Source organism: Odontesthes bonariensis, chromosome 18 (genome assembly GCF_027942865.1).
Source record: "Odontesthes bonariensis isolate fOdoBon6 chromosome 18, fOdoBon6.hap1, whole genome shotgun sequence".
NCBI classification, from domain to species: Eukaryota; Metazoa; Chordata; class Actinopteri; order Atheriniformes; family Atherinopsidae; genus Odontesthes; species Odontesthes bonariensis.
The window spans coordinates 12,434,891-12,506,979 of NC_134523.1; the positions used below are offsets into that span (position 1 = coordinate 12,434,891).

At 41.3% G+C, this 72,089-nt stretch overlaps 1 protein-coding gene across 2 annotated transcripts; it reads right to left on the reverse strand.

Moving 5' to 3' along the window:
• Positions 1 to 10,099: 10,099 nt before the first annotated feature.
• On the reverse strand, positions 10,100 to 37,429 carry triqk (triple QxxK/R motif containing). Of its 2 annotated transcripts, none has more exons than XM_075449454.1 (5): positions 37,245 to 37,429; positions 33,538 to 33,612; positions 20,490 to 20,575; positions 11,813 to 11,959; positions 10,100 to 11,473 (listed from the first exon to the last, which is right to left on the reverse strand). In XM_075449454.1, the coding sequence occupies exons 2-4, from the start codon at positions 33,596 to 33,598 to the stop codon at positions 11,852 to 11,854; spliced, it is 255 nt and encodes an 84-aa protein (XP_075305569.1). In that variant the 5' UTR covers positions 33,599 to 33,612; positions 37,245 to 37,429; the 3' UTR covers positions 10,100 to 11,473; positions 11,813 to 11,851. The 2 variants fall into 2 exon arrangements, with proteins under 2 accessions (XP_075305569.1, XP_075305570.1); XM_075449455.1 differs by having other exon boundaries at positions 10,100 to 11,610.
• Positions 37,430 to 72,089: the final 34,660 nt, after the last annotated feature.

Genomic DNA, 72,089 nt, shown 5'->3' on the forward strand with positions numbered 1-72,089 from the left:
GGGTAGGTGTGTGCGGTAGGGGAAGGGGGAGTCTTTGTGTTCAGAGTAAAGTAGCCGCAAACACACAGTACTGTCCAAAAGTTTTCAGTCATGCTTCAAATTTTTATATATTACCAGGGAAATGGGAAATAGGCACAACAAATGATTGAAAATGTGCAAAACATATATGGAAATACATAGATTATAAAAGGCAAAAACAGAGTACAGTTCTGACATGCTTAAAAGTCAATATTTGGTACGACCACCTTTATTCTTCAAAACAGCCTGGACTCTCTTAAACAAGCTTTCTTGTAATTCCTTTAAATAGTCCTCAGGCTTCTCTGAGGAAATTCCAAAGCTTATCTTTGGATGGGGGCTTTTGTTGCATTCAAGATGTTTTAGTAATGTTTAGGCTCGAGTTCTGGAGACATTTCATCATTCCCGATTTTCAGTCCTTCCCTCCATGACGAGGAACAGTAGATGGATCGATTGATGGGACAAATGCATCTCTCAGTGCCCGTTTCCAGGTCTTTGCTGGATTTTTGTTCTTTTTTCTTAAGGACATCACTCTGCTATATATCTGTTTAGCTCTGTTTCTTCTTATGTCCTCTACAGTTCCCCACGGTTATTTTTAGGACAGGCTGAGCACCATCCTAAGAGTTTTGGCTAATGGCTCTTTGGAACCACTTTGTTTGTGGGAAAATGCTTCTTCTTTTTTTTCATGTCCGTCAAACTGTTCAATCGCTATTTATCTACATATTTTTTTGCAGCTGAAGAAATGGAAACAAATCACGTGTCTTTGTGAAAGCCTGCTAGGTAATAACAAAGTGCCTAAAATTACAATTTGAAATGTTTTTTTTTCGGAAAATGGTCCAGTACAGGGAAAAACCTTCAGAAAGCCATTGCTATTGCTCAAGGCCACTTTAAAAGATTGCAGGAAAACCTAGCTGCTGAAGAGCAAACGTGGAGGTGCCACAAACTCGTCCATAGTACTTTACAAAGGAAAACAATATAAGGGTTTGCATAAGTCACAGGAGGCAGAAATGAACAGAGGGACCATAAAACTGTGTAGTTCTCTCTGGTCAGGGTGATGGAATGACAGGTACCAGGTGAAAAAGACCACTCTGTGACTTATATTCAGAATAGCTGTGTTGGCAGGAGTTTACTTTGGGATACATTTCACATTACATCTTGAGAAAAAAAATGGTTGGTGTTAGCTTGAGTATTTTTGATTTATCAGTCTCTGAGCAGAGATGTTTATTTTTTGGGAGGTAAAGTTGAAGGTCAACTATGAAACTAAGTTGTGGGCTGTTTGAAGTAAAACATTGAACTCAAGTACTCAGCTTTGGCTTTTCCATAAGAATCTATGGGGACTGTAGTGACAAAGAAACTGCAGCGTGGTCCTGCTTTATTAGGATCTCATTATACATTTTTAAACTTTTAAGCACAGTGAAGAAGAGAAAAATGACTACAGGTTGCATTGCTTTTAAATCCGGTTAAACATATGGTTGAATGCAATGGCCAGTGGGGCAACATTACACAAACATCTGTTGAATAAAAAGAAGCTGTAAAATCCCCAGTTTTCCTTTGTCGTTGTTATATGGGGGCAGGCCTTTTTTTCTTAATGTCATTGTTTTAAGAATGGCTTGTCATGATTTTCTACGATGCCTATTTGGATGCCTCAAAACAAAATCTGTAACAGCCCACAAAGACAGCTCTGCCTAGTTTCCACAATCAGGAGTTTTTACGCAAGTCGATCAGAAGTATCCCCCAACTATGATTGGCCTGTATTGATGGCCAGCCTTTTTTTTTTGGTTGTTGATTTGATCTCAACCTCGGCCCCAGTCGTTATAAGAGGCCTAGCTTTTAATTGAATACCAGTTTTCATGCCTTTTGCCACATGATTTCAATACCACTATGAGGCCAAAGGTGATTTGCAGCAGACTGTAACTTTCCTCAGAGGCTTTTGGACACAAACAACTATTAGCAGATTTAAAAAGAACAAATATCTGTATACATCGTATTATTTGTTCTTAACACAATGTCTTACTTGGATTGAGGAACATTCTTTGTCTTTTGGGGCTCATTTTAGAATCCAGCTGCCTTATTCTTAGTGGAAAGATAATTCAAATGAGGATTTGGTAGCTAACCAAACTCAAAGGGGAGGATCATGTTTCTTTAATTGCTGAAAGAGAAACATGTAAACACACAGTGTGCAATCATGCAAACGTGAGTCTGATTAACGTCCTAATGGGAGACAGGCTGAAGTTAGAGGACCTCTGAGGAAGAACACCAACACATCACAGATGAACGCAGGATCAGCTCAACTGCCAGCCATACCAAAAAGAGGGAAGGCCACAGGTGTGTATTCTCTAATCCCATCATTAAAAACAGGTCTGGCACAGATAGGTGTCATCCACCCTCACATAGTTCTCTCTGATGTGCATTAAATTTAATGACACGGTGTCTCTGTGGTGTAAGAAATGTCCTTCAGAATACGATTGGTATTAGGGCCGTCTGTGTAAATGCCACTTTTGCCGCAAGGCCTGTTAGCTTCCTGTCACTTCCTCTCTCACACTCACTCATATTGGTGTGTCTGTGGATGTATTTGTAAAGGCAGATATGTAGAAATGAAGGATGTGTCAAAGGATGCTTAAATAGTTTGAAGCATGGACAATAAAAAACATAAAAGTACAAAATTCCCTGAACACTACTGTCATTGTGAAGTTTGCACATTCTCCCGGTGCATTTATGGGTTCTCTCCAGGTACTCTGGCTTCCTTTCCCTGTCCAAAAACATGCTGGGAAAGGCTCCAGCTTTCTTGTTTCCCTTTCTTCTATCCTGGAAATGTTGCAACAGAAAATCTGGTCACTTTATGCCAGAGAATCTACCCAGGAAGGGTAGTGATACATAGTGCAACGTGTGTGTGTATGCCTGCTCACCTTTTGCCCAGGGGTGAGTCCTGCACACCTATCAAAGACAACGAAGATTCTCTTACCATCTTTAAAGAAGCAACTCTTACAGGACTTCAAACTTGACTAGTCAGTTCGAGTGATGAGTGATTCCCACACAATCACAAATCCAAACGGACCACTACTAAAAAAAACAAAAAAACGACTCAGCTAAACAACTGCTTAATGCACACTGTCCCTCGAACACTGAGACTCCGTTCTGGCTCGTTATCCATGTGTTGTGTGATATCTGTTCAGGTTTGTTTTACCCACCAAGGGAGCAAGTAAACAAGATGGAGGGAGGAACTGAAAGATTGATAGCCACTGCCTAATTAAGCCATGAATTATCCTTCACTGCCGCAGTTACCTAAGCAGCGATGCCTCTAAGCCTATTAAACTCCCACTACTAAGGATGTAAGTTTGGGTGTTTATGTAGCTAATAAGTTGTTCCTATGGGATTTGGTGCCCTGCCCAGGTCAACTGCATACCTGTAACACTGGGGCATTAAAGAATGACCAAGTTCTAATTTTTTGCTGAGACTGGACATTGAATATATTGAAGATGGACAGCCCAATTCCAGAAATTTCTGGTATGGTGTGTAAAATGTAAACAAGAGCAAAATGCAATACATTGCTAATCTCCTAAACTACTATTTCAAAATGGAATGTCCACGATTTCGAGAAAGAATTCCGATTTTTGATTAATCTAAGCACAGAACAGTCTTCCACTTCTTCTCAGACCATTTTCAAATCAAATTCAGCCCAGAGAAGACAGCACATTTCTTGATAATGTGCACATTTGGCTTCTTCTTTGCCTGATAGCTTTAACTTGCATTTGTGGGTGGCACGGCAAACTGTGTTCACAGACAATGATTTCTGAAAGTGTTCCCGAGTCTACAGTGATTTCCATGATCAGACCCGTTTTGAATGCATTGCCACCTGAGGGCCCGAAGATCACAATAATCCAATAGCTAACCCTAACCCTGTCTGTGTCCCCCTGTGCGCAGAGATGTCTCCAGATTCTGAATCCTTTGATGATATTTTGTACTGCAGATGATAGAATATATGAAATATTCAAAGTCTTTGCAATTTTATGTTGAGGATCAACCTTCTTCTAAGAGACTCTGCCTCTATAAATGATGGGCCTACAGATACTTTTGATTGAACTCTGATATTCCCTTCCAGTCAACTGAGGTATATAGCATATTTCGCTGTTTTCAATATATAACATGCAACTTTATTGTCGTGGTTACGTTTTAGTCCCTGCATAATATATATATTATATATTTCTGATGTGTCGGCAGAGATCAAACAGGAATTAAAGACTGAAGTAATATTTGACGCACATTAATTGGGTGAATATATCAGCTATCGCTTCATCTTTTGGGGAGTCATTTTTTTCAGCAGTATTTGTCTTTTTGTTAGTTTAATGATCTAGCTCCCTGAGTGAAATTCAAAGTGTGTGCTAATAGTTTGGCAGTGAAAACTGGGAGGCTTCTGTTAATCATCTAGATCAGAAGAGTTTATGTCTTTTCTAGTGTGTATTTCTGCCACAGCAATAAATTACGGGAAGGTTGTACAGTGTGCCCCTCTGTCTCTGCTGCGCAAGTTATGTGTGTTGCGTCTTTTTAATATCACTGCAGATTATTCCCAGTGTATTTTAAATGGAATTTCCTATTAAAGCCTATTGCACAATCCGTCATCAAATGGTCACATTCTTTTCCCCCAGATAGCACTTTTACCATAAATATATTTATCATTCACAAAACAGCACAATAAGTATAGCGATAAGTCATCTTTAGTGGTAGCTGTACCAGTACCTGATGAATCATCTTGGAAAACTTTAAAGCACAGTTAAGCACCCTGATCAGTAAATAATACACGTAATACCCACCTACAGTATATGTTCATTTCATCCTGCAAGCTGATGGTGAATTGCTTTGTTTAGACCCTTTGTTTTCCCTTTTTTGTTTTGTTTCAGCACCAAAATACTCCCAAAAGGTCTTTTGTGCTATTTGTAGCAACCAATAACAAAACTGCATTTAAATAAAGAGGGGAAAAAAAGTAACCTATCCGGCTGGCTGGAAGCTTGACTTTAGATAAATGATAATGAAGTTGTATATCTACCTGATCTGTTAATAATCAAGATAAAGTTTAGAATCTTGATATAAGACATTTAAATGTGGCCAGTAATATAGTCTATAATGTAAGTATAAAACTAACGAATCTTTCCAAACCGGGTAGTGACACGTGAGCCTGATACTCGAGTAAACGATCAAGTGAGCCACAATGCTACCCGAATGCACACATCACTGCATGCCTACTCTCTGGAACAGTGATTCACTGAGAGAGAGGGAGGGACTCGAGATCACCTTGCTTATTGTAATAAACACCACAACCATCCGCAAGAAAACGTGCTGATGTTATTCCCTCAGGTAATTCCAAGCTCACTGGTGCATGGCCAAGCACATCATCCAAAGAAACACAGCAACTCTGCTCTTTCTCTTTACCCAGTGGATTTCACTGTCATTTTCAAACACACCAAAGCACAAAAGTTATGATATTCTGGGGAAAAAAAAAGATAAATCAATCAAATCTGCTTTCAAATATTAGAACTGGCTTGTATGCATTGTGCATATCTTCTGAGATCATTGTAAGACTAATTCAAAGTCTCTTAAGAGATCTTAAGCAACAGATTGCTCATGGGCTTTGCTATTTAGGACATAGCCATCTATGTTTCCTGAAAAGCTTTGTGATCTGAACAGACAAACTACGCCCACATGTGACACCTGATTCTGAGATTTATTTACCAAAAGCTCTGATGTTTATTGCAGCTTTTGTTGGCATGATTAACCACACTCGAAAGGCAAAACAAACAGATGCCTAAACAATCCGTCTAACAGAAGTACCCATCAGTTATTAACCTAATGTGCAAGCAGAGTCCTCAGTGTGTTTTTTCTGTTGTCTGCAAGAGGCTTGATTCCCAGGTAAATCTCTCTCAAGAGGGTCCGAGTTGGATGGTTCACTCAAGGTGTTGAGTCTCCTGGGAACGGCAGGATAGGATGTCAGCTGCTACTTCCTCCTTTAGCTGGTAACAGGAACTGGCTGTGTTCCAGTGTGTTCCTGTATGTGTGTGTGCGTGCGCCGTCAGACAGAGGACTGGGCAACGAGCCCAGGTGCAGCCGAGCCCAGGTGTTCCTCGGTGAAGAAAACAATAAGCACGTGCAAACATGGAAGGACAGACAGGCAAATGGAAAGGGATTGGTATCAGAGTGCACACCTGTTGAGCACCTGCCCTATCCGCTCATGACACACTGATTATAGAGGTTGTAAACACACACACAAACAGGATGAGTTTAAAAAAAACATTATAAAAGCCAACATTTTCTCATCCTCGCTGCCTTTAAAATCAAGTTCTGTTACACTGCAGAGATGGTGGCAGTCAGCAAGAATGAGCAATGTTGTTTCCTCTCCAGACATTCTCCTACTTTTGAGTCTTTGTAACTTTTCTGGCACTTTCCCCCCTGCCCTCCCTGCCATGCTCTGATCTCCCGCTGAGTTCCTCAGTCTCTGTGTCATTAGGCAGCGCATCAGGGATTAAGAGAGCGATGGGAGGATGTGATTTGCAGGAGAATCCACTAAGTCTGGCATTACCACACACCTCACAAAGCACGAGGGACTTTCTAATCCACCGCACTGCACAATCCTGCTAATGCATTCATATCAGACACAGAGACATCCGAGGTCAGCTGAGAATTAGACACTGTGCGTATTACTGTCAAGCTCAAAGCTGACACATTTGTTTTTAACGTTAAAGTCGGTAGATATCTGCATTCTGGTTGAGCAGATGATGTGTAGGAAGATCATTGTAGGACAACGATCTGTGTGTAGAGTGCAAAGCCGAACTCAGGAGCCAGACCTGCATGTACATATTTGTATTTCATGACAGCGTTCTATATTGTTCCAGCAAGATGATTCTGGAACTAAACCCGAATGGTTTAGGTGTACCCGTAAATTCTATTCCAGGTCTAAAAACGTGTTTTTGTCTAATTGGAGACTCTAAATGGGTGTTTACAATGTGTTCACCCATTCACAAAAACGCTGTTTCTAATACTGTAGTGTGCTCCTCTGTCTCTGCTGCACAAGTTATGTGTGTTGTGTCATTTTAATATCACTGCAGACTATTCCCAGTGTATTTTAAAGGGAATTTCCTATTTATTAAAGCGTATTGCACAATCCGTCATCACATGGTCACATTTTTTCCCTCAAATAGCACTTTTACCATAAATATATTTATCATTCACAAAACATATCGATACATTTCACATTTTAAATAAAACTGATGTGGGGACAATGTGGGGTTTCACTTGTGTGCGGTGACACTTCAACATGTGCATATTTGAAATCTGATTTATTCATATATGTCAGTTATAAATTTTAGTCCTCTATTTTTCTCCATCGTATATCTTGGTAATTTTCCCAATTGTATGTTTCGTCTTGACATTTCCACTTTTATCGATCATTTCTATTTTCTCTGCAAGATTTATCTTCTTTTTATGGCATTCATATCAGTCCACACCCACAACCCACCATCACCAAAGAAAAAAAACAAAACAAAACAAAACAAACAAACAAACAACAACAAAAAAGCCGTTGCTGAAGAAAGGATGGATGAATGTCATTATCACCCCCTGACTGTGTGCACTAAGGCTTTCTTCCATGGTAATGATCTACATATTTGAAATTTCTCGTGCACAAATGCAGAAATAGAGAAAGATATTCAGCACTGTAGCAAATCAGCGAGAGAGTGAAAGGATAGAGTGACAATGGAGAGGGAGAGAGAAGGAGGAGATGTTATGTGTGAGACTAGCAGTGGTACTTTGTGGCATGCATCAGCAGTCCTGTCTTCTCCCCATATTTCCCTAATGGGAGCACAGCAGTGTGTGCTCGTGTGCAAATGTGTGTGTGAGGGACAGATGAGCCTCGCCTGTCGGAGTGACTTGTAGAAAAGTTGTGTGTGTGTGTGTGTGTGTGCTTGCAAAACTGTATAATAGAGATAGGGACTAAAATGAGCTTCTGGAGGAACTGACCCTCTTCGCTTCTCGCCGGTCCGTCAGAGAGACTGCACGCTTCACTGGAGCATGGTCACATGCACAGCGCCGAGTACTGAAAATACACGAGAAGACAGACACACTCTGGAGAAAGCCATACTCGCGTAAACACACCCTCCCACCTAAGAAGGCCCTAAAATGGGGGCAAACGCCATTTCAGAAACTAAACTAAACTAAACTAAGAAATTGAGGTGAGTATGCATGTGTGTTCACATGACATCATGGCGCAAACAGAACATGTGACAAGATGCATGTGTTTGTTTATGTCAAAAGCAAATAGCATGCAAGCCAAACCTAGCACAATCTGAGCGTGTGCTGTCTGGCTCACCAGCAGTTATAATTATGATTCATGTCTTGGTACGCAGCTTTGCACGTATGATAACGTTTCCTATTGCCTAAAGTGTGGGAAAGTGTAGCACATCACATGCTGTATATGTGTGCAACTTGGTGCTTAATGCAAGTTTTGGGGTCGGTATAATTACTCATGGTGACATACCTAACATGACTAATGAGCAGAGTTTGGGCGCGAGGTGTGTAGCTCATTTGTCACAGGATGGTAGGTAAAAAAACTTCAGCTCCCGTGGAATGCTGTTGCGGTCATGGTAAACGCTCATACACTGCTACTACCCGATTAAGTTTCTGTAGACTTGGCTAAAAAAAAAAGAAGCCATGAGATGAGAGAACACCACAGTCATTGTGCGCTGTGATAAACAATCTATTATTTCTAATGATCCGTCTGATCCAATGTAAGGAGCCAGTGAGAGTTCAGCACACTGACATGCAAATATCCCCTTTATACTTACAAGAGGCCATTAAATGGCATGAAGACTGTTGAAGATGTACTCGGTACAATTTAATAGTCCATTACAGAGAGAACACTTGTTTATAGCTTTGCATTAGAGCAGTCTAGAACACATAATGCGAAGCTTTTACTCCTATAAAAGTGAATCTACAAAGGTTTTTTTTCCCATTCATTCATTAACTTTTAAGACTCAGTAATGACTACACCTACATTTAGCAGTTAAAAATAAATCTCAAACACAAGAGGCATAAAAACACTCCTGGTGGGAATGCAAAAGCGTTATCCAAAGTTAAAGGGAAGTTTTGTTTTTTTTTTTTTTTTAAACGTGGACCTTATTTCTGGCATAAAATACGTTAATCTACTCACCGATGACAGTTTGGCAAAAGTCGGCGTCTTTCGGAAGATATTTAGATTACTCGAATCCGCGTATATCCATATAACGGGAGAGAACAGGGCATAGACAATACAGCCTCTAAATAAGGGGCTATCGGGGGGCTTATAGGAAGCTGGTGAGTAGATGAAAGTATTTTACGCCAGCAATAAAGTCCAGGTTTAAAAAAAAAAAAAAAAAAAAACTTCTCCTTTAAGGTTTCCTGATGAGCCGTTATTGTGTTTAAATACAACCTGGCTTTATAGAATTCAATGACTGAAATTGCTGTAATACTGCATGAATAGCTTTTCAAACTGCATGTTGATTTGGCAAATTGTCAGCTTAAAGGGATACTTCGCCTCTTTTGACTTGAAGTTATAACACATCCATGGCTCTAAATTAACCTTTTTCATCACTAGCCAAAATGGCTGGTAGATGTTAATCTTACCAGCCAAACACACACTCACGAATGGGACAAAGTGCGAGTAAGTTGGTCTTTTTTACCAGCCAAACTGAAATTTCACCATCATTTGGCCAGTTGGCTGGTGTTGATTTAGAGCCCTGAACACATCCCATACTGGCAATATTGTGCATCAACATTGACTTACCCCCTACTGCGTCCTGAGAGCTGAGTTCCGGCCTCGTTTTGGTATTGACGAAGGTAGTCCGGCTAGTTTGCTGAGGCCACAAAAATAAAGTGTTTTGCTTCTCAAAACAATATTCAATTCGAGTCAAAAGAGGCAAACTATCCCTTTAAAGTTTCAACTGTAAACATATAAAACCCAAAGAAATGCACCATGCAGCTGCTTTTTGTCATGTCTGCAGAGGTTTGATATGTTTAAATGTAAGATCAGAAAAACAAAAAAGCACGGAAATTGCAAAAAAAATGATAAAAGAAAGTCCTTTAATCTTCTTTCACACAGCGCCGAAAGACACATTTCCTTACATTTGATTCAATTTATTCAACAATAGAAAGATTATAATAATAATTCGTGTGACAGAGTATTCAACAGACTCATTAAAAAGCAATCTAAATGGTTTTTGACCCTAAAAACAAATTGGACAATGGCACCAACCATTACATGAAAATTACAAAATATCATGCATCTCATCTTGGCAAATATGAAAATAAACCAATGCATCAGGCGACCATATCCTCTCCATCATTCTGATGCCAAGGCTCTTGCAGTTGTTAATCGTGACCTTTTAGATAACAGGTGTCATGTATGAAGGTCTATTAGGCCAGGCTTTCTATTGTTGTACTTGTGAGTGACTCACAGCCTTCGGGGAGGGGGTTTGGATGTAGTGGGGCGAGATAAAAGCCACAGGGTGAGGGTGAGGGCGCATGCTTATCATAATGGTTTCTTTGACATGTAGTCTTTTACAAGAGGTCGGGAGGTCATGGGAGAAAAGAGGAGAAAAAGACAGAAGCTAAAAGCTCGAAAATCTGTCTCACATTTCAGGAATCATATCTGCGACGGAACACAATCGGGCACAGACTTAAGACTTTTTAAACACAAAGAAATAAGGTTCGGAATGAAAGGAGTCAAAAGGCCTCTGGTGCAAATGACCTTTTACGCCCACGCAATTTATAAAAATGTGTCGTATTCAAAACAATTTCCTTATAATCACGTTGCGTTTGCTGTGCAGAAAATGGAAATGGAAACGAATCATTTCCCATGAAAACACAGCATTATGGACCATAATAAAAAGCCCTCGACTCTGTAATCTTTGGAAAACAATTAAAATCTCAAAGAATGGAAGCACTTGGCCTTAAACGGCAGAGAAAAAGGTCAGTTCTTGTGCCTCGCAGACCTGCGGCACAAAGACCGAAGCAGTAACAAGATTTAAAAAAAAAAAAAAAAAGGATACATTGATAAACCTTCTTTTTCTTCTCTGCAGAGAGACATCACATCATTAAGAGGGCAACAATACGTGCAAGATAGAAAAATGTGTTTTTCCAGGGGGAAAAAACAAAACATATAAGCTCAAAACCATTCAGTCATCGCTCATCTTCATAATTTACATTCAAATGAAAGAAGTGGATCGTCTGCACAATTATCCTGAGGACGCCCGTTTCTGTGCTGCATGTGCCTGCAGCAGGTGCACTGCGTGGCTCGGGATTCTGCACACATGTTCGGTCAGGACGAGGCATTTGTGGACTCTCGTACTTTCTGATGTCCAGATATCCAGGAGGAGAGGTTTGTACACTGGAATGTGTCTCCGTGCGATGAGAGCCGCAACAGCAGATTTCCATTTTTCTATTTGTGGGGGAAACAGCGGGACGTGTCACTACGCAGAATATAATTAACGGAGCTTAGTCTCGACTGTAGTTTGGATTACTCGTGTAAAGAAGATTTCTCTTCTCGGCTGAACATAAGAGTTTGCAGCAGAACTCCTATCAAAAAAATAAATAAAAAATTCTATAAAACTTCATTCTTTGGTACCTTGTGGAAATTTTTTATGCTCACAGAATTCCAAAAGTTTTAATACACCTACCAAACTTATCACAGAAATGAAGCATTTATGTCAATCTAAACAATAGTCTTTTTCAAAATTCTGTCATTTCTAACTTCTTAACACCCCCCTCCTGTACTTACATATAAACACAACATTCAAGGCACACCATGTCCCAAATCTTAATCCATGTCCACATCCAGGTTGATCTCGGTGCTCAGGTTTAGGTAGAAGAAGGCGTAAACACAGAGCACAAAGAACAGGATTGCTGCGATGACCAGGAATGCGTCCTGAGAAGGGAAAAACCAAGAAAAAGTTAAGATGTTATGCATATGTGTAAAGCTTTCTTTTATGAACACTTCAAGGTGCCTGATTTCCATTTGTCTTTGCACTCAAGGAACTCTTCGAAGTTTGAATTTTGCAGCTGTCCTTCACTGTACATGACGTCTGTGTTTGCTAAAAACTCTTCATCTAAACCACAGCGAATGTTTAAGTGTGCTTAAAACCCACGCACGCCCACTCACACAGACAAAAGTTTTAAGGGCAGATTTTGGTCACACTGGTGTTCTTAAAGAGCAAATCAAACGGCTGCAATGTCAATCATCACACTCAGGTGGACACGACATTCAGCAGAGTTGGATGCTGCACCATTGTCTCCATCCAAAACCAAAACAACTTCAACTTGAAGGCCTTTGGCAGCTTAATGGAAGCTGCATCTCAGGAGAGCCCGGGCATTGTTGACTCGGATTGTGTTGCTCGCTTCTCCACAAACCTTTTTTAGCTGCTTTAACAGCTCGGATTTCTTTGGGGGAGGAAAAACTGGACAGTTGCCTCAAGCTGAATGCACCAAACTCTAGTCGGTAACCTCAAATTACAGTAAGGCAGCGTGGAAGTTTAGCTTCTTTATGAACTTTGCAAACAGTTTCAAAAGGAAAAACTCACATGCTCAAACACTCACTGCCAGACTAGCTCACAAAACATAGAATGGAGGAGCTTATAACACATAAAGGGAGTAGGACTTCTTCCTCGGTTTATTCCATTTTACATCGACATAGTAAACAGTTGTTTGTTGCCAGGAGGATGTTGAACTGTTGAGGATCTCCTGAACTGAGGCGCAGGGTAGCTCAACAACATTTTCACATACAAGAGGTAGTCGCATTTTAGTGGATCCACGAGATGAGATCTCTGAACCGAGCAGAACGTATTCAGGGAATGGGGCGGGAAAGGCACAACGCAGCTTTTCAGTTATTTAAACCCAATCGTAGCCCCACCATTTAACAGTGACTGAACTTGCTTCTTTTGGCACGTTATAAACAGGATTTAGGAAAAAAAAACCTTCATTTGGGGTCTCAGAGACCTAAGGAGAGTTTAAATGGTCAGATGTTTTTGAAGCACTTTTTGCTGGCAACTTCATATCGTGACAGTCGTAAAAAGCACAGTCGGATGAAATCCATGATCAATTCAAATGGATTAGTGTTTTAGACAGTTAAAAGGGTGCCACCGTATCTGCCGCATGAGTTTCAGTGGAAAGAGAAAAAAAACTCACAATGTTGAAATTAGTATTCCGTTTGTGTTTGTTTATAACCCATTATCTGTTCATATCTGGATAATGTATTCATATTTGATTATTCCCCTATTTTCCACATGGCTGCAGGTAAACAAAAGTGTCGTCACACGCTTTTAGTCAACATTCATTTCAGTTTGTGTAACGACTTTCTTGTCTGCTCTTCTTCTTTGAAAAAAACGGGGGAAGAAACTGAAGCAACTGGAGTTCAGCTGTGAAAGTTCATCATCTATTTCAATCACTGTCATAGGGTGAAAAAATGCACACTTCTGAGTAAGAATGTTTATTTAAGACATGTTTGCAGGTAAAAACCATGCTCATGAACTTAAAAGCGTCCATGTCTTTTAGTCTATGTAAATTTCTAGTTAATTTAGTCACTTAAAATTGAGTCAATCGAGTCAAAACTGAGTCAATTAAATCATTTTCAGCTGTCTTCTTTGTGCAAAAAGAAGGAGTGGATGAATTGTGGAAAACGTCAAAAAAAGTGTGAACACTTTTCCTGATAACCTTCCATCTCATCTTCATCCAACTTGGTGAGTTTATTGTTGGAGGTCTATGAAAGTGCAGGACCGAGTTTAAATGGGCTCAGGTGAGTGATTGTTTGCTATCACGCCTTCGGGGATCCTGCATTTTGGGGGATTTAGAGAAAATCGGTAGACTATAAACGCGTCACTTAAAAAGTCTCAACCTGAGGGAAACGGCTCACACCACATACATCTCAGTTCCTGTTAATTATATCAGGACATGTGACTTCAAGGTTTTGCGGCCAACAGCGTATTTTGTGTCTGTATTGGTACACACACAGTTTCTTTGTAAGATTGTTCCAATTGCAGCATTTGGAGATGGATGTAAATCTTTACTGGTCTCACGGATAAATTACAATTCATCGATTTTAATCGTTTTATGGCGCAATGTTCTCAAATTTTGCAACTCTTACTTGCAAACAGCTACTTTTTCATCATAAATGAAAGGATTCAGATCAGTCCGAACCCGAGTTTCATCTAGTGCTTTGAAATATTAGAAATCTGTCCACAAATCACATTTAATGGCCACTTGACTTTACAACTTTACCGACTGAATTCTTTAGTGCTCTACTTTAGCTGTAGGTAGGTATTGATGTTTCTGACAAAAGGAGCTGTGATGGGAGCTTACATCCCCTTTTAACCGGAGAAACCTCAGCTTCTCTTACCTGTCTCAGAGTTGGAGGGCAAAGTTTCCATCCTCTCCTCAATTCGAACTATTTGTGAAAAATATCTGACACGCCGCATGTCTTACCTACTTTCTGATCTTCCAGCAAGTTCATAAAGTCTAACGAGTGCACAAATGTCTGCTTTTTCTTTACTTGCTGCTGATCTCTGCCTTCCTCTCTCACATTGCCTAAAAATTTCACATTGACATTAGAATTTTCCACTGACAATTAAATGTAAAGGAGCTGCATCATTTCTTATTTGTTGGTATAGAACAGTTCAAGGCATCATAAAGACGTAAAAATGCTAATTTGCTGTTCCACCGTCGCTTGAAATTATCAACGAATGATAAAAGAGTCAAAAACCGTCAGCTGCAAACTCCGTTTAATGCCCCAGTGCTGAATCTTTTGTGATGCACGTTAAAACCGAGACATTTCCACACTTCTGGCTGCTAGGCATGCAAAGCATTTAGAGATCATCCGTGAGTTCTAGCTTTGCACAAATAACCGGGGCGACGCTCTCCCTAAACGATCACTGCACAAGTGTAAGAAAAAACACCTTTTAGTAGAACATTTCAGAAGCCAGGCACTGAGCAACCACAAGGTACTGAGCTCTATCTGCAGTCTTGACACAATCTTTTTTATTATTCATCTTTATTTCTTTCTTTTTGAAAGATTTTCTATTGGTTAATTGTCAAATTGAGGCTTTCCAAAGAAGTGGTATTCAAGTTGAAAATGGGAATTTGGAGCGCTTGTTCATTATGCGGCGCTCTCACGATTACAATCATCAGCTGGAGTTTCATTAGGGGCACTCAGAGTGTTGAACAATGCCAGTTATTCTTTATCCAGAGAACTCATTAGCTGCAAACTTTCTAATCAACACTGGAGAGCTTAGAGAGCTTTAAAAGAGTGCAAAGCACAGTCTGATTGGAGGTTATTAAAAAAAAAAAAAAAGGAAAAGAAAAAAAGGTTGAACGTTGGAAATGCACTCGTGCAAAATTGCATTCATGGGCCCAATCCCAGCAGATATTGAGAATTTAGTTCTTCATTTATGAATTCTTTCAAATAACACTTAGAGGAAGATAAAATGACTAAAAACATGAACCCTCAGAACTAAACAGAGAGAATCATGAGAGAAAAACAGGCATGAACAACCTCAGGTGGACTGCAAATTCAACCGTTGGGCAAAGTGCAGAGACACAACTGATGAAAAACAAAAGTGGGAATAAAACAAATGAGACATAACGCTCAGCACAAATGAGGGCTGGTGGTGGGGGGCTAATAATAATAGTTCCTCTGTGACGAAGGCGATGGGGGTTGTGGGTAACAATTAAAAGGCATCACGCATTCACAGCTATCTGTGTGCATGTTGTAATGCCTAGTCATCAGCAGCATTGGTCCTCATTATCCTCAGCCCATGTTTATCTACATCCCAGCAGCCTCCAAACAGCTTTAAGTCCGTGCTTAATTGGAAAACTTTTAAATTTCATGCACTTCAGTTTCATATATTAACCGCCAGGCTTCCACCGCTCGATTTTTTTTTTTTCCATTTTGCCGGAGCCTCGGAAAGAAAAAGGAAAAAAAAAAGAAAAAAAAAAAAAAAAGAGCCGTTATCCAATCTCAGAGGTTTGATTGTTTTCTGCTTTTTCATGTGCGCTCTGGTAGCTTTGAAACAAAGAAACAAAGACGAGCTTCTGCAGTTTTTTGCAGACATTGCCAAAGAAAATGCTGTGCTCCTGACATCAATGAGCCCTTTGCTGAATTGCCTGTGAAACAATGAGAAACACGACATGGCCACAATTCCAGGTTCCTTCCCCTGCATTTCTTTATGGGAACAGCTGGTAACTTGTCTATGAAAAAAAAGCTGGAGGGTTTTCACTGCAGACCCTTGAGTCGCAGAAAGCACCTGCACTTGATTGAGATCATTGTTTTTCAGGAGAGTAGCCCACTGCGTCAACTGTTGCGTTGTCTCACCAACACACTTCGGTGCAAACGCACACGTCCTCAGACATGAGCACGCAGTCTCTCTCCCCACATCTCGATGGAGACCTCTGGATGGGGCCCAAGCACATCATCATCTTCATCATGTGGCACTCTCAGCTCCGGCGGCAGCTGTAGCACATTCGGCATGCTGGGAGCTCGGTCCCCGTCACCCTGGCGACATGCCACGGCTCAGCAGAGATCTGATTTTCATTCTCCTACAGAGTTAGTTTATGTGAGCACACCTGTGTACATGTGTACATCGGGCTGTATGAACCCATGCGTTTGCAGCTGTATGCGGGTGGCAGATGTACACGAACTGTTGGTGCATTTATGCTGCAGTTGCCAAGCATGTCTAGCGTGTAAAATCAAATCTATCCATAGTCAGCCAGCCGAAAGTGAAAACCAAAGGTTCGGCCATTTATTTCTACACCACCCCCCCATCAGACCCCTAAAAATGTTGATTCTCTGTGAAAATACATAATTAGTCCCGTCATCACATTAATTTTCGGGTTCTCTCATCCATCAGAAAAATTTAAAAAAAAGAAAGTCCCATCGCTATTAGGCCTTTCACAGTTATTACATAATTTCCTGATAATACTTTGAGTCGACAGCGATTTTTTTTTTCTAATTATGAGAATGGGATCGATTCACCTGTACAAAGGCAGCTTATTGATTAGCAAAGACTACAGATGCACCCAATACGCCGATTTTCAGCTTGATCGGCACTGATAGGTGATTGGGGAATTTCCCAATTATCTTTTAAGAATTTTTTTCCCCCTTATTTTTTTTTGTGTCTGCTCGGTAAAGGCATCTTGCACTGAAAAATCTGATTTTTGTCTCCTGTCAGGAAATCCACCGTGTGCATAGCACTGAGAAATCTGATTAGTCATTTTTTCCTAGTCACCCAGTAACAGTCAGCTCCACGCCTGGTTCCACATTTGTAGACAACATGCATGGTGCATGTGTTAGTCCATTAACATGACTGACAACCTGTAGCTGAAATAGGCTTCAGCTCCCCATATTCTCCAGCCTCCAACACCCTCCACACCCACCTCCAACCCTGGGTAGAATAAAGTGGCTCTGAAAAATTCCTCTGGCACTACTCTTTTCTTAATCTATGACACCAGTTATATATAAGAGTATGTTTAACTTTACTACTCAAGAGACTGCATTTCAATTAGCATACATTGTCACTGACATTGTGGATTTATTGTTGTTACAAAGCCAAACACCACCGCATCAGTGTGGGCGCATTTCGTGTTTAAGGTGCTTTGTAGAATCTGCAGCAAAAGCTCACTTTGCAGATGCTAACGTACAGCTTGGATCCTGGGTTTCTGCACGGTATAACCTCATGGTTAATGGTGACGCTTCATAAACTTAAGATTTTATTAGCATCCTGTTGTTCAGTTTCCCTTAGACAAAAACAGCAGCTTTGTGATCTCAGTTGGAATCAACATACAAAATGTTGCTACCAAAAACCGAAGAGGATCACAGAAATACATTTTTTTTTTAAATGAGGCATTATTAGAGATGGTGTCCAAGAATCAGCTCCTGACTGGCTAACCCCTGTTGCATGTCATAATCCAACCGTCTCCCCCAGCGTTTCCTTCTCATCTCCACTACTTTAATATAGAAAGGCAAAGAACAGCATGACAAACACTTAGAACTCCCTTACTTGTCACACATTCACAAATGACAGATGGAAGACACCCAGAGTTATCATCTGTACTCTCTGTCCTCTGCCAATTATATAAGCAGTTTCCCCCAACTTTCTAGGCTCAGCAGCTAAATAAGACAGAGGGAAAACAGTGCAGAAGTGAACAGAAGGCTAGTGTGCCAATTAGACAAGGCAGCAGGCTTGTTTCCTGTGCTGCAAGAGAATGTGCTGGAGCTACTTTGAAGGCTCTGCCTCTTCTCCAGGCAATCTGAGGAGAGACTGCAGACTGTACTCCATGCCAGTTTATTCCTCTCTACTATCATGAATCCATACTATCCACTGTTTGGAGAGTCAACAGACTCATAACAACGAGGTGTAACTTCTCCAGATACATTGTGACTCAGCGTGTGTATAGAAACTACAGGTGTGTTTGCTTTCTTTCTTTTGCTGACCTGACAACTGATCATTGTGGTGGGAACAGAAGCTCTCCCACTTTCGTTTTCTCTTCACATCTTTTTCTCTGCCAACTTCTCCAGACTGCCCCGTTACAAGGAGAGCCCCGAAACAGCCTGCCCTGGCAGCTGCCAGATTCTCTGTGCCCGCCTGTCTGCTGGCCTGTCTGAGGTGCCAACTGCATCTGAGACTAGCATCTAAACCGAGGATGGGGGGGCGGGAGAGAAAAAGAATAGAGAAATAGACAAGAACCTTCATGCATACAGCGACATACACCAAGATCCAAACTGGACCTATAAAAAAAAAGGAGGGAAATTGTTGCCGTCAATCAAAGGTTCAGAGGCAGAGAGGGACTCATTTTACAGTCATCAAAGAGCTGTAAGCAGGGGAGAAAATAAATAAATAAATCACTTCTTCAACTTTATATCACGCTAAAAAGGACTTGATGGGAAAGCAAGCATGACCAAATATCCATTACATTTGGGCTGAATTTCAATCAAACTCTGGGCCAAGAGGTCTAAGTCGGTTTAATATCCTCATCCCAGAGGTATTTTTAATCCGACCCCTGAAAATTCCCCCCGTCTTGGGCATGAAAAGCATTAATTATTCATGACCAATATCAATATTTCAAGATATGGACTAATCTAATTGGATTAAAGACGTGTTTAATGAGGCCTTGCATGTCTAAGAGATGCATATTTTAAAACCTGACCATTTCACCCAGTGTTTAATCCTCTCTTTGATTTGCTCATTTCTGCGCACTTCTTGGCCACTGAGGCTTAATGAAGGGGAGAAGCCTGTAGGGCTTCATGCAGCGTAAACAGAAGCGATTTTCAATGCAATGACAGAAAATGAATATGCAAAAAAATAATAATCCCAATGATGTTTTCTTACAAATTACTTTCACTTGAAAATACCTAATAAATCACAGAGGTCTTGGTTTCTTCAGATGGTATCCACAATTTCTCAAAGGAATTTAGAAAATCTATGACCGAAGAAGAGTTTTGCCCTGGCAGGAGCTGACGCTAAACAGAGGAACCTTTTTCTTCATTTCGTTGGTAAGCTAAGAGCATAAACAGCAGTTTGCCATTAGAATGATAAATGCAGAGTCATCCATCTCTGCCTGCACAACAGCTTCTAATCGCTGCAGTGTGACAAAGCAACAGAGAGACTCACCCTGGAAACACCCCAACCTCTCTTTACTTTCACATTATTCAATGCAACTCACGACTTTCAGACTGCTTCTCCATTTGCTTTATTTTCCAATTCTCCTCTACTGTCTCCTAATGTCTCTTTTCATGGCTTCTTTACCATTAAAATAGATAATGTCCTACATTGTTTTCTGTATATCCCAATACACCACTGTATCTTTCACACTTTGCAGTAAATGACCGTTTCCCCTCACAGTTTTCTATACTTGTGTGGGTCCAGATCCACATGATATTATTACAGGTAAATCTGCTGTGTATTTTTTAACAAAGAGACCAGGCTAAGGTTCCTTTAGCAGCACAGCTAAGAGTCAGGGATATTAAACGGATGGAGTGAGATGCACTCTCATATAGGCAGTTAGACAAACAGACAAATAAAAAAAAGAAAGATGGTTGGCAGAAAGATAGACAAACAGACTCACAGATGGGACAACAGACAGGCAAACACAAAAGTTGAATACATGTATATACTCTAGTTGTCTGAAAGAGAAAAGACCAATCCCAAGTCCTCAACTGGCACTTACCGGTCATCTCTAAGGACTAGAGACGACCACTTTGCAGGGGTACAGTCCCCTTTTTTCTTTTGGGGATCAGGAAGTAGTGTTCATCTAGCCCTTTAGCTGAGGCCTTGGGGCCATTTGGATGGCTCGATGACCACTAATCTATGATCTCCAAAAGAAAAGGGGTCCCTACATCCAAGAAAGACAATGCAGAGAAAAGAGCCGAGGGGAGCGATTGGGCCAAAGTAGGGCCAGTCCAGATATCTTACCCTAAATCCAGAGGAATTCTTCTTTGCTTCAGCTTTCAGCCGTGTTGCCTTTAAGACCGGCTTTGTCTTTTTGTAGTCCTGCTTGCCTAAGATACAAAAACAAGTAACATGAGAAAAATACCGAAAGGGCAAAACTCTAATTACTTAAAAAGACTGACTGACAGGTTTCATGTGAAGCTGCTGGGCGAGCATAAACTCCAGCAATCCAAGGGGGCTTAATGACTGGCAGCCATCTAGCCCAAATGGACACAATTTCTACAGCAGTATTTCCCCATAAGTTACTGTCTGCAAAATACAAAAAATAAGTCTTGGCCTGCGTGCAGCACACAGCACACCTGTGCTTACTCAACTCCACTGCAATTGTGCATCATGTGGGCAAACTTTCCACTTGGCAAACAGTGTGTACGTGCTTAAAATGAGGCAGAACTGGCTGTCTCGGTCTAATTAGAAACAATACATTGCAGGAAAAGGAACTTTGATAACAATAGAGTGGAAAGGCAACAGCTTGCTGAACAGTGTGTGTATATATAAGAGAGAGGCTGTAGTAATACTTCTCGCTCTGTGGGAACATATACACAAGCTCAGACTGTGGACAAAGAAGTACATTTTCAAAGAGGTTATTTCAGATATTCAGATTAAATCTTAATGTGATGTGTAAGCTAGAATTAGTCTGAGAGCTCAAGTTAGGTATGGAGTTCAGGTGGTTACATAAAACTTAAGGACCGGATGGTTCATTTACTTTATGAGGACAGATGTGCAGTAGAGTGCACCAGTTGGGTCCTGAAATAATTGGCAATAGCACAGTTCTTTGTATTGCATCTGCGCACTTGAGCATATTCAGGTTACTTATAGGTATAGAATGAATGTAGGCTTAAATTTGAGGATAGTTGCTTCTAGACTGGAGCAATGGTTTAAGTTAAGGAAAAATGGCTCTTAGATGTGTGGAACTCCATTTTTGTGGGACTTCCATGGGACACATTACCCTACCCACAAACACAAACTGCTCATCCCTCACGTTCAACTATTCCTGAAGTCTGGTACTCATGGACATCATTAAATGGGTGACGAGCGTAGGTAACAGCTTTATCAGTTGGGGTTGAGATCCTAACTAAAAATACCAGACTTGCAATCAGTTCCAGACTTTTTACCTACTTAAGGAAACAGAAATTAATGGAGGAACAGCCAGCACCAGTAGAAGAAATAGCTTTTGAGTTGCCTGTCCAATTATTCTCTGTTTCATATTTAAAAAAGCTATGATTTCTCTTTCTTCCCTCTTTCTTTTCCTTTGTCTGCTCTTTAAGCTCATATGTGCACTACTGTACAACAGAAACTCGGTGCAGACATGTTTTAGTAACCCTAACTATATAATGTGCAAAAGAAAGAAAGCAAGGGTTTGGGGTGAGGTTTCGGGCTTCCTTTCTAGAAATGAAGAGAGGTCGCCAGAAGTTTTTACTCCCAGATAATTATAGTTAGTTTCGATTGGAAAAGAGAACAAAAGCAGGGCAAGAAAATATGTCTTTCTGAAAAGGATGTCTCGAAGGAAAGAAAAAAGTAGCTGGTCAGAAAAGAGGGATAAAGAGTGATACATGCGTGTGTGTAAGTAATCCTAAAAAGAAACAAAGCTACATTCTTTTCAGTCTCAACAAACGTTCTTGTTTCTCACCATCTTTTTCCTACCGTTCCCTTTTTTTTTTGAGAACTCCAGTTCAGTAACAATTTCTACTCTCGTTCTCCCTTCATCCCTCCTGTTTCTAAACTCCTCTTTCACTTCCCACTAACTCTGTGAAGGGCTAATAGAAATGAGGAGCGTGTTGCCAGGAGCAGACAGCGAGCTAGTGGGAATTCATTAGGTGAAGGGGGGGAGGCGCACTGGATGTCTGCTCTGGTTGTCAAAGTGGAGAGGGAGAAATTTGATGGTAGAGCACCTCGAGTTTCTCACTACTCACTCAAATGGTACAAAGATTTTAAGGCTGGAGATGGCTGTATGCAATAGCAGTACAGGAGGCTGCATGAAAAAAAAACAGTGTAAAAAATGAACATGCATTGAATTGTTCACTTTGGTTAACCCATTTAGGCCTAAGACGCCTGGAAAAGAATGCCTGTAAAACCTATGGGCGATTTCAGAAAGACCCCCTAAAACCTAAAAGTTTTTCTGGAAATTCAGCAATTGTGTCAACGCCTACTAAATGATTGATTTCTCAGCCTCTGTAGCAGATAGAAACAAAATTCAAAAAGTATTTGAGAGCTTACACCTGTGGCTTTCTTTGAAAATTGAGTTTATTTACATACACCTTCAAGAAAATAGAAAATGTAAAAAGTAAAGTGCAGGAATAGCACTATTTTCAATAAAAAAAAAACAGTAATAAAATAAAATAAAAAGTGAAGTGCAGGAACAGCGCTATTTTCAATTAGAAAACAGTAATAAAATAAAATTTAATTTTATATTTAAATTATTTATTTATTTTATCGCCAGTAACCTCTTCGTCCTGGCAGCACAAGGAGTCCCATGCCCATACACATTCCAATAAACGTTTTCATCTCCGGCACAGTTACGTGTGACCACCTTGCCATCTTTGCTCGAGCTGGAGTCTGAAGTACCTGATCACTGTATCTATTCGTCTCGGAAACGAGATGCGCCCAAAGCTCCTCAGTAAAAATATGATTAAATGCCTGCAACGGTGTGGCATCTGCAGGTAAATCGACTTTCACCGCTGGTGTGCGGTTGAAATCTCTCCGTCGATTACGGTGGTAATTATCAGTCTTCCACTCACATTCAAACCCTTCAAAATCATCCTCAAACATATGTGCTAGCCATAAATCTCCATCAATTGGGTCAGCACGTTCTTCAGCATCATCGAAGCCAAGAAACTCCTCATAATCGCTACCGTCTGAAATGTCTTCCCACTGAAAGTCCTCCATGCTTGTTCGATGAAACTTAACTTTTTTTTTTTTTTTTTTTTTTTTTCGATGAAACTTAACTTCAAAACAATGACACGAGGAACATGACGACACTCTCACGTGTCTATTATAATGCATTTAATTGGCGCAGAGGTCAATAATTGGTGCAAAACAACCTTATACATGAAAAAAGACGTGTACGCTTTCCCGGCCTTAAAGGTAGAATAACGCAACAGCGCCCCCGGCTTTAAAGGTAGAAATGCGGCAATGCTTTCCCGGCCTCAATGGGTTAATGCCCATGTCAGCACCTCCAAATCTGAGACCATGGTCCTCAGCCGGAAAAGGGTGGAATGCCCTTTCCGGGTCGGGAATGAGATCCTTCCTCAAGTGGAGGAGTTCAAGTATCTCGGGGTCTTGTTTTTGACAGGAGATTGACAGGCGGATCGGTGCGGTGTCTGCACCAATGCGGGCTCTGCACCGGCCCGTCGTGGTGAAAAAGGAGCTGAGCCAGAAGGCGAAGCTCTCGATTTACCAGTCAATCTATGTTCCTACCCTCACCTATGGTCACGAGCTGTGGGTAGTGACCGAAAGAATGAGATCGCGAATACAAGCAGCCGAAATGAGTTTCCTCCGCCTGGGAACGCCTCGGGAACCCCCCAGAAGAGCTGGAGGAAGTGGTCGGGGACAGGGACGTCTGGGTGTCTCTGCTCAAGCTGCTGCCCCCGCGACCCGATCCCCGGAGAAGCGGAAGATGATGGATGGATGGATGGATGGATGGGTTAATGCCCCATGTGAACAATTCTAGAAATTTTTCTATGCACGGATATTGGATTTTATCCTGGAGCCAGGGCTGAAGGAGAGGCTCATCAACGAGTGCCTGCTGGTCAGACCTTTTCCCTTGGGGCCTGGTCGGGCACATCCCAAACTGGTTACATGGGACAACCCTCTTATGGAAGTGTCTGGTGCACCGTGGATTGAGTGACAACCAAAGGTCGACTTTGGCAGTCTGATCTCTTGCAGCGGAAACTGGCTACAGAGACATGGAACGTCACTTCACTAGTGGGGAAGGAGCCAGACCTTGCGTGAGAGGTTGAGAGATACCAGCTAGATATAGTCAGGCTCACTTCAACACGCAGCAGAGGTTCTGCAACCAATCTCCTGAGGAAGGCCTGGACTTTATTTCACTCTGGAGCCGCCCTGGGTGACAGGTGGTGGGCGGGAGTAGACCCCCATTGTATGCTCAAACTTTGGAGTTTACCCTATCGGACAGGGGAAGGTCTGTGACTGTTGTTTACACTATGCGCACAGCAACAGTTCAGATTACTCAGCCATCTTGAAGTCTATGGGTGGGATGCAGAAAGGAGCCCTGCCTGGAGGACTCCATCGTCCCACTGGTGGGCAAATCAATGGAACCTGGAGGGGTGTGACTGGGTGCAACGACCTGCCTGATCTGAAGCAGAGTGGTGTTTTGTTGTTGGTATTCTGTGCAAGTCATGGTTTGCCCATAACAAAATCCATGTGATGCATTAATTTGCCTTGGCTAGTTGAAGGTTCACCCAGAGGCATTTTGGTCTATGCCCATTTAATAACGCCCCTTGGAATCAAAAATTAATTGCGAGGTCCCAAATAACCTCACATTTCAATTTTTTGGATGAATAAAAATGTCTGACCTCAAGCCAGAATACCACAAAAAGAAACAATTATTTTCCTCACATAAAATAATATCTTCCAACTGAAGGAAAGCAAATATATAGATAACTGTCATAAAGACAGGTCACTGTTTAAAACAGTCGGGATTCCCTTTGTGTATATGATTGTGTCCGTGGGGACTGGTTGACCAAAAAATTATTCATATGCAAAGTGATGGGGTGATCCGGACAGACCACCGTCCAGTAGTCTCTCAAAGCCTTAGGATAATTCTGGAAACACTGACAGCGTGTCTGACACACTCTCATACTTTGCCTCTGTCCATCTATGGCATGGCAGCCAAACAGTCAGGAACCACATGATGCAGATTGCTGGCCAGAATGAAGAATTGGAGAAGTGATGACAAACACATGCAAGATTCTTTTCTCCTTGTTCTGTAGGAGGAGCAGAAAGGCAAAGGGATCTTTCAATCTATGCAAAATTTCAAAGAAAAGCATATGATTTAAAATAAGCATGCCGTGAGGACAAAAGGAAATAGCTACACCACAGTGATATATGGTAGCCTACTGACTGGGAGTGAAATAATTCCCAAGCAAAAAGGGCAATTTCCTGTGTGTGATCCTTCTGAAATGACACCTACTGAAGCTTAAACTCTGCAACTTCCTATTCTAGGCTTTACGACTCGAGCACGTATATGTCTGGACAATTTCCTCCAATTTTCTGCTGGCAGCAACAACGATCACTTGAGCTGAGTGAATGCTTGCACTTACATTTAAGAATTCTATGACTTTACCTATTCTGTGGACATTCAATTATAACAGCTTAATAATAATGATATTTAAGAAGAGATGAGTGTCAACAGTATCTTTTCAATGGCCAACTGACATGACAAAGGCACTCCAGCAGAGATGATGGTACAGCTCAACAACCAACTTGGCCAATTGCTGAATTAAAAAGACATTTTTTACGCTTTCAAATTACCACATGCCATCCATTTCAGTTCTCACATAGCCCCCTGCCATCTCGAAAGATCAAATTTTTCTCCCCTAACTCTTGGTTTTCCACCATTGCTGTTAAACAGTGGTTTCACTCAGATTGCCCGATGGCCATTCTTTTCAAAAAGAGGGAAAAGAAAAAGGAAAAAAGGGAGAAAGTGAAGGGCAGAAAAGAGGCAGTTGTGGAACCAAAGTGTTCCTGACAAGTGCATTAAAGATTTCTGAATTGATGATGTCCTTAAAAAGAAAAAAAAAAAAAAAAAAAAGAGAGAAAAAAAAAAAGAAAATATTAAATGGAGGATGGAAGGAAAAATGTCCGCACCTTGTGCGAGATTTGAGAGTGAAATATGTGCTTGTTATGTTTGCGTCCGATTTGTTTGAATTTGTTGAACATATTACCAGATAGTTCAAATATATCTGCAAGCTAATTTGTCAATATATGAATAAACATATGAAAAATACAATAGTCAGAGGCACTTACTGCCTGGTTGGGTAGAAAATGAAAATCATTTTTAAGAGGCCGTCACGTGCCTGAGAAAAGTAAATATGGTCAGACAATGACAATGTGACCAACCTGACAAAAGAATAATCTGAGGACATGAATCATCAAGAGAAAAAAAAAAGCAGTCGTCCGCTAGGAGGAAGGGGGGTTCCAGAACAAGGAAATAATTCACATACCTAAGACATAGTTGTGAACAGCTTTTTGAGAGGGCCAAGGCTTGAAGAGGCCTGCAGAACCACATCATCTGCTAAGAGCAGAGACCAGACACCCTCCTCTTTCTTTTCCGACTATGCCTCGAGATCATGTCCATAAACACCACAAACATCTCCCGGCGGAGTCGCAACAAACACTGCAAGCAAGCTCAGCTTTGTGCGGACGACGTGAACGAAGCTCTTGCTTTGTGCTATACAGGGACCTAAAAGCCGACTTCAGAGGACTTGGTTGCAAACTGCATGACAGGAAGTGGCCACTTCTAGACTTTGGCATTTTGCAAACTAGTCAAAACATGTTATGAAAGAAGAAGAGTAAAAATTTCAAAGTTAAAGTAATATTTTGTTACACGGAAACTGTCATTCTTTAAGGACTAAGATTTTCACGTGATGATTTAGTGTTAAGGAGAACTTGCATTACAAATGCAGAGACAGAGCCAGGTGGAGTAAACAATGTTTTCCTTGAGTTCATACCTCACTGACTGTTCAACAACCTTAAAACCCACGGAGATGTGATATTTTCAGCCGCTTCCATTCACCACTCCCAATTCACACAACCACTGTGGGCTTGGCATATTGACATGACACGTTGTTGTCACAAAACTGTGACGCACCGCCTTATAGCCGCAGCCTCATAGCCCCAGCCTCATAGCCCCAGCCTCATAGCCCCAGCCTCATAGCTGGGGCTATGAGACACTTCAGAGACGTGTCTATTTTCTGTGTGATTGTGCTTCATGTTGCATTTACAAAATGTATTTGAAAAAAACAAGAAAGATGAAATCTTAATGAATGTGAGGACAGATTTGGCCAGAAGCTTCCATGCTATGAGGCTGCTACAGCCGCAGCCTCATAGCCGCAGCCCCATAGCCGCAGCCTACGCACTTTCATGCATTGTACAGTCTCCCACAAATTGCAAGAATCATGCACACAGTGGCTATTTTGGTCACGTTCGCAGCAACGTCTAAGTGAACTGTGTGAAATATTTACAAAATGTTATCGCTTTAGCAGACTGATTAAGCCAAAAATATTAGGCATCTAATATATGAAAACCATGACACTGGCAAAGGCTGAAAAGAAGTCCATACAAGCATCCATAATTTACACCTCTGCGTGCTCAACAGCTGGAGGAGATTGGCTGCGTTTTTCACAACACCACAGTGCTGTACACAATCTGAACTCGACTTATGCTTACTAGGCTCTGTGGCTGTGGTGGCCTTTAGTTATGGTAGACAGAAACAAACAAATACACTGAGTTGATTTTTTTTTATATAATTTTATTAATTATATATTTTTTAAATATATATATATATCTATCCATCCATCCATCCATCCATCCATCCATCCATTATCTGCCGCTTGTCCGGGGATCGGGTCGCGGGGGCAGCAGCCTAAGCAGAGAAACCCAGACGTCCCTGTCCCCGGCCACTTCCTCCAGCTCTTCTGGGGGGACCCCGAGGCGTTCCCAGGCCAGCCGAGAGACATAGTCTCTCCAACGTGTCCTGGGTCTTCCCCGGGGCCTCCTCCCAGTGGGACGGGCCCGGAACACCTCACCGGGGAGGCGTCCAGGAGGCATTCTCACCAGATGCCCGAGCCACCTCATCTGACTCCTCTCGATGCGGAGGAGCAGCGGTTCTACTCCGAGCCCCTCCCGGATGACCGAGCTTCTCACCCTATCTCTAAGGGAGAGCCCAGACACCCTGCGGAGGAAACTCATTTCGGCCGCTTGTATTCGCGATCTCGTTCTTTCGGTCCCTACCCACAGCTCGTGACCATAGGTGAGGGTAGGAACATAGATTGACCGGTAAATCGAGAGCTTGGCCTTCTGGCTCAGCTCCTTCTTCACCACGACGGGCCGGTGCAGAGCCCGCATCACTGCAGACGCCGCACCGATCTGCCTGTCAATCTCCTGCTCCCTTCATCCCTCACTCATGAACAAGACCCCGAGATACTTGAACTCCTCCACTTGGGGAAGGATCTCATTCCCGACCCGGAGAGAATATTCCACCCTTTTCCGGCTGAGGACCATGGTCTCAGATTTGGAGGTGCTGATTCTCATCCCAGCCGCTTCACACTCGGCTGCGAACCGCTCCAGTGAGAGCTGAAGGTCACGGCCCGACGACGCCAACAGAACCGCATCGTCCGCAAAAAGCAGAGACCCGATTCTGAGGTCGCCAAAAAGGACCCCCTCAACGCCCTGGCTGCGCCTAGAAATTCTGTCCATAAAAATTATGAACAGAATCGGTGACAAAGGGCAGCCCTGACGGAGTCCAACCCTCACAGGAAACATGTCCGACTTACTGCCGGCAATGCGGACCAAACTCTGACACCGGTCATACAGAGACCGAACAGCCCATATCAAGGAGTCCGGCACTCCATACTCCCGGAGCACCCCCCACAAGAGTCCCCGAGGGACACGGTCGAACGACTTCTCCAAGTCCACAAAACACATGTAGACCGGTTGGGCGAACTCCCATGCACCCTCCAGGATCCTGCCGAGGGTATAGAGCTGGTCCACTGTTCCACGGCCAGGACGAAAACCACACTGGACCTCCTGAATCCGAGATTCGACTATCCGGCGGATCCTGCTCTCCAGTACCCCCAAATAGACCTTGCCAGGGAGGCTGAGGAATGTGATCCCCCTATAGTTGGAACACCACCCCGATCTGCCAGTCCAGAGGCACTGCCCCCGAAGTCCACGCGATGCTGCAGAGGCGTGTCAATCAAGACAGCCCTACAATATCCAGAGCCTTGAGGAACTCAGGACGGACCTCATCCACCCCCGGGGCCTTGCCACCGAGGAGTTTTTTGACCACCTCGGCAACCTCAGCCCCAGAAATGGGAGGCCCCACGTCCGAGTTCCCCAACTCTGCTTCCTCATCGGAAGGCGTGTCGGTAGGATTGAGGAGGCCCTCGAAGTACTCCCCCCACCGACTCACGACGTCCCCAGTTGAGGTCAGCAGAGCCGGTGTTGACGGTGCACCGCTTCCCCCCCCTGAGCCGCCGGATGGTGGACCAGAATCTCTTCGAGGTCGTCCGGAAGTCGTTCTCCATGGCCTCCCCGAACTCCTCCCAAGCCCGAGTTTTTGCCTCAGCAACCGCCGAGGCCGCGTTCCGCTTGGCCTGTCGGTACCCATCAGCTGCTTCCAGAGTCCCACTGGCCAAAAAGGCCCGATAGGACTCCTTCTTCAGCTTGACGGCTTCCCTCACCACTGGGGTCCACCAGCGGGTTCGGGGGTTGCCGCCACGACAGGCACCGACCACCTTACGGCCACAGCTCCGGTCGGCCGCCTCAACAATGGAGGCACGGAACATGGCCCATTCGGGCTCAATGTCCCCCACCTCCCCCGGGACATGGCTGAAGCTCTGCCGGAGGTGGGAGTTGAAACTTCTGCTTACAGGGGATTCCGCCAGCCGTTCCCAACAGACCCTCACAATACGTTTGGGCCTGCCAGGTCTGACCGGCTTCCTCCCCCACCAGCGGAGCCAACTCACCACCAGGTGGTGATCAGTTGACAGCTCCGCCCCTCTCTTCACCCGAGTGTCCAGGACATACGGCCACAAGTCCGACGATACGACCACAAAGTCAATCATCGAGCTGCGGCCTAGGGTGTCCTGGTGCCAAGTGCACATATGGACACCCTTATGCCTGAACATGGTGTTCGTTATGGACAGTCCGTGACGAGCACAGAAGTCCAACAACAAAACACCACTCTGATTCAGATCGGGGGGGCCGTTCCTCCCAATCACGCCCCTCCAGGTCTCACTGTCATTGCCCACGTGAGCATTGAAGTCCCCCAGCACGACGAGGGAGTCTCCCAGAGGAGCACTCTCCAGTGCCTCCTCCAGGGACTCCAAAAAGGGTGGGTACTCTGAACTGCTGTTCGGTGCATAAGCACAAACAACAGTCAGGACCCGTACCCCCCCTAAGGCGGAGGGAGGCTACCCTCTCGTCTACCGGGGTAAACCCCAATGTACAGGCGCACAGCCGGGGGGCAATAAGTATGCCCACACCTGCTCTACGCCTCTCACCGCAGGCAACTCCAGATTGGAAGAGAGTCCAACCCCTCTCGAGGAGGCTGGTTCCGGAGCCCAAGCCATGCGTCGAGGTGAGTCCGACTATATCTAGCCGGAACCGCTCAGCCTCGCGCACCAGCTCAGGCTCCTTCCCCAGCAGAGAGGTGACGTTCCACGTCCCAAGAGCCAGCTTCAGTAGCTGAGGATCAGACCGCCAAGGTCTCCGCCTTCAGCTGCCACCCAGCTCACACTGCACCTGACCCCCATGGCCCCTCCCACGGGTGGTGAGCCCGTCAGAAGGGGGACCCGTGCAATTTCTTCGGGCTGTGCCCGACCGAGCCCCACGGGCACAGACCCGGCCACCAGGCGCTCGCCGGCGGGCCCCACCCCTGGGCCTGGCTGCAGGGGGAGGCCCCGGTAACCCACGTCCGGGCGAAGGTACACGTTCTCCAAAAATCTTCTTCATCATGCGGGTTTTATGAGCTGTTCTTTGTCTGGTCCCTCATCTAGGATCTGTTTGCCATGGGTGACCCTACCAGGGGCTTAAAGCCCCAGACAACATAGCTCCAGACTCATTGGGGCACGCAAACCCCCCCAACACGGTAAGGTGACAGCTCATTATATATAATACCAGCAATACAATGCTAGGGAAGTTGAAGGGGTGTGTGTCAGTCTGTCAAGTAATAATAACCCAATGCAACTGTGTCAAAGTAGTTTACATAAACAAAGTTTATATGTATATATATATATATATAAAATATATAAATTTGTACTGTGACAGAAATGTCAACAGAATCAATACTGAACTGAAGCTAATGAAATAGAATTCAAATAGAATCGAGATAGAATTAAGATGTTGTGAACTGAAATGGCATCAAGTCAGGAAATCTGTGGCAATTTTCCGCCCTAGTAAATCAAGCCACCAGTCCTAATTCCAGTTTGCCAACAAAGCAGCAATCCACAGACAGAAGGGAAAACAACAGGGAAGTAAAGGGACAGTCAACAAGGGAGAAAACTGCAGGTTGTAAACAGCTGTTCTAAACACATCCCCCTGCTGATTTTAAAAGATTATTGTAAGTCTCTTGATTATTAAATGTACAAAAAAAAAAAACAACAACAATGCAGGGCAGCTGTAACAGCTAGCACCTGGGTATTGTTCGTCATAATACTACAAGCACAGGGGATTTCTTTTCTATTTTTTATGCCTGACATGGCTTTTTTTCTTTCTTTCCCTTTACACGTCTTTGTGTTATGTGATCATGTTCAAATAAGAGAAATACTAATCAATTTCACAGAAACTGTTGTTTTTTTTTGTTTGTTTGCTTCATTTTAGAATTAAATTAATTGTAGAATATATAGGCATCATCATTATGCAATCATCCACTGTGAGCTTACCAGTTAACATGTGTCATTTACATGATGGTGGAATCCCATCAGTCGGTTGGATTCAAGGTGAAATTGCCAGTATTTTTTAAAATCAGCAAACTAATTGCAAATTTATGGCCACAAGATAAGATTCTGAAAGGTGATTTACAGTTTATTGTTGTGCTATGCCTGTTTAAATTTTAGATTGAAATACCTAGAACACATAGGCCTCTACCGTTCTATTACAGGCATCAAAAAGGAAAATCACTCACTGGATCTCTCCGATGCTTTCGAAGAACCCCAGCTGACCTTATCATATATAAAAAAAAAAATTTAAAAAACTTCTTCACACTTACAGAGATTTTAAGTTACTTTTTCCTTGAACTTGTAGCCTATCAGCATGGGGCCTGATAATAGATAGCCATTCTAACCACAAAGTGTCCTGTTTTGGGCCATTAGTTGTTATACCTTGATGATGGTAGTCTAAACCGAAGAACTGGAGCTTTAAAAGTTGTAATCTATCGAGAACTGGGGAACTATAGTGTTTGATAAGACGGCTAAGTTGCATTTCATGTAAAAAAAGAAAGAAAAAAAAATATGTAACCCCTGAGATCTTGGGATCAACAACAGCAGGCATGTAAATCGGTTCCAAACACATCATTTGAGTCGGGCCTTTGTAATGCAAGAGATAAGAAGTTGAAACCAAATGCTACAAGATTCAAGTGACTTTAGACTTTGACAAAACAGCAACAGACGTGATTTTAAAGAGGCAGTTCTTAATTCACTATAACATGAGATTCCGCCTCTTCGTTTTACACGCGTGACTGCTTACAATCCAATCGAGAGTGAAAAAAGGCTCCGGGACTGTGTAAACACGGTGCTTGTTCTAACCAAAAACTGACAAAGGAGAATTTCAGAAGTTTGGAATCATTTTTGAAACCTTCCCTGCAACATGAAATTGTGATTTACAACATATTGTGATATTAGCTTGCTTTGATAATTACTGTTTGTCCAGGAAGCTTAGCCACAACAAAGTGCAAGTTATGATTCTAGTTGAAAATTGAGTTGCACAACAAGCGGAGGCTCAAACCGCGGCTGTCAAAAGAGCATCGTGAATTAATTTTCAAAACTTATTGTTCAAATCATCAGTTAATATAACATCTGTGCCTTTGATTAAACTTTAGGTCATCAAGTTTGCAAACTGCCAAATAAATGCCAGCTGAACTCTTCTGTGTTCTGAAATACAGAGAAACAATCAAGTCTTTCAATCTCTTTCCAACCATTGTCAACATATTAAATCAAAATGTAATCAAATAACATAATGGGTACGACCACAATTATGTTATTTGATTACATTTAGCCAATTAGCTGTTGCCCAACAAACCGATTCACTAGCATTTGGACGACAGAAGACTCACCAATCTGCTTTCTGTATTGATCAACTGGTAATCTGGTGGTGCTGGCATCCTTCTTGGCCATTCTCCTTCCTCCGTCTGACAGGAAATGAAAAGAAAAACAACCGTCTGAGAAGCTGGGGATTTCACAGCTGCGTCTCGGCGTTACACCTGATCATTTAGTTTAATCAAATGCAGATATAACTCCATTCGCGCTGCTGCGGCGGTGAGATAACTTGTGAAATTTGCAGAAAAGACTCAAGTAATTGCGCGATCATATATAGAGACGAGTAGTCAGTTTTGATCAAGCAGATGGTTTATCTTTCACATACATCTGCTGCACATTATTAAATTAATTCTCACCTCCTTCCATGTGTGTTACATTCTCAGTGTGAGCTTCCTATCAATCTCATTTAGTTTAATGCCATTTCCCTTCACACCGAGCGTTCTCTTTGATTACTCCGACAGCTTAGGGGTAAGATATAAAGAGAAAAAGCTCAAAATAATCTAAATTGTATCCTGTGTATGACTAGACTTGTGTTAGGGCATAAAAACTTGGGTGTTGGGGCTGCGGTTTTACAGCCAAACATCGGCCCTTTGTGAAGATGTAATAACGTGCTGAAAGCTTTTCTTTACAAACGGCTAAAATTCAGTGTTCGTGTCCTCTATTCTGCCTACAGATTTTTTTTTATTTTTTTTCCCCCTTCTGTGAATCCTCTGATCTAAATTCCAGACAGACTCCTCCGCAACACACTGCATCAAATCAATATCGTAGTCCTTTGTTTAAAATAAAAGTGAATGTGAGTCGAGGGGCCCGCTTGCTCTTTGTAGTAACAATAAAACGGCTGGCTAGTCTTCTGCCTGTAAGGTTTACGGATGATTGAAAGGGAAAATTCAATACCTGCCACGCCCTAATGATAATTAATAGTATTTTTTTTTTAAAAAGGCAGTGTTTAGGTATGGCAGAAAGAGAAATGTCATCTGCAGGTGCGCACACGAGGAGAAGAGCAAGAGGAGGATTCCAAGAGGTGCAAGAGTGGTGGAGAGTCTGGAGGAACAGCTGGGGAATAGAAGCGAGAGACCGAATTAGCATGTGCAAGGAGCGTGGCTGGCTGCCGGTCCCGACTGATAACTTCTCATGGGAGGTTGCCGCTGCCGCCTGGATTTCACCTTACACTAAAAATGTTGTTTCCAGCTACATTTCAAACACTGTTAGTGCCAGGAGAGAGGGAGGGGCACATGTATGGCTATTGTTCTCCAACAGCTGGAAACCAGAGTCAGCGAATTGAAGGAAGTGAGAGAAAGACCAAAAAGGAGAAGAGGAAATTGTCCAAATGAAATGTTTACAGTCGGACACAGTGGGCTCTTGGGCTACTGGCTCCATTGTATTGTGCTGTAATATTGCAGTAGTGTGCCTAAAATGCCATAAACAACTCATTTTGTAGCCCATTTACGCTGGAATGTCCACAGACATGTCACGGTCCGTCTTGCATTTGGGTCAGTGAGGTATGAGGAAGCAGAGCATTGACTGAAATACATCTACCTATGGTGACAGGTGCAGTCCCAACTGACAGGGTAACTGTTCATTCATATCACTGCCACCACCATAATCTTGAACTTGAATTCAAACTAGGACACAACACAAGATTTTAACTTTTTAAAGATGGCGTTCGCTTGACTTAATAGGAAGACAGAGGCTCCATTCCAGTACAATCAAACCTGCCAAAGTGTCTACACAAGGTGAACTGGGCCATGCAAATTTAAGGTAAGGGCTTATGTCCCTTCTTGAGTCATTTGTAGTTAGTAAAAAAGTATTTTTGTCGACCAAAACGATGTGGTTAATGCCGTTTTCGGTTTTTAAGTCTGTGGCAGTTTCTTTGGCCTGTAAACAGACTTCACTGATATAATTTTGTGTTGTTACTTCTCACTGCTGTCAGTGCTGGAAAAACCTATTTTTACTGAAGAATTTCCCTCTAATTAAATCACAACTTCTGCCATCTGAAAGTAGGTGAACACGCATTTACATAACAGCCAAAGGGAGCACCATGTCACTCTTAAAAGACCTGTTATGAGCAAAAGGCGCCTACCAGGGAAATTAATTTTCCAAAACCTGAGAATAGAGCCAAAGGGGGATGCAGGAGTCTAGTTTCAGTACCAAAAAACCTGTCCAGTAACTCTAAACTATGGCTGCCTAGTGCCTACACACACAAACAACTCGAAAACAAAAAAAAACTATGTTCTTTAGGTAGGTACACAATCTCTGCTGCACGTTATAGTCCGACACAAAGGCTCTGAAATTAAAAATGTCTCCGTAAAGGTTAGAATTACTGTCTCAGGTTGAAACAGTTTTAATGAGGCGGCGATTCCACTGTCAGGTCATGTGTTTGTAGCACACATGTATTATTTATTGAGAAGCATTGGACTACCATTACTAATATTAATAGGCCCATTAAAGAAACATTTTGAAACCATTTTCAGTATCATAAATCAAATTTCTGTCCGAACAACTTTAAAAAAAAAAAAGTGAGAAAAAAAAATCTGGATTTTTTATTAGTTTAAGTGAAGACTTTCCACTTTTCAGTTGGGTGGACCTTACTACACTAGAACTTTAAGAAACTTCACTATAAACATGTACAGACACCAGGTAAGCTGCAAATATATATTTGTTTTTTCCTTTGAAAACAACCAGTCTCGCAGAAGCAAGTACATCTTAAATACGTTAAATATACAGACTTCATACAGCATATCTGACTTAGGTGCCGTTTACACATACCCGGGTATTTTGAAAAACGAAGACCTTTCCCTTCGTTTGTGCCTTTCGTTTACACACAAACGGAGTTTTTTCCTCCGAAAACGAAGCTAAAAAAAAACTCCGGCAAAAGTGGAGATTTTTTAAAAACTCCGTTTAGCGTTTGTGTGTAAACTGGTTGAAAGACGAAAACGGAGTTTTCAGAATGGAATGCGGAGTTGTCGTCATAGTACAGAGCCCCGCCCGTATCCACCATAGTGGCAGGATAACGCCATTCATTGTTTATCTGGCAAGCATGGAGGTACTAGCAGCATTTATTTTGTTGAGAGCTATACTCGCTTGTGTGATTTTGAAAATTACACTCCTACAAAGTATTGAACAACAAAGGCGCATTACGGCGCGGAGGGCAACAATTGCGGAGCTTCTGTTGGCAGACAGAGCCCGGCCATACCACCGCCAGCGACGGCGATTCTGGATTAGACCCGGACGGACTGCTTTATGGTGGGAAAATTTTGAAAATGGCTTTGTTGTCCCGGAGGAATGGAGGGAAAATTTCAGGATGTCACGATTTTCACTCCTTTCCCTAGCAGAACTGCTACGCCCGCACATCCAGGGTGAGAGTACTCACATGCGCGCTTCTGTTGATGTTGTGAAGAAAGTTGCCTGTCAGCGGTTCTCTATTAGGCTTCTGATTGGCTTGTGTGGAATTCTCATTGTTCTAACACTGCCACAGTCAGGCTTGGCGTAATTTAACAGCTCCTGATAGCGTATTTCTCCGGATCAATGTAGACGGGGTTTTTTTTAAAAACGGGGCTGTGTGCACGGTTTTTTTTTTGAAAACGAAGGTTAGAAAATATGCGTTTTTCAAAATACCCGGGTATGTGTAAACGGCGCCTTAAATGTGACCCGACAAAGAATTTTTTATAAGAAAAACAACTGACTCCGGGCAGCTTTCATTCAATGCATTATCGAAGATACTTACACTGTTCCTGTTTATCAAGAAGACGTGTCGTTTAGTTGAGGTATTTCTGCATTACGGAGGACCTGGCCGCAGTATGAGCGCACGCAGAGTGACGGAATTGATCTTTTTAGGGTACTTTGATCCTAATTTCTCCAGAATGCCAACACACCACTTCTTCCTGAAACAGTTCCTGCTTTTGCGAAACAGGCAGATCGTTCGTCCAATGAGGAACGGGTCATTTTCAAACGGACCAATAGCGCGAAGCGAGGTGGGACCAAAATAACGGGGAGCACGTGACGACATGACAGAGTTCCAAAGCAAATCATCCTGGACGCCAAGCGCAAGAAAATTGTTGTTCACATAATCCGTGTAGGACAAAAGTGGTATCCTTCAGGTAAGGAATTTAAAAAAAAAATAAATCAATATACTTTTTTTTTTTTTCATTTACATTTTCAACTGTTTTGCCCAGAAAACTAAAATCAGTGGTTAAAAGTAATTTTGATTTCAGCAAATTAATTTGTGCAATCAACATGTACCTCATGATGATAAGTCAACCAAGTTATCACAGTGACTCTAAATTGACCCAAAGAGTGAGTGTCAGCGGGGATGGTTGTTTGTCAGCTGGGATAGGCTCCAGCGACCCTGCGACCCTGAATTGGGTTAAGCGGGTATAGAAAGTGGATGGATGGAAGTTATCACAGTTAAAAATAAATATACCCTTATTCTCTCTGCAAAGCTTTTATATGTATAATTGTAGTGTTTCTGACCCTGTGATGTTGATGTAGGGACACAATATTTGAGGCAGACAGCAGACACTTTGGCATCCTAACTCAAGAGCATGCTTTATTCACAACATGGAGGGTTATTAACTTTTACCCTGTTCTAGTCTCTTGTGAGATCTTGGTTTGGCTTGAAAATCAGTACTTTACAACTTTGTAGATTCCTGATAAGACATCAGTATGCTACGAGTAACTTGACTTTACAAGTGATCTGGAGTAGTCAAACCAAACCATGTCAGCTGCCGCAATAAGTTCTTTACCTGAACGGATCCAGCGATGATCCCTAAAACCCCGCATCTGCCTGAAGGTTAAACATTAAATTGCAAACATAATATGAATTATATCTTCACAATAGTTTAATGCGCAAGTCATAAGACATTCTTGCGTTCCAAGATCAGTACCAATGATATATTATCTCTATCACTGCACGAAAAGAGGGATTTGTGTCACTGTGGACGGCAGTGAACATCCGCGAATTTGCCTAATTTTCGGACGCACCTGGGCGCTTGCAGGCAGACAAACTTTAAGTTTGTTGAGCGAGAAAATCGTCAGAAACCAACCCGACTCGCGGCGGGCTCTCACAGCGGGGTGCTAATGGCCCAGCGATTAGCACCCCGCTGTGAGAGTGCCTGGACCTCTCACTGGCCTCGCTGGTATTGGACGAAAAAGACACGTGATTACATAAAAAAGCTCCTGTTAAGCTGACTGCCCATTGGCCAATTAGGTTCATATATACATACTTTATATGGGCATATCATTCAGCAATTATGATTAATAATTGTGATTATGATTACTAATATTCCTGGGATGTTTGTGTACTTCATATATTCACGTCATTCTTATAAGCTGCACTATGACTAGGCTAATGCAGGCATGAATGACGTGAATCTATTGAGGAAATGAAAAAGGAAACTTTTTTTTTTTAAAGCGCTTTTATTGCCACACCACACAATGTACATAGCTTACATTGTAATAAGAACCATGTTGATAATAAAGAACTGAAAACTATATACACACACTGCTGTAGCCTACAATATTGAGAATGAGGAGTTGTCGTCATAGTACAGAGCCCCGCCCCTATCCGCCATGTTGGCAGAATGCTAGCGAGAAAACGCCATTCTCTCCGTTCGTTTACATTGTACGCGTGTGTTTTTAAATGAGTAAGTTTAAACAGTGCGGAATTGCAAGAAAATGCCTGGAAATCACTGCTGTGTGAAGAACTGTTCCAGTACCTCACATAATACGTTTGGGAAACATAGGAACAACGAAATACATTTTTTTTCGGTTTCCTAAATGGATGCAGCATCAGGGAGAGCAGGCGTCTGACCTGACGAGGAGACGCCGGGTTGCCTGACTGGCTGGACCTTACTTTCGATTGCACCCCTCCGTCGATGAGAGTGTGTTCTCTACATTTTCACTCGGGTAGTTATCTAAAAATCTCTTTATGTTGTTGTCTCTTAAAGCTACGAAGTTACTTTATGTTGTTGCAAACCCTGAAGTGCACCTGACGTTGCTGCCTAGCTAGCTAACTAGCGAACTGTTGCCTCTTCGAAAATGCTAAATTTGCAAACTGTTGCCTCTTCGAAAATTAATGTTAACTACCCCCTAATGTGGCTAATGTGTTAATGTGTACCCCTTCAGCCCTTTTGTCATACCATGAGCAGCGTTACCCTCTCAGTCTGTATCTTTATTTTGCATGTGTTCTGTGATGGTTTGCCATTGATTGCATAGATTTTTTTCATAAACTATTTATTCTGTTGTAGGTAAGCCATCATATGAGATGTTGGAGAACCACGCTGACTGGACAAATTCAGCTTTTTACATTCAACTGTACCTGTGCACATGCTGCTCAAATGTGAGGGTGAAAACCTAATGCCTTTAGATAAGATTGTCACTGTTTGCTGTGCCTTAACGAACATGTGCAAAAGTGTTGTTTGAGTTCATTCCTCATTGTTCATTACTTTTTAATTAGTTTGAAATAAATGTTTGAGTGCCTTGTTCATTACCTTTTAATTTGTTTGAAATAAATGCTTGAAACAACTTGATATGGCTTAACAATGTTTATTAACAGAACAGGAAAAAAGAATAAGGGCGCAAGGTGCAGAATGCAATATACCTCTAGGAAAAGTTAACAGTGCAAAAGAACATGTGTGCATTCAGAATAAAAAGTATAAAAATTTCCAGCATGTAAACATTGACAACAAGCAATAATAAAATAATACTGTTACTAGTGCAAAAGAACAAAGAAACACTATTCAGCACAAGAAGAGCAAAACCATGGCGTGTCAGCGGAGGGTCTGTCCACAAGCCCCACACAACTGAAGTGATACCACTGGACTGGGTAAGTGGAGGCTCACAGAGTCTCCGTGAATGCAGGACCTGTAAAATAAATAAAGTGAAATAAACTAAACAGTAAAAAGCATTTATTTCAAGTTACAGTCTACACTTTAGACACATTGATAATGGCTGTAATCTAACCAGGACATGTACACCTTGCATTCAAAATGTTAATGGCTTAAATCTAACCAGGAATGTACGCCTTGCAATCACACATAAGTACCCTAGCCAACCCAGAACTGGTTTGTTCACTTTGCAGCCCCCAACACCCAACACAATAACCTGCTAAAGTATGTGTCGTTGGGCTAAAATCAAATGACAACTAAATACCTAAACATAAGCTTTAGCATACATCAAAACATTGGAAACGTTTGTGTACATTGAACATCTCGTTAATCTAGTGTTTACAAAACAAGTCGCAGTTAATTACGTTGTCATTTTGGTCAAGAAGTGTCTAAATGCAATGTAATTACAACACACTAAAATGCATGACAAGAACCTTACCTTTGCCAGTACAACGCTGTTATCATCACCAGAGCCACCTGGAGGCTTGTAGATGGCCAAGTCCTGCACCCAGCCACAGCAGAAAGTCTCGTACGATTCCAAAGATTTGTGACTTTTAAACTCCTGCATAGTGTAGTAACTTACACCAAACACAAGATAATTGACTATGTCCATATATGTGCACGGAGGTAACTGGTCCAGGTCTCTGTGCCATTCTGCTGCAGGGAGCTCGTAAGGATCAATATTTTGGATGCTGGACAGTTTCTCCAAATACCGCTGCTTTGCGCTTGTAATAAGCTTGTCCCTGCAAGGTCCCTTTTCTTTCGCCTTATCTCTCTCCATTGCTTTGCTTTCTTTCTTTCTTTTGTATTCGTCTCTGCCCTGCCGAAATGACAAATGCGGGAGGATATCCGTTAAGTTAATGGCGTTGCCCCTGGCAACCAATAGATTCTTCTGCCAACATGGCCGACCGGCCGACCGGAGTCACGTGACTCCTCATTCTCAATACACAATAAGCCTAAACGCCGCCGTTTGGAATCCGCATTACTCCGGTCCCTGCAGGGTCTGCGGGAGTTGTCAGACGTCCTCATCCTGGATCAGAAGCTGGCTTCTGGGAGCTGTTGGAATAACCAATAAATAATCAAAACATAGTCTAGCCATGCACAGCATATTGACAACTTGTCTATAAAGTAACGAAAGTCATATTGACAGCGTATATGTTCTTACTCTTTTTCACTCTTCTGTGGTGAGACTGTGAGTATTTCGGGTTGGCTTCAAGACGCGCCTGTAGCACAGCACACAGGTCCGTCACGCAGCTAAAAAAAAAAAACAAGAGGAATGAATAAAATGACCAGTGCTTAAAAGTGTTAGTGCCAGAGCCGTGGTAAAAGTCAGCGCCGCTCACCCTCGATAGTGTCCCCGTCTCCCTCTCTGAAGTTCGGACTGTTTGACACCGCCTCCTTCAAGCGACTCGTTACATCCATATTGTGATGGGACAGTAGCTTGTAAAAACAATAGGCCTATGGTTAATAAAAAAAAAAACTGCATTGACGTAACGTAACATCGGGTCCAACTCAACTAGATATTGGGAGAACATTCTTCACTTATTCTTACCCTTGATCTGGATTATAATAGCCTGGGCGAAAGCCGACTATTGACTCTGTCAAACAGTCTGGGAAAACCCAAGAGGAATCCGTTTCCATGGAGGGCGGGACCTTACCCAGCAACTTAAATTCATTGGAGTAACGGAGTTCCCTTAACCAATCATAATGTTTAGAAATGACGTTGGTTATGCGCCGAGGTTCATGCTTACTCTCGCGAGGCTCTAGCTCGCGAATCACGCTTCCCACATCCGCTTTCATTATACCGGTACCATTTGATAAATCAAACTTTTCCCAAAGCCAGTTGGAAGGAGAGCTACGACATCCTTGCCACTAACAAAATTGACGAGGCATTCCTCTTGCTCTCGTTTTAATTGTGTAATGATCTCCAGAGTTGAGACAACTTCATGGATAGCTTCTAGCGTTCTTCCGTCGCCATGTTTATTTCCGCTGCGGTTGAACTACAATTATATGGACTACAATGGACTCCACGCGTGAGTTCTGCGTCACCACTCGCAACTGTTTGCTGATTGGCAAAACACTGAGCAAACCGAGGTAGGGGGATTTGGCCAGACTATGTGCGGAGCCAAAATCTTTGGGCGGAAGTACGTAGGATGGCGTCGCCAGGCTAGGATTATAATGCCACGGTGAGTTATGCAGGCGGCGAACTGCTTCCTATAAATTGAAAACACGAAATACATTTTTTTAAATAAAGCAACTCACACTGGTTTTCACGTGATGGACACAATTAAGTTGAGTTTAGCCTAAAGCCACAGTCAATAACCTACTCTTACCGCGATTTTCGGATTCTGTATCCGCCTTCTCTTGGGGGTGCGCTCTTCAACTTCTCTGGAATGTAACTCCAGTCCGTTCTCGACGGCCATCTTGCCTCCAACCTAGCGAATCTCTGGTCGATTCCCTCCAGAACCCTCTCCACGACCGTATCCACAGTGCTGGCCACCATACGAGACATCCCGGTCATAGCATTCAACAGGACTTTCATTTTATCTGCCTGTAAGCAAGTGAGTAAGTAAGTTTAATATACAGCACATTTAAAATCAGCGAGAACTGTCCCAAGTGCTGTACAGTGTCAACAAGACTAAAATTAAACAATCAAATGGTCATGTGCAAGTAGAAAAAAAACCACACAAACCTGTAGACCCGCAGAGAGTTGCTGGGGAGTTGAAAGCAAGTCGTCTTCCAGCCATTGTATTCCGCAAACCAGGGCAGTTTTCACAGCACGGGACCTCAGCGATTTCTGTCTCCCTTTCTGCCACCAGATCTGCTCCTTAAACTTTTTGTTTACACTGCACGACACAATGTTTCTCATACGTGATTGAACGAGAGCTTATGCGAGCCGTTAAGCTCCACCAATCATATGCGTATACGTCATTACACGGAATACTCGCGAGACAACCTCCCGTCCTTTTGCTATATAATGTTGTCTGACCACAGCTGGCAATTTGCACTGTTTTGACACAAAAATGGACTCTGCAAGGACAAAGAAAAGACCTCGGCGATATTGTGACCACTGTGACACCGAATTAAGCCATACACAATAAAACACTGAGCGCACTACTGCACATTATGTATACAGGCCAGATTTCTATATTTTTATTTCTATATTTCTATTTTATTTAAGAAACCTTTTAGAATATTGTTGTTGCATGCTTATTTTATCTTTATCTTATCTTTATTATTATACATTTGGACATCCAGTGCGGGCAACAAAGAAAAGAATTTCATTGTTCAGGGAAACACGTTTCTAACTGCACATATGACAATAAACCTTTGAATCCTTGAATCCTTGAATTTTGCCCACAAAAAGCGGTGTTACAAAAGAGGTGTTTGGGAGAAAAAAAAACAGATATGCATCACCTGTCACCAGCAGACAGCGTGCACCTCTTCTTTTTCAAGACAACACAGCAACAAACTTGGCTGGAGTTGGAGGTGATAGTGAACGTGTAGAAACAGGCCTGCCCACCCCCCACCTCACCTCACCCCACCCCACTTGAAAATGACTGTGGCAGCTCCTGACCTGATCACTGGCATTTACATATTAAAGGCTCTCCTAAGTAGGGGAGGGGAGGGGGGCATGGGGGAGCAGTTGCCAGGTCAATTTGCGACAACTTGGGCCAAGTTTTCACTTTTACCACCGCAAATGCAGGGGCTTAACGTATGCGGACATGTAAGGGGCCACATACATCCACAAATCCCTCTTTTCATGCAGTGTATTATACAGTATTATCCTTATTGAAAACAAAAGCATTGCGCTGTGACAATTAAAGGTTGAAACAGCCAAACTCATCAACGATGATGCAATCTCACTCCACAATGTTAATTTTACTTTCATCAGTCTTTTTTTTTTTTTTTCACATTTTCTCTTTGTTTACTGTGTAAAATTTTATTCCCCCCTAATTGCATTCAGCCTCTTTGCTGCCTGGGGCTTTGTGCAGATTATGGGAAGACTTGCCACCGCTTGTAACTTATTGAAGTTTTAAGTGATTTTCTGCTCTCCCATGGGCATGCCATTTGCATGCAGCACAGCAGTAACTAATAGATGTAATCTGTCTATAATGTGCCTGTGTTGTGCTTTACTTTACACGAAGCTGCCATTTGTTTGGAGCATTTCAACATTGCCCCTTGACGGAGAAAAAAAAGTCTTGTGACATTTGCCAGTGATGACATTTTTATCCTCAGAAAAACTGTCCTGGAAACAAGAAATTTCAAAGGACGTTCGCCTAAAATGCCCTTTTACATGTGACATTGAACTCACATGAAAATCCTGAGGCCTTTTAGATTTTTACTGTTCACAGCGAGCCTTATGTTGACTTTAACTGTTCATAATTTCCCTACCCAAACCATAAATGTAGACACGCAAAGTATACATACAAATGTGCCGGGTCAAAGGCTGCTCTAACAGTTAAGTTCGAGCTTTTAATGAAAAGCTTCAGTATGAAGCCTTAAACTATTGTCTTAATATGGCCATCAAAATCAGCGTGAGCGCAGTTAATGCAGAGCTCAAATGTTCTCTTGTTGTACTAAATGTGTCTGATTAATTTCTCCCGTTGAGTGAAACAAACCAACGTGCTGTGCCTGTCACTCTGATAGATATGGAAAGCATTAGCATCAACTGCAACTGTGAAAGAAAACTAGCCAGGATGGATTTGCCTGATGAACAGCTCTTGTGTATGGCTTGTGCACATCACTGAGATGTAGAGATAACATTGTAAGGGAGATGAGTTGATGCCCCAATGGTATCTGAGTGTGAGGCGAAAAGTTTCACCAATGACAGAGTGTCCCTTGTTGATTTCAGTGGATTTTTATCTGTACAAATGGCTGCTGTGTTGAGTGACTGCGCCACAGAGACAGAATAGACCAGCGTTAAGTCTTGGCACATTCTAGAATGATCATCTAGTTTGCAGGTTGTTTAAAGTTAAATCTATTTGTGTGTCTGTCTATTTGTGCTTTTCGCAGTCTATTCCTCTGTCTCCCCAGCTCTCCTCTCTAGCAGTTCGACGGCCTTTTTAATTGCAAGACATTAAAAAGAATGTTGGAGAAGAAGAATCCCCCGGGGCCACTGGTGGGCTAAATGGCAGCACTGCTGCTGTCACCTCCTCCTACATGCAGCAATGAAGATGTGTCAACATAATCTTGGGCAATTTGCACTCATCATCAAGAGGACTGATTAATTATCTGACTGTCATTTGTAAACAACAGAACGGTCTTCTGCATTTTTGATGTTTCAGAAGCAAGTTCGTGCTTAACGATCAACCAAAAGCATTCATGTAGACCTGCAAAATAAGTCCTAATAGTTCAATCTTATTTGCTAACATTAGCAGTTCTGAGGCACGTAATTTTTGAATCCTCGTAAATTTTCATCCACGTCAACGTTCCTTTCCTTCAGCTGCTTTGCTCTGATGTTTTAAAAAAGTCAATATAGTGTATTCAACTACATTTTATGCTGTATTGAGCTTGACTACATAGGTGGTTTGTGGCAGCAGTCAAAATGTGAGATAGTGACAAATTGTGATGCATTTGTTTTTGCTTTCATTGGAACGTGTTGCTATACTGATGTCCATGTATAGTTTATTTAGATTACCAGTGCTAACAATAGAGGTTTTGAAACAGCATTCCACAAAACCATGTTTTACTACTCAATTCAGAAATACTCAGAAACACACTGTGCCCTCTAAAATTTTTCAGAAGAATTCTTAGAGTTGAGTGTTGCCATTTCATTTCATCCTCTGTCGTGCTATTGGTTCGGAGGAGAAGACACAATTCTTTCTCCTGTTTAATATTCTTATCTCAGTTTTCCCCCCAATGTCTGCAGTGTGCGGCGAATTCTCTCCCCTCTCTATCTCCAAGCCACAGAATTCTCTCTCATTTGATGGAGAAACTGTATCAGCACAGATACAGAGTGAAATGAATTTGGGGTTTATGAAACGCAAACCCTCATATAAGAAAAAAAAAAGGTCCAGCAGACCTAGAGAGATAAGTTATCGCACAATGGATTCGCTCCAGTCATTATCCTGTATCGGAGCTGAACGTCTCTGATGGCTGGGAGTTATCCTCTAGTGTGTGGAGGGGGCGCGTTGGATGATATCACAGCAGTCATGCCATTGTGATTTGCTGCACTTTGCAAAGACTTGAGAAGAATGGTACAGTGAAGTTCCAGGTACAACACTGTTTTGACCATAAATCAGTAAATAACAGGTAATGATGCCTCATCCAGCTTGTACATATGTGTTTTGCCAAATACATTTTTGAATAATTGTTTCATACTCTCATCAAACCCACAACTAGAAACATTCAAATCTTGTCTATAAGCTTGATTGATGCTGAGGTTACTTATCAAAGTTTTTAAATATTTCACTGTTTGCACATCAAAGTTTTTTTTTTTAGCCCTGCTTACATAAGCAATTGTTTAGAAAATCACACATCCATCCATCCCGTTTAATTCAATTCAGGGTCGCGTGCGACTGGAGCATATTTCAGATGCCATTGGGTGAGAGGCAGGGTAAACCCCAGATGGGTCGCCAGTCCATCACAGGACCACACAGATAAGTGAGATAAATAACCATGCACATTCACACCTAGGCTCAAATTAAAATCACCAACTAACCGAACATGCTTGTTTTTAGACAGAGGGATCCCCATGTGGTATGCTCCCATCACACAGTCTTTATAGATCTGTACCACAATCATCACATTTCTGTTTCAGTTATTCCTATTTATTCAAGCCCCTTTGGTCAAAAGCAAACATAAAAACTGGAAAAATATTCAAACCATAGTCTGTTTTTTTATTTTTATTTTTTATTTTAATGGAATTCATTAGTAAATATTTTTATCCTTTTATTTATCTTCTTGGTGAAAGGTGACTGGCTAGTGTGCTGCAACAATGTAATTTCTGAATTACTTCTCACAAAATTTGTTTCTGTGGCAGTTGTCAACTAAAAAAAGGACCGACCACAGCTCAGCAATTTGTCTTTAATTCTTTCTCTCTCTCGTGGTAGACGGCATTGACAGAAATACACAGCCAGCAGTTCAACAACTGAAGTACAGATATGCTCCTTCTCAGTGAGATGTCCTGGCATGCACCACTTTAGTTAACAAAAACCCTCCTCCTTTTCTCCCCCCAGTCTGTCTACAGAGTCTGTCTATATAATAATATTCTGCTATATAATCTGAAAAAGGTGTTGGAGTCCAGGATGGAAAAAACTTTTAAACGTCAGTGTTTTGACTGGAAGAAAAGCCAATTTAAAAAAATTCAAGAAGAACTAAACTCTTCTCATGCAACCAGGCTAATTGACCTCTGCTTGATATTAGATGAAATGTAGGTTTAAAGAACTTCTGGGTCATAGTCTGAGATGCTATGTCCAATGCAGTCTGTAGTCAGGGAAACTATTGTAAACTACTGAGTGTGTAACACAAAGTTTTTAAAAAAGTGACATTGTATATCTACATCAAAAAGAAGAGTTTGCTCTTTTTGAGCTAGCATTTAGGATCCACTAAAACATTACATCTCGAGTCACTTAAGCATTTAACATTCAGTTGTATTCTTTAATATTTTATTCTAATCCCCACTGGATTTTAAAAAGTGGTCCTTTTGCCAAGTGTGCTGTGATGAGTGCTACCACCACCAGGGATGCAACTCACTTGCTATTCATGTCTCTCTCAACCACATAGTTAAATGACAATGCCTGCCCTGTTGATAATGCATCAGTTTTTCACAACCGACGCAAGAGTAAAAACTTAATTTTCTCCCACACAGTGATTGCCCACATCCCCAGCTGTGTGTGATAAATGCCCACACTGAGTATTAGTTAGAGTATTTGTACAGGTGCTGCAGCTTGATAGGTCCCCCAATAGGCATCCAGCAGACTGGCTGACTCTGACCAGGCCAGAGTATTCCTTTTCACTGTTTACTTTAGCAAATCAAGTCAAGGGACCTGCTGACAACTAATCTTGAGGTGCTTAATATTTGTCACTTTGACTCTACAGTGATCTACACCAGCACAGGCAAATAAATCCACATTTCTCTCTATTTCTCTACACTGAAACACAAATACACACTAATTGATTCCCATAGTTGTGAAAATACTCAGAATGATCCAAATTCTACCTAGCCTAGTTGTCACAAGACAGCTGCAGAGTTCTGACATGTTAATTTCAGCTTTGAGCTGACCTCCGACTAATTATCCCTCAACTCTGTAAACACTAGTAGCACCAGTTAACACCAATTAATGGCCACAAATCATTGCCAGATGCTGCTCCTTAAGTAATTTTTCTACACTTGCACGAACAATTTCACACATTCCTGTGATTTAGGATTTCTTTGGTTTGTTGAACCTTCGCACTGACAATTAACAAAGAAGGTAGGTGCACCACTAGTCTCCTACGCAAACACTATTTTCTATAACACACTGTCTTTTCAGGGTCTTGATAGTCATGATTTTGTTTTGACTGCTTATCTTTCAGGTGACAATAAAACTTGATGGATATCTGCAACCAAACAGTTGTCTAAATTATAAAACATTGTTGTCTTTATTGACGAAGCAGCCGGGTTTTTGTGTTGTAGTCCTACTGCCAAACACGAGAATCCAATTTGCATTGTGGAGATGAGAGACTTGGACAAAATTACGTCAGTATTACACTGCATGCATCGTTCAAATCAACTTAACTGTCCAAACTGTCTGCCATCACGAACAACACCTCCCACCCTCTGCATCAGACTGTGAGGGCCTTAAGCAGTGCCTTCAGCAACAGACTGCTACACCCCAAGTGTATGAAGGAGCATTTCCGCAGGTTCTCCATTCCATCGTCAATCAGACTACTGTTTTAATGTATCTGTTACTGTTTTAATGTATCTGTAAAGCACTTTGAATACTTTGAATTGATGTTACATGTGCATTAATCTTTTACAATTTTCATTTTGAAATGTCATCTTTTGTATATAATTGTATGCATGGTTTTAAATCTAAACTGCCCTTATGCCTCTGCCTTTTTGAGCTGCTGTTACGGTGAACTTTCCACACATCAATAAAGTTTTATCTTATCTTATCTTATCTTAAACACGTGATGTAAGGTGAAGTAAGAGAAAGTCATAGAAAATAGTTCGGCATATTGATATCAGGTGTTACCAAATCCCAACACACTTTATTCTCTCTGTCATGTCTTTCTGCTCTACCATTGTTATTTGCTGCTTAATTGTTTGTATTGATTAGTCAAGTGCGCACTGTTTGCCGTCTTGCCTGCCAACTGTACTGTTGCCAGGGGAAAGTGTTCACAAACCTCTGCCAGCATCAGCCTCCTCCAGCAACAGCTGTGCCACATATGCCGTTGATCAATATAAACAAACATGGCCTCCCTGCACCAGGGATAAGGATTGACAGGTATGATTAATCTTTTGTGCCATTGGTGGGAGGTGCAAGTAATAATAAGCAGAGATAGATCTTTTCCCATTGCGGTATGACCACTGGGGTTAGTAGGGGTAGGTCGGAGAGATCATTCGCCCCCCCAAGGTAACTGGCAGGGTTCCTCATATAACCCCTCGCGGTTTTGCTGAGGATTAAATCAGCGTGAATCCACCAGGACTGCAATTTGTGGCACTCTGTACACAGAGTGAGCCGTAAAGATGAATTGGGAACATGGACTCAAGTGCATGGATCATTGGTGCTGTGCCAGTCGCACTGCAACTGAGCATATTCAACACAGACAGTGGGGAAGATCACAGCATCCAAGTGAATCATGACACTCTGCATTTTAATTGAGACTTTGTAAAGTACACCATTTCAGCTTATGATCATCTCATCAAGAGGATTGTGTTTGATGCATCTCGCTTGCAAAATAATGATGCAACTTCTCTGCAAGCACTGTTAAAGGATTTTGATCATTGCAATGTGGTTCTTTGTTGAAGTATGACAAGAGTTCAACAGCTTGTGCATCACATATACCATTGTCCCAGGGGCACAGTTGAAAACATGGGCGATGGAGGACAATAGCTCAATAGAGTGGGTATGACATCCTCTTGATGAAGAGTAATGGCTTGAAACATTATTTCCCCATAGAGTAGAATTGAAATCTGATATGGTTTCATTGCCACGCAATGTGGAGATGTCAGATTAGTTTTACCCGCGCCTGCGTTGTATGAAGGAGTGAAGCACGACCACGGGAGGAATCGGTAATACTGGCTGGTGATGGTGGTTTTTTGAGAGAAATATGAAATGAAAGTCTGTCATAGTAATATAGATTTTCTTCATGTTTGATGGAAATTACTCACAATATGATCATTGTTTGGTCAAAAGCAGAGCAACAGGTTACCGGATTCAAGGTATTCATTTTACATCTGAAATAGGCCATGACGCACTGAAATTTTATTTCCACTTCCAGTTGTCTCATCATGTTCTCACATGTCATAATTCAACTGCAACAGTAGAATCATGACAAAGTTTAAATGGGACTGTAAAAAATAATGCTAGTAAAACAACTAACTAACACAAAAAAATAGCAAGAGAAAATTCTTGTTGAATGATTAAACGTAAAGACTCTTTGGTGATGCCGACTTGGAGCCATTTAATAATCGGGTTAGAAATTTAGATAAGGATGAACTGATGCATTTAAATCCGACCCATTGTGTTGCAGAGTCATTAACAAGACCGTGACTCTGTTGGAAGCCTCCATCACGCAGGCTGTCAAAAGTGAGTTTCCTCTGGCAACCTTTTTACTTCACATGCTGGCGTCATCGCTACAGCTGCAGGGGACGAAGTAAAGAGTCCACGCACATACTGTTATTAACTGATGCATTCAAGCACCCATTTTACCGGAAGAAAAGGGGATCTGGAAAGGTAGCAGTCTTTGCAATATTAAGAAGTTACAAAAACCTCACAGGAAATCTCCTATGAAAGTACACTCCTACTTCCTCAAGCATAAAACCCAAAATTACTGTGTCTGCACTCAAGGCAATTCATTTTTTCTGTCTTGCCTTGCTTATTCTGTGACTACAGCTGCACAGCTTGTGGAGATAATTTATTTGTTTACAATATTTACTAGTCAATTACATTTTAATGTGACTTGCCTAGCGTCCAGATTCTGTCTTCAGATGTGGTCTATGTAATGACTGTGATTGTAAAAGACTGTTTAATTATACTAGACCCTAATTGTGACTATGCAAAGCCTCTATTGCAGCAGCCTTGAATGCATACCATCATCGAGACGGAGTGAGTAGCATTTGAAGAGTTTGTCTGATTATAGATATTACAGCTTTCTAAAACACAGAGGATTTGTAGGTAGAAAATTAAAAATAGCAGACATGCCTGAAGCTGACAACCAGGAAAACAGAAGGATTAGTTTCAGTCAGAACAAAACAAAAAGAAAAAATGATTAAGATACAATGCACTTCTAACAGCAACTACAGCTGCTCCCCTTTGTGTTTCCTAGTGACACAGACACAGCAGCTGCCCACAGTTAGTCATTCTGTCCTGCACACAATAATTCTGGTAGGAAGTTGTTAAAGGGAAATAAAATATTCTAGTCATTTCTCACAGTTGCTGTGGTGTCTTTTAGTCCCACTGTGATTCCATTCATTATTGCCCTGTCAGAGCTCTCACGACTCGAGATTCTACAACTAATTGAGGTGACATTTTCAAACACACACTGCTATAAGCCGCAAGCACTTATAGCCACACACACAAATCCCCAGAGCCCCACATACTCAAAGAGTGATATAAAACTTTTATTAGAAGTTACGTCAACAAAGTTGACTCCTGGTGCAGCTGCACTAACATTACTTTCCATTGTTTTCCTTTCCTTATCTTTTTGGGACTCTTTTCGGATTATTTGCCCTGTTGATTCTTTACGGAGAGATGCAAATTGATGGAAAATGTAACGGTGGCGTATCATACACATATCTGTCATATCATATATGTTCACTGGATGAAACATTATTTAGACAATCACATTTTTTAATTGACTGCTGATCCATCAGCGACATACTGCCTGGCGTAACAACTCAGCTGAAATATGTTTAACTGTAACTTCAGCTAAATCACACAATTGAATGTGTATGAAGATTAAAGATTACAATATCAAATCAAAAATAAAACTATCATACCAAGATTGCAACTATTATTTGTTTTCTCTGTTCTGCGTTATATTTAACCCTTTAGTTTTTGTTTTGTTTTTGTTTTTCTTCAACAAGTCCTCCAACTTAAAAAAAGTCCGATGAGCTGTTTGCTCACATCCTGTGGCTCATAATGGTGTTCTGTAAAAAATATCTGGCCTGCTCCTACAAGTGGAAGAAGGGAACCATGACTCATATGAGCATTTTGACATCAGAGTGAATGTCAGTCTCAAATCTTTCGTTTAAGAAGCTACCAGGTCCTCAGCTATGGGCTTTTGTGTGACGTGAGATCGAGACCAATAAACATTCCATCGGTCACAAAACACATTGTGTAAATACATTTTTCACTTCATGGCTGGGTTTAGGCAGTAATATCGCCTGGGTAGTGATAGAAAGAAATCATGATTAGGTGCAAAATACATCCTTTTTCAGCATGACGTCAAGCCAACAGGTGCCATTTTGTTGTTTGCTGTGGTTACACATAAACAAACATGGTTGGCTTTAGAAAAAAAAAACATTGTTTCGGGTTAAAAATATGGTTATAAAACAATCATAGTTAGGCCTAAAAAAGTGATCTTTTTACAATGATGCTGTTCTGTCATGGATGCCATTTTACCCTTCTCAAGCAAATGCTCTCATGACCACTGAAGGCGCTATATTGGGTGTTTTCCTGTTCCCATTTATTGAGAAATAGGCCAACACAGAGTATATGTAATCTGCATTTTCAATTATAACATCCCGGTCCGGTATTTTGTGGTGGTGTTCAGCAAGAAGCAAGATGGCACACACGCATGGGCATGTGCATATACAGACGTACAAGCACAAAAGCACACACGTGCTGAAATACAAAATTTGTTCGATGTTCCAGTGAAGTGACAAATTTAGGAGTTTCTCAGCTGTGGTATTGCGGAAAAAAAACAATCTTCAGTTTTTGAGACTCTTTCGGATTATTTGCCCTGTTGATTCTTTACGGAGAGATGCAAATTGATGGAAAATGTAACGGTGGCGTAGAATTTTGAATTTTATGCCAGCTCCACACAAAAAACAGCAGATTAATTGGTGAAAGAAAGAGGGTGTCAGGATTATGTGTGTGTGTGTGTGGGGGGGGGACTAAAGCCTTAGTCCATCCAATCAAACATAGGTTATGGCTCACCACTTGGTACCAACCTCTTTCAGGCAGTCTTCCATCAGGTCATCAAAGATAATAAAGACCATCCAGGCTGTTATCAGTGTCTGTGAAGGCATAGGGATACAGTAGTCACTTACTGTAGCTTGGATCACCTGAATTTGTGTGAAGTTATCATTGATACAAGAGTATACATTGCAGTTTTCAAGAGATATATGCCACCATCTTAAATAGCATGGCTTCATAGTCAGAATGTGTGGTGTGTGTGTGTGTGTGTGTGTGTGTGTGTGTGTGTGTGCGTGCGTGTGTGTTTGTGTGCGTGTGTGTGTGTGTGCTCGACAGGCCTGCCTGCAGTCCAGATCTGTCTCCCACTGAAAATGTATACTGCATCATGAAGAGGAGCATCAGACTGAGATCTTGTTCTGGACCATGGACAACAACAACAATTAATATACTCAGATCCCAAACTTTTAAAGAATTTAATAAAAAGGAGGACTGATGAAACACAACTAAAGACACGCATCTCTCCCAGCAGAGTAAATTGCTGGCGTCAGATTTATTTATATTATCTATATGAAGTGAAGTTGGTGAATCATTTTCCCTTGTGCTTGTGTAAGTTTTGTATGGTATTATAGTATTATATCAACCTAACAACAGATTGTAACATCTTTTAAAAGCAAACTTTTTTGGTTTACTTGTACCTTTTTCTTACCTAGGGTGTGCATTCATTGCTACCACAACTCCGACTTGACGAACTGGAAAAAGATGAACATACAACTCCACCGGCAATTACATATCAACTTGGATCAGAATGACTATCAAAATTACAAGAAATCAACAGTTAATAATTTGCACAGTGTTAATTTTGATAACTTCTCAGCCAAAAAGGATTTGGCACCATTTTCAAACCAGAACAAATCATTTCTCTGCTCATTTTGAGTCAGTCTGTTAGTTTGTTTAAATTTTTGCTCATCTGCAGAGCAGTTGTGAAACATTTTTATTGACTGAGGGGTTGCAGAATAATGATTTGATTTAGACATAGACTTGTATGCACACATTCATGCGCACACAAAAGTTCACACACACACACTATGTCCTCAGAACCTCGGAGACGTCGCACATGAAAGGTGCTCAACATCAGAGGGAGTCAAATTGGCCTTGGCTGGGAGGATTGGTCCAATCAACCTCCAACCGTATAATTAGTAATTAGATTGGGATTAGAGTCAACTCAGAGTGGTGGAGCGTGGCCAATTCAAATCAGCATATGAAATGTGATTAAATTAATAAGAGAAAAATTGAAATATTAATGTCCTTTTTTTTCCCACTGGGTCTCTGTTTGATTGGTTTGAACTTTGGTTAATTATGGACTTGCACAGACTGTTGACTATTTTTCATTTAGGAGCCTATTCAGTAGGCATTGTCCAAAATAACATCCCTCCTGAATTCAACATTAAACTAGATTAATTAGATAATCATGTTCTAAATAAAACACAAAAACAGATCGTGTCAATGCACTCTTTTCTATTCTTTTCTTTTTCTTTTTTGCCTGATGTTGAGAAGCCATTTAAAATGATCATGTCGCCACTTCCACCAACTACTCAGCAACTTCAAAACCACTCACAGCATCTGCTTTTTTTCTTTAAATAAATGACATTCGGTTAATTTACATACAGACTCAAGTGAATTTCCACGACTTGACTAATTTGATTGAGCTGTACAATTATCATTTGATAAAGCAATATGTCTTCAAATGACCTTTTATTGGATTTTCCTATTGTTTAATTTGTTCCTGTCGTTTTTTTACCCTGCTTACATACAGATTTATTTAATTTTGTCAATACACAGACACACACAAAATCTCCAAAACCTATGCATCTTTATATTAACATATGCTTTTGATCGCAATTGGTTAATGCGTGTAAAAACAATGGTTCAGTTTGAATGAACTTTGAAATAAACAAATAAATGCTTCAGCTGTAAAGTGAGCATACTAGACAGACCTGTTCAACAGTCCATCTCTGGCACAAAATAATTCCTCTCCTGCCCATTAAAAGCAGGAAACAGCAGTGTAATGCTGCTGCCTGCAGCCCCCGAGGGTCTGTCCTTCCCTGAGACTGTCTAACTGGCATGTTGCAGCTTGAATGTTCACACTTCAGTTTCCTGAAGTTTTCACAAAGTGAAGGAGGTCATTTTTTTTGGACTAATGGCCATAGAAATAGAAGCAGTAGCATGCTGTAAAAATAGACACGGTGACTGTGCTCCATTTGATTTAAACTACACTAGTCTTAGATAATTTACAATCAGCTCCCTTTCAGGTCTCCAGTAACCATTGTGTCAAGAGAATGACCATTTGTGTCAAAAGTTGCCTGCATGATTAGTGCTTAGGCATTAAAAGGATTAATTCTTAACAATAAGCCTGTCATCGCGCTCTTGATTTTTTAAAAAGATTTAATAAGCGTGGTGATCAAAAGGTTTCTTGGGTGAACTTGACAACCATTCATTTAAAAAGAGATGGTATTTCTCCTTACCTATTAAGACCTAATTTTTCCAATTTCCATCATTTAAACTTCACTGTTCAATTTAGTCTGACAAAGAATAATGTATTTGAGCCAGTTCCTTCTGAGAGCCTGTACAGTAGATGCGTCGTCACGTTTTTGGCATAAAATGGTTTAATTATTTATCACATGACTTGTTGTGTTCGGATGTAAACCTGCATGAGGCATTGTGTTGTAAGCTTTTGAACATGTATGAAAGATTTAGCCCCGACAAGCCATGTTTGAAGACAATAAGTTAAATATTGAAGAGATGGCAAAGCTCTATTGTAACACGTGCTGCTCGAGTGTTGGGTTTTGTTTGACTTCAACAACCAGCAGCCAGGTGTGTTTCACAGAAAACAACAACCAGGAGAGATTCCTCTGATGGTGAGACAGGTATACAGGCACAGAGGAGGAGAGAGAAGAGAAATGGTAAAAAAGAAGACACGCAAATGCACGGACATGCAAATGCGCTGCAAACGCAGAAACAAATCCAACAGTAAAATCCTGCAAGAGAAAAATGCGACAATAACAAAAACGACCGGAGCACACGCGCTGCAAACCCCAAAACACATGCAAGAGAGAAACGCTGCAAACTTCAAAACACATGCAAGAAAAAAACGCGCTGCAAACACAACGGAAGTTCGCCAGGCCACTAGGGGGTCTCGACCTGTGGGATAGGGGATCGACTATGGGAGATCTACCATATTAATGAAAGAGAAGAAAGTCAAAAGGTATGTTGTCATTTATGTCTTTTTTAAACACTTGGCCGTAATCTTTTACCTTATTATAGAAGAGCAGCGGAGTTATGTCGCTATAATAAGGTAAAAGATTACGGCCAAGTGTTTAAAAAAGACATAAATGACAACATACCTTTTGACTTTCTTCTCTTTCATTCATATGGTCGATCTCCCATAGTCGATCCCCTATCCCAGTGGTTTTCAAAAATAAAAAAATATAATAAAATTTTTTTTTAAACATCATTATAAAAAATTTGTCACATTTTTTTAATCAGTATTGTAAAATACAATTCATAATTATATATCATATCGAAATGTTATTTGCCATGCTTGTATTTCTGATTGGCTGCCAGTCAAAACATCGTAGACCTGGCGGTTTGCGCCTGTTCTCAAGCTGCTCTGCTCCTCAAGCTAGCGTGTAGGTAGCTACCCAAAATGGACAGATTTTTGACTAGGAAGAGACCGAAAGAACTGGCCAACTAAAATCAGAAAATATGATGCAGCATAAATTAAGTTTGGCTTTACAGCCGTACAGAAAAATGGTGTCCTCTGTCTGGAGACCCTCTCAAATGAGTGTTTAAAACCTTCGAAACTTCAGCGTTACTTGATACAAAAACATCCGGCAGAGTCTGAAAAAACGGTCGACTTCTTCAGACGTAAAGAAGAGCATTTAGTCAGGCTGCATTCACACAGCGAGCTACTGTCCGTGAATAAAAGAAAGAAAATACGTTCTAAAAGTTTATGTTGTTTTTACATATTTTGTCTGTGGTTTGCAAAGGGGGTCCCCGGCCAGAAGCTAATACTGTTTGGGGGGCCTTGGCATGGAAAAGTTTGGGAACCCCTGCCCTATCCCACAGGTCGAGACCGCCTAGTGGCCTGGCGAACTTCCGTTGTGTTTTGAAGTTTGCAGCGCGTTTTTTTCTTGCATGTGTTTTGATGTTTGCAGCGTTTCTCTCTTGCATGTGTTTTGATGTTTGCAGCGTTTCTCTCTTGCATGTGTTTTGATGTTTGCAGCGTTTCTCTCTTGCATGTGTTTTGAAGTTTGCAGCGTTTCTCTCTTGCATGTGTTTTGAAGTTTGCAGCGTTTCTCTCTTGCATGTGTTTTGATGTTTGCAGCGTTTCTCTCTTGCATGTGTTTTGAAGTTTGCAGCGTTTCTCTCTTGCATGTGTTTTGATGTTTGCAGCGTTTCTCTCTTGCATGTGTTTTGGGGTTTGCAGCGCGTGTGCTCCGGTCATTTTTGTGATTGCCGCATTTTTCTCTTGCAGCGTTTTACTGTTGGATTTGTTTCGCCGTTTGCAGCGCGTTTGCACGTGTCAGCCCCCGTAGTTAGCAGCTATGTGCTGCGCTTTCAGCCATACATGTGATGCGAGACTGAGAGTAACACTACACGACAACACTTTACCAAAACACTTTTGTGACTCCCTGATTAGGTTTAGACAATGTTACTTGGATAAGGTTAGAAAAACATCATGGTTGGGGATTAAATACATTCTATTTTACAATGCAGCCATCAGCATCATGGACACCATTTTGCAGGTTGTCTTGGTTCATTCAAACGCAACATGCTATGATGAAACTTCCTAGTTGGATTTAGTAAACAACTTCCCTTGGTTAGAGTTACAAATCAGAACTACTTGGTTAGAGTTGAAATGATCATGCTTAGGGCTAAAATACATTCTTTTTACAATGCCACAGTCACTTTCACGGAGGACTTATTTACATTAAACATGCAGATGCTCTCACAACCACAAGAGGTCATATATTCATCTGACATCATTATAGCTCGCATCTGCATGTGTGAGCATACACCCCTCCCTTACTTATTTTCAGTCACATTGAATTAAAAACCAAGTATATATAATATGAGTAAACCCCAAAAAACGTATACTAGTTCATTCAGCAACTAATGTAAAATTGGTTCAAGACACCAGTTAAATTGAGACCCAGACCTGGTAAATTAATTCAATCAACTCCTGTAGATCATGTCGACCCAACCTATTTGATCGTACAGAATTGCTTGATTCTGAAATACATATTATCATATGGCAATATAATTGTATGGAAATTTTCTCCATGTTTTCATTATGTTCATTCAAACAAGTTATTATTTGAGGTGCTTGATTTGGTGCACAGTGAAAAATAATGAATGATCTCATAAACCCATGCTCAACGCATTTATGTTCTGCAAGAATATTTCAATTTAGACAATAAAACATGTGTCTGTGTTGATTTCTATTTCAGTGTCTTGTGAGATGTGGAAAGATGTAAGTAGGCATAGGACATTAAAGTTCTGACAAACTGAAGTTGTATCTATAAAGGGATCAGATTAATTACAAAAAGTAAAGTAATCAAGCCTTTAATATGAAATTGAAATTTTTTTTGCTGTGGATAAATGTAAATATTTTAGGTTCTGTAATAACTATGGGGCTGGTCATTTGTCTGTATGGGGAGACTTTCTGGACTGCTGTGTGCCCAAATAAACCAATTGTGAATATACACAGATTTACACTAATTTAGAAGAAGTCAGTGTTCTATTTACAGGCCATTTGCTACAAAGTCAAAATGTTTTTTATCCATTGTTAAAGTTGTAGACACAACAAATATATAATTTCCATGAAAGCATTTTTTCATAGTCAGGTATGTTCATCCTATTGTTTACTTTTGGTTATTTTGTGATTTCACAAGATCAAGATTAATAATTTCATGATTTGAGCACAGTACCAGAGGATGTTTGCCATTTTTTTGTACAATATATCTGTAGAAAAGGGATGATTCTTGGCAGAGGCATCTGTCATGTTTTTTTAATGAAGGTACTTGTAGTACAGAGGGAGGGGTAAGGAAACTTGCACACACCTCATGGGGGACGTGATCACTCAGTGCATTAAAATGTATGATATGAGGGAGTTAGTGGGATGGTTATCTATGTGGAGAGACCAAAGATGAATAAATATTGAAACATCTTTATGAAATATTAACACCAACACAAACAATGAAAGTAACTGTGGGATTCAGGAGTGGCCAAAAAGCCCACAGGGGAATCACTTTCAAATGCAGCAAGCTGTGTACAGTATTTTAGACATTTATTACTGAGGGGAAATAAAAGTAATTTTCAGAGGCTTTTCAGATGAGCTGCTTTGCAGCCTTACATGTTTCCCTTTTATATCCCTTTCGTATCAATAAATAAGAAATTCTTTTACACGCAACACCTGCCCAAGTCTACATGAAGCAGGTTTTGCTGGTTGCAAGATGAGAGAGCTTATTTTTTCCATGGTTACGATTTTAGTTTACATTGCAAGGTCTTTTGGCTCTCAAAAAGGCTTTTTTGATTTACAGATGTGTTGATAGTGTTCTATAGATCAAACCAGTGCAAGCAAATGCTAAGCCATGCAATAGTAAATGCTGAACTTCGAGAAACATTTGAAAGAGACAGCGAGTTATCCATTTATAAACAGACAAATGGGAATCTTTATAGTTGCAAGTAAGAAATTACATGAAGAAAATTTCAGACACAAAACTGTTGATTAGTAACACAGTTAAGAATTCATCATGTCTGTGAGAACGTTTATCCAGTAACTGGGACTGTCCCTAATACTGCATGCACTGATTTTTAAAACTTGCATGGAAATAATACTTCAGCAAGAAAAAGAAACAAGAAAATCCCTCAAGTTTATTATTTGCAACAAATTTGCATCTGTGTCAGACAAAACTTCTAGCGTACACAGTAAATACAACTTTGTACTCACTGCGTTTTATTCACACTGCTGTGTTATGCATTAGTATGTTCTCTGTGAAGAGTTTTAGTTTTCATCTCCTTAGCCCCAAAGGCAGAAAATACCCACAGGAGAGCAGCTGATCACATTACAAATAGTAGTGGTGACACTCATATTCAGATACTCCTGACCAGGTTTAAAGCTAAATAACTGTGGGGGCTTTTTCCACCAAAACAAGTCCAGAAAACATAGAGTTAGCAATCACATTAACACATCTTGTTTGGAAGGTATCTGTTAATATGTTGATGATAATGCCTACTAACAGTTAAAAACTGCCTTTCAGCAGCATCAACAAAGACATGGCGAGACTTCTTATACCATTTACACAGATCTCAGAGAATATATTTAACAGTCAGACATATCCATTTGACATTGACAGAATCTCTCCAGGATACATACATGTTTCCAACATCCCCAAATGAACTTAAACTGATATTTTAGTACAAAAAACACATTTAAACAGGATATACACCACCAATGTAGACCTTTAGGAAAATGATACACATGTCCATCATAGTATTGTAAGATGCCTCTCTGTTTTCCATCTCAAGGTCTCTGATTAGCTTCCCAGAGAGCTCAAAGGCACATTCAAGTGAGATACACCATCCAGTAGACTAATTCTGAAGCACTGGTACTTGTGAAAATTTAAGTTTGCACAGACATATGAACAGTGGTTAAAAATGTCCCAATATTAGCAACAAAAAAAAAAGAAAAAAAGATGGAGCTCCTAATCCCTTCTGAAACTATATTAGAGTTGGATCTTTAGTCATCAAACTAAATTAAGGTCATGGTTTGTCTTAGAATACAACACTTTACACATCACCCCAGCGCATAGAACATTAATGTGCAAACAATCATGTTAATGATATCAACCCATCCTGGATCTGGTTATTGAAGGGTAACTTGAGTTGTGATGCCAAACAGACCACGACAAAAGAGTGATCTGTGCTACCTCCAGCAATGTGGAGCATACCCTGCAGCCTGAAAAATTATGCTAAAGGGATACCAGGTGCTTTAAATTGTGATGACAAGGGTTTCTGAAAAGTAAGTGGAGGAAAATGTTGGACAAACACACCACTAGGGTCTTCATGTCTGATGTCAAAAAATGGCAGCTTCATATGAATAACATTCAAACTGTCTTTTTTCTGCTCTGTGTCATCCTACCCACTTTTGAATTGATGCTATTGTCCTTATGTTTGCTGCAGGTTAAGACCTTGCAGGTGTTGTCTGCCAGCTACCCACTGATCCCTTCATTGGAAACCTATCATAAAGATAGTGACAGGTTTCCTACAGAGCCTAAAAGCAGCCACAGAGCACAAAGTATCTCCATGTTGCATTCTCGGTTGCAGGGTGCAGGAAGTGGTGGGTAAGTGGATATTCATTGTTGGAGGTGGAGGATCCAGCTTATCAAAGCAATATCCTATGAAGATCATCACAGTGTGCTGGGTGAGCACAAAGCGTTTTGTCACTATGGCAAATGATTGCCCTGAAATGTGACAGCAAATGACAGTAAGGATAGCAATTTTAACTTTCCTCCATTTAGAGCAGGTCTTCTTAACTATGAATTGAATTGACAGTCTGACAGGTTCTATTAATTCAAATGGATCAAGAGTAGGGTAAATGAGATCCTCCTGCTGTATCCAAGTAATAGGATGCTGGGTTAGTGGCAGGATATTCACCCCTCTCATGATACTTCGCAAAAACACTGACACAAGTTAAGAATAATCATGCAGTTTGGCATTATGAAAACACAGGCGGCAGTATATGAAAGACACACTGTCACATTTTTCTAGAAAGACAAAAGAATCCAAGGCAACAATGCACAATCTCTCTTGCCCAGGTCATATCTCCTCCTCCTCTCCTCTTCCCCTCCTTCCTGCCACTCAAGGAAATGAGAGCTTCCTACCGCCACCCCTCCGTCATTTAAGTACCCGGCCCTCAGGTGGGAGCCTGAGGGAAAGACAGAAGACTGTTTCTGTGCCTCATGCGTGGGAGTCCACAGCTGCACGCCGCGTCTGCTTCCCCTGCCTGTAGACATGCTGCCATTCATCGCCTCATTACCATGGAGGAGAGGAGCAGAAGATGGGTGGAGGTAGGCTGCACAGACTGCAATCAGCTCCCTGTTGCTGTTTTTCACGCACGGCATATCACATTTTAGTTTCTGCATGCTCCATAGCCCATGGTCATAAAAGTTGTCATGAGCTGACAAGTAAAATAAAAAACTGGTTGACAGGGGTGATGTGAATCATGAACTTAAATTGAAAAAAGGGACATACTATTGACTTTACATTGACATCTTGATACTATCATGCTAAAGAGCTGCTGTAATACCATCTGTAAGGTGCAGCGTCTTGCTATGCACACATAATCATTGTCACTTGCCATCATACGTGTTTTAGATTATCAACAGACTGCGTAACAACCCTTCTATATTGGTTGTTATGGTGTTTAATAAGGCAGGCTGGTTGTGATGAGCAAAAGTGGTGCATTTTAAGAACTAAATGATCTGCAGGACTTAAACAAACTCCATATCTCAATTATGAGTTGTCAAAACAAGACATGTGAAATAATTTTGTTTATCAATGGAAAGATATTGTTTAATCTCCCTGCTGTAGATGCATTTTGTATGGATTTTAAAGCTTACCAGCTAAGCATGCTAGGCACAATGTAACTAGATGGATTTATAAATAGTAGTGCCTCCTGTGTTTCAGTGCTATCTAAAGTTTGTCCATAAATTAAGCAGTATGCATTATTCATGACACCACTTCCACTCTCTCCAGAGGCAGGGGGCTGAGGTGTTATGCAAAGTGGAGCCTGCTCTCTTCCTCTCTTTTTCTCTATCCAATCAGCTCTGTCTCTTTGACACCTGTCTACATTATCTCACTAAGGGTCTGAATCAATGTTGCTCTTTACACTATGTCGAAGCCAGAAAATCGTGCAGGTTGTTGGAATAAAATTAGCATCATATAAATGGTATGGAAGTCAAAGCTGCAATTTCTTTTTGTGGTTTGTATTTGGGTTTTTTTCATATAACTGAAAATGTTATACATTTGTTTTATTTTATAAAACTAATTTTTGCCACGGCTGTCTGTAGCAAAGTATCACCCTCTGTGCAGATACAACACAAACTGCAACAAAGGAATCATGTTTCAAATTCAAGGACACTTCTTCTTAGTTATACAGCAAACTAAAGCATGCTACATAACCAATTCCCTTTTAAGATTCCTGGTTTTAAGCAGTCAAGTCCCAAGTTTAAGATATAAACTCAGAAATGAAAGATAGCTTGCTGTAGAAAATCAGACAAAATATGGAGAATAAAAACACAACAGTTTTCTCACTGGAAATTCAAAGGTTGTAAAATGTGGAGTTGTGAATGTAACATGGTGTTCTTCTCTGCGGGGGACCGGTGGTGGTGGACAGGTCAAAGCGCCGTACTGGAGTCTGCCATTGCTGAAAGGTGGTGGTGGGGGAGTGTTGACAGCAATTTCACCACAGGGTAGGAGCACACACAGAGAACCCCAGGTGCCCTGGCCTATACACAGTGTCTGATTGCAGTAAATTGTGATGCTGTTTTTAGTACACAAACAAACCTTACTGTGAGTCTGGAGGCTACGTTCACCTGAAAGAGTTCATTGAGGATAGAGAAGAGACAGAGGAGTCTGTTGATGCATATTAGGGTTAGTTTAGGGTACAACTTTTAGGACAACTTTGTTTGAAAAGAAAACGGTGATATCACACTTTTATCAAGGGACGCTACAAAATATAACCTGCCTGCAGCCAAGTAGTTGTTCTACCTCCACAATGTAGTTTGGCATCGTCTTGCTGAAATAAGCAATGCTACACCAGGAAAAGATCTGAAGGGCAGCTTGTGCTGCTCCCCCACCAGTGCACAAATGTCAGCAATACTGTGGAAACCGCTTATAGTGATCACGTTGGTCCAGAGCCAATTTGAACACTAAGCGGTTGATTATTAATACCGAATTTGTATTATTATTTTTTTTTTGCTATTTTATTTTTTTACTCCCTTGATTCCTTTATGGACGTCTGCTTCTGCCCTATGCTTCTGCCTCGCATGCCAAGCTTCGCCGCAGCATCTCGTTGGCTCGATTTTGGTAATTTGTGATACGCCTCGAGGAGACTAGGTTTTTCATTCAGAGAAAATTATTTCCTTTTTCCAGCCATGGAAAAGCGCGCTTGCTGCCCGGTGTCAACTTGTTACGTTAGCTAGCGAGGTAGAAGCATAGGGCAGAAGCAGACGTCCAGAAACCTACACGTAGTTTTAAAATTATTTTTGCAGGGACGGTGTAGTGGTTTAAGCAGCCGCCCCATGTACAGAGGCTACGGTCCTCGCTGCGGCTGGCCCCGGTTTGACTCCCGCACCGGGCGGCCCTGTGCTGCGTGTCTTTCCCCTCTCTCTGCCCCCTGCTTCCTGTCTCTCTCAAACTGTCCTAACATTAAAGCTGCAGTCTGCAACTCTTTTTCAAGCATAATGCCTGGAACTGTCCGGGGATTCTGAAAGTAGTACATTAAATACCCCAATACAAAAAAAAACGAGTTCTCTAGGTCCCCTATATGTCCCGCTAGGTCCCTCCAAAGCCAGCAGGTTTGTTTACAAAATTGCAGACCGGACCGGTAAAAGGTAACCAATCAGGTTACGAGCTGGGCTCTGCTGCCTGTCAATCACCGATTGTGCACGCGCGATACAAGGTAGGCTCGTCCCCATGCTTATTTATCTAGACTATTGAACTTCATTACGGGCTAGTCTACTTACTGTGTCTTCCATGATCGCAAATGACAGGTGAGTTGATGAATGAGGAGTCGTGTACGCGAATCTGGCGTGCACGTAGACGTGCACGAGTTCTCATGTGTTTTGATGGGGCGGGACAGGAAGTTGAATAACTTTTTATTTTTCGGTTAAAAAATAAGCATTTCTTGCATTTTGCGACTACGCAGGTCACTGTTTTCAACTTCAAGCGTTCTGATAGATCATGTAAACTCTTAAAATGCCAAAAATTAGGACTTTACGTATGACAACAACAAATCCTGCAGACTGCAGCTTTAAAGGCATAAAAAGCCCAAAATAATACTTAAAAAAAAAAAATATTTTTGCACATGTTTACATTCATAAAATGGCCAAAAATGAACATTATAAGCGGATTTCTTGATTACTATAAGCGAATTATTTAAACTAGCCTGGCGACGCCATCCTACGTACTTCCGCCCAAAGATTTTGGCTCCGCACATAGTCTGGCCAAATCCCCCTACCTCGGTTCGCTCAGTGTTTTGCCAATCAGCAAACAGTTGCGAGTGGTGACGCAGAACTCACGCGCGGAGTCCATTGTAGTCCATATAATTGTAGTTCAACCGCAGCGGAAATAAACACGGCGACGGAAGAACGCTAGAAGCTATCCATGAAGTTGTCTCAACTCTGGAGATCATTACACAATTAAAACGAGAGCAAGAGGAGAATGCCTCGTCAATTTTGTTAGTGGCAAGGATGTCGTAGCTCTCCTTCCAACTGGCTTTGGGAAAAGTTTGATTTATCAAATGGTACCGGTATAATGAAAGCGGATGTGGGAAGCGTGATTCGCAAGCTAGAGCCTCGCGAGAGTAAGCATGAACCTCGGCGCATAACCAACGTCATTTCTAAACATTTTGATTGGTTAAGGGAACTCCGTTACTCCAATGAATTTAAGTTGCTGGGTAAGGTCCCGCCCTCCATGGAAACGGATTCCTCTTGGGTTTTCCCAGACTGTTTGACAGAGTCAACAGTCGGCTTTCGCCCAGGCTATATTTAAACAGCATTTGTATAGAAATGATTCTGTCCCAAGCCTTTTGATCTATATAAGCAGATGATTACTATATCCGTGACCACTATAAGCGGTTTCCACTGTAATGGTTTAATCCATCTTCATCTCATGTGCAATAATGCCACCACCACCCCAAAAAAAAACTCAGACCACAGAACTTCACTTCACCTAAGTCCATGGTGATCAACAAATAGCAGTCTAAACTAACAGAAAATCAGTTTTTTTGCAAAGTCCATACACATCACATGTAAATACTGTTCAAATGCACAGGAAATGTAATTTTGCAGAGAACAAAAGCATTGCATATGTTTCCGGTTTGAGCGTGATCTGTTATGACAGAAAAGGGCACTTCTTTACAGACTTTCATTTTGCGATCAAACTTTACCTTTTGATCAGTCTGAGCTTTTCATGTAAAGCTAAAAACACTTCAAATTTATTGCGGGAATCCAGTGTATGAAAAAAAGTATGAAGCATGGCTAGTCTAATTGGCTGTGACATCTCATCTGAGATGTCTAACAGTACACTTTTTTTCCAGAATGAAAGTATTTTCTTCCCGTCTCATCCATCTCGTTTATGCAAATGACTGTCTTAATTTGGTTAGGGCCAGAATCATATGGGAGATAGGAGAAGGTACAATCTTGTTTACCTTAATGGGTAATGTTTTCAGCCCTGTTAACCAATTCAGAGGCTCATTCAGTCATGCTACAACCTGAATTGAAGAGACTAATAGAACATGAATTGGACTGCAAGAATGTAAGAAAATACTGTATTTTCTGCTTGAAAATTAAACAACTGTTGGCTGTAAACAGTGCTCAAATATTTTATATTTTCATTGACTATAATATGTTTTCGAGCCTATCTAAATAAAAAAAAAGCTATTCAAAACAGTTGTACAATAAACAATAACTCAGTGCATAAAACAGTCCATGAAGCCACTGTCTGCAGCTTATTGAATCTAGATTTTTTTTTTACGCCACAAATCACATCTGAAATTATATGTAAAGTAATGTGACCCTACTGTGCAACATAATCATTGACATGTGAACAATTCCTCCACAGAAAGCAACAATAAGGATCTAAAATGGCCCTGAGAACAGGCTGAGGTCTTATAATTACAGCTGCCACTGACCCCTCTGCGGTAGCCTCACATGGTGAGAGGGCATGAGCGAATAATCATTGCCGACGGAAACCAAAGCATTTCATGGTGAATGTCCACTCCCTGCAGTACGCGGGTCTCCTTTCTCATTAGTTCTCACCACTGTGAGCCTTTGTCAAAAACACATGATCAATTGTTCATTTTCTTTGATTCTGACGTCTCCTCTTCAGCTCACTTGTCAGTGGTTTTACATTTTTGACTCATAAAATATGTTCAAATATGCATGCATTCCCACTCCTGTGCTACAATAGTCACTGCTGTTTTTTTGTATTTTTTCGTGCAAGGTACGAACATGTGTGCATTGTTTCAACGAGTGAAATCATTTAAATGTGATTTATGCGACACACGTTTTATCAAACTAATATGAGAAAAATATGAAATCCATGAACAAAATGTTCTTTCTGTTTTTTTTTTTGGGGGGGGGGGGTCATATAAGTGGACGAGATCCATTTCATAATCATAAGAAAAATATCTATCCTGATGCAACAGGTTTGTTATCTTGACACATTATTTTGAAACATATTAATATTTCATGATCACAAAACATTTCCAGCTGCCAAATTATTTCATCCTCCCAAAATAAACTCAATAAAAAACACAAAACAACAACAAAAAGGAAATATAGAAAATATTCACAGACCAATACTCAATTTTGTGCCAAGGGATGTAGTCCAAACCTCTCAAGCACTCCATTATCTTAACTTTTCATACTTCAGTACGTGGAATATGAAGGTTGCAGCAAAACTCCACACTGAAAGTATGGCAAACTAAATATAAATGCCAGTGGGCAATTATTACCCTGCCAAAGCCTCTATATCTGCAACCCTTAACCTTTAATATCACCACCACCACCCACCATTTCTCTCTGAAGCAGTTTCCTCCATCAGTGAAGCCTGAGACACCAGCACGCTCGACTGGGCCCTGTGAAAGGATGCCATGTTAGTGTGAAAGGCAGCCCAAGGGACACAGTGTGGGTGTGCGTGTGTGTGTGTGTGTGTGTGTGTGTGTGTGTGTGTGTGTGTGTGTGTGTGTGTGTGTGCATACGTGTATGTGTGTGGGCAGGTAAGTGGACATCCAGGTTATTGGCTTGTAGCAATGCCAGCTACAGCGCATCATTACCTGTGCACTTTGATGGGTGTGACATTCACCTCACACACCACTGTGGTCATCCAGTCATTCATTCACACACATACACACATCCAGGGTACAATGTTCAATCAACCATACAGGGGGAAACTGTCACCTTGTCTGACTTCCATTTCTCTCACAAAAACTTAGATGTTGTCACAGCCAGCAGCTTGTGAATTTCAGTGCTATATTAAGCAGAACCATGGAGTAAGAGAGCAACCATAGACAGAAAAAGATAACCTCTTGATGCCATGTTTAAATACACAAATACAAGAAATACTATTGTGTGTGCACAAGATACAATTACTTGGCATGTTTTAGTAATGTAACTAATGTGTAATGTAATTGTACATGACAGACCATCCTTTCCTCCTGAAGCCTATGTGAACACTTTGCTCCTCTTGATGAGACACACACGCTTCCAGAACTAAAAAATCTGGGAAAATATTGGATTTTTCTCTATTCAAATTTGGAACTTGTGATTATATGACTGATTAACTGTTGAGTTTGTGTGCTCTTCGTGTCCTTGCATGGGTTCCCTCCAGGTACTCTGACTTCCTCTGGCATGGTCCAAAAACATGCATGTAGGTTAATTGGTGATTCCAAATTGAGTCTAGGAGTGAGCGTGAGTGTACATGGGTGTTTCTCTGTGTTTGTCCTGTGGTGGACTGCCAACCCATCCAGGGTTTACTCCATATTTTGCCTGATGGCAGCAAGGATAGGCTCCAAATCGTCCGTGACCCTGACTGGGATTAAGCAGATATAGAAAATGGATGGATGGCTGGATGGGAGATTTTACTGTTAAAAAGAAATCAATAGAGTCTATTAAACAGGATACACTCCAACTGGTGTTCCTTTTAAAAAGAAAAAAAATTATTAATTTTCTTCTAAATTCATCGTATTCTGTCATTTGATCGTGGTCACTGTTCTGAACCAGGAAATATTAGGTTGACTAATGAGACGTAAGTGACCCTCAGAATTCGCACATATTAATGACACCATATACTTGTAGTATGTAGTATGTAGGTTACTGAAAAACATCACAAGCACAAAGTCTCTCAAAAAAATATATACATATTTGAATGGGACTCCAAATGAAATGAGGCCGCAATTATATCTTTCAAACATAGTTTCTGCCCCTTCATTTTTAAGTGAACAACTATCTACAGTAAGTTAATTTAGCAAAAATGTAAAAAGAAAAAAAAAAGACTATTTCAGATCATTTACCAATTGAGTTAGACAGGGGTTTACAGCATGCAGCCAATGGCAGCCTATGTTAGATTTTGTCAGAAAATGCAAAAGGCCTGCATGATTCCTTAGAGAGAAAACTGAATTTTCAACAGTGTGTCTATGTCAATGTGGCAAAAGTCAGTGTCTCGCCATGACAGAGGAAGTTGTTTGAACTCACACAGTCATGGCTCGATAAGCCCCAGGCTTCACATTATTGATCTCCATGCATATATGTACAGATCTAAATGCATACATTCAATTATAATCACAGGGCCACCTCGTGGTAACAGAGATGAATAATGATTTAGTGTATCCAGGACCTGAGCCACCATAAACATGGTGTCTATATGGTAACAAAAGAGGATTTGTTACCATATAAAGTGACCAAACTTTTTCAGTATATCAGTCATTTTTGAGAGCTCATTAATTGATTCTACACCGATAAGCACTGGTTGGTTTATCAAAATTTTTGTGCCGTACTGCAACCCATGCAGTTCTTCATTGCCCCACTGTGTGTTTGTGTGAGCACGAAAGCCATCTGCTGGGGTAAAACGTGTTGTCAGAAACAGTGAAAGTGAGATGGCAGAGAAGAGGCGCTTACCCTGGGGCACTTCCTCTGTCATCACTCCTTGAATCCCGCTGTGCAGACCATGAACATTCACTTCCCAAAGCACTCTGGGTAATCACGTTCTGCCTCACACTCGCCAAAACAAAGATTGCAGGGGATTTACTGATGTACACAGTTGGCACACGGAGCAGGAACTGACAGTGAATGAACACTTCATTCAAGAATGTTTTATACAAATGGCAAGTGTTGGAAATTGAGGAGATGTGAAACAGACAAAGTGACACAATTTGCTGAGAGATCAGCATGGCAGATCTTTTGTTAATAGTCATGCTAATGAATGCTTAGACTGAAACCATACCAATCTCTTGTAAGTACTTACGTCCCTGCAGGGCAGTGTTTGGCATCCAAATGTAATTCGTGGCACAACACTGCGAGAGCGTATGGATGCTCTAATCTACCTGAACGATTCTTTTTTCATATCTTCAGACTTGTAGCAATGAAGCATGTGCCACAATACTAGAAGAGACAGGCTGATATATCAGGAAATAGGCAGCTGTTGAGGAGATAAACAGGTAGAGAGACAGCCAGGCAAACAGTAGGTGCACACATACACACGAGTCCATCCTGCCCATTGAGCATCATGGGCCAATTTATTTTCTTCAAACTCCATCTGGACATGAGACAAATAGAGTCATCTGCTGGCCGGTGAGGTGACCATAATTTGTTTGCCTGCATGACTGTAATATTCAGTTTCTCTCCAGGTTAAAACACAATTACTTCCTAGCAAACACGACTGGACTAAATGGGCCACAGCAGCTAGTCTTGCCATCTGTTGCTTGCTTGCAGCAGGATGTGAGCCTGACTGGAAAATGGGCTTCAATTAAATGCTCCACAGACTAGTCTCTATGCACTCATCTGATGTATGTATGTACGTTTATATGGCAGCAAACATCCATCCAGCGCTCACCAACATGTCTGCAAATTATATGAATGTGATAAACAAAGAAATACTCACGTGCAAGCACACAATCACAGAGATGCAAAGTAAAGCTTCGAGGGGATTTGATGTCTGATGTCTAAATGGTGCAATCTCAAGCAGCTTGGAGCTGTGCTCAGTGATGAGTCTCAATACATGTGGAATGTGTTTTCACCCAAACTCAGCTGGATGCCCAATCACCTGAAAGTGTCTTCTGCCAAACTTTCAACTTCAGCCAGCGAAATAACTTTTAAGGACAGACTTTCCATAACTACAGAAACATGTTCCATCCTCTGATGCTCTGCCTACTTCTGGTTTGAATTCATGCACCTCCAAAGAGTCTGTATAATCGATTCTCTGAGATGAAATTTAAAAGAGCTGGGCTACTAACAGCTCTAAAATGCGGTGGTAGAAGAACTGTAAACATGATTTGTTCATTAGATTTGTTGCATTGTTTTTCTGCCAAGACCCAAGAGTCAAACACCA

Excerpts from the sequence above, each read along its gene's own strand:
- triqk (XM_075449454.1), bottom strand. The coding sequence starts at position 33,598 with ATGGCCAAGAAGGATGCCAGCACCACCAGATTACCAGTTGATCAATAC. Across the intron at positions 20,576-33,537 it reads TCAATACAGAAAGCAGATTG|GCAAGCAGGACTACAAAAAG; the intron begins GTGAGTCTTCTG and ends TTTGTATCTTAG. Across the intron at positions 11,960-20,489 it reads AGAATTCCTCTGGATTTAGG|GACGCATTCCTGGTCATCGC; the intron begins GTAAGATATCTG and ends TTCCCTTCTCAG.